This window comes from Erythranthe guttata, chromosome 7 (genome assembly GCF_056151865.1).
Source record: "Erythranthe guttata isolate IM_541 chromosome 7, IM_541, whole genome shotgun sequence".
In the NCBI taxonomy this organism is placed as follows: Eukaryota; Viridiplantae; Streptophyta; class Magnoliopsida; order Lamiales; family Phrymaceae; genus Erythranthe; species Erythranthe guttata.
Window position 1 is genome coordinate 3,883,662 of NC_142539.1, and position 72,089 is coordinate 3,955,750.

The window sequence follows — 72,089 nt, forward strand, 5'->3', positions numbered from 1 at the left end:
TTCCATTTTTTTATTGCTGCTACTTTAATTTTCTTAATCATCATCATTCTCATCAGATCAACAACAAAAACGCAGTCACTCGTCGGCAATTAGCCCAAATTTCACACAGCTCCTCTACATAAACCCATCAAGGCCAGCGGCGTAGGCGGCGGCAGATCATATCCAACCACCCACCCTACACACCCCACTCAAAACTTTCATCAACCATTTCTCTCATGTTGCAGCCGTTCTGCCGCTCACCACCAGGAATCAACTCTCCCTCTTACCCAACCACCAAGTTCATCACCACCACCACATCTTCTTCAGATCCGCCGCCCTCAACCCCAAGCGAGACATTTCGACAATGGACACAATATATTCTAAAGTTTGTATTTTGAACACATTTAATCACAGCTTATTTTGATTGACTGAAATTGAACCTAAAATTAGGTAAATAAAATGTTCATTTAATTTCCTCCTTTCCCCAATTCAGGTTATATGAACATTATTTTCTCTCGATTTCTTTTTCCTAATCGACTAAATCTTCTTCCAACAAATGGAGGATTAGATGATCTTCTCACAATTGAGGTCGCCCCATGCCGCGGCAGAGGTGTGCCGTGCTGGGCGGTGAGATAGGATGTGCGGCGGTGAGCGGTGTGTGGTGAAATTGGTGCGACGGGAGTGGTCATCTTTGGAATTGCAGAGGCAAGAAAAAAGTACAATGGCTTCTCAATACCCAGGGGCTGGGAAAAAGATGAAGTTTTTCTTTTTCTTTTTTCTTATTATTCTATTAAAGAAAATTCCACTTCAAAAAAGAAAAAGAAAAAGAAAAACATTTATTCCACTTTAAAAATGGAAAAGACGTCAATAGCCTTGGATTTGTCATGTGCAACGCACATGGGCTGAGAGTCGGTCATTTTGACCTGAAAACGGGCAAAAAATGGCGAAGTGGCACAATTAATTGAGTACAGGTAAACTCTTGCAAAAAAAAATTGTTCAGGTGGTGATCCGCAAAAACATAAAAAGTTTAGGTGGTTTAATGCTATTTACCCTATTTTAAATTATCGCTACATCAAAAGAAAATTTAAATTCCGTTATTATATATTTAAAAAAAATCTATACTTAATTTGATTAACAAATTTTTAATTAATTTTTAAATCTAATTATTTACTATTTTTTAACAATATTTTAATTTCTAAACAATCAAATTAAAAGGAAAATATATATACATAAAATATATATACATATAAATACATTTTTAGGGACAATTTCGTCATTTCACGTCCAAAAACCTACTACCAGTCGCGCAACCCGCGAGTGAACCACACTTAAGTCAACCGGGGGTTTTTGCCTTTGAATAAATTTCACAGGGGGTTTTTGCTAATTTATTTATCACAGGGGGGTTTTTGCTATTTGGAGATTACACATGGATATTTTTTGCAGTTTACTCATATATGTATGTATACACTATTCTGAAGAAAAGAACACTTGCAAATGATGTCTATATTATATAAAAGTCTTATACCTTTTCTCCATCACAAACAATCAATATATTGAGTCAGAGCTCAAATCCGTGTACTGAAACGGAACACACATAAGCTGAAAACAGAGAAAAAGGTGGAATTGCGAAGAGAGTGGAGAGAGAGGGGAGAATTACAATTTTCGTTCCTTATGTTTGCCCGGATTTCACTTTTGGTCCTTCGTGTTCAGATGTGGACAAAATATACACTATAAGCGTTCGTTCAAAGTATGACTTTTTGTCTATTTTAGTATTTGACTTTAGGGATTTTCAGTTTTCTTTTTCGGGGATTTTCTCTCATATGCAGTTCTTTCATATGGTTTTATTCCAAGTTTAAGATTTCTTTTAGATTTTAGAGCTTTTAATTATCTTTTGGGAAAATGAGGGATAACCCCCTCAATACACAAAATAATAGAGTCCAGGCCCATTTTAATATTTACCATTTGTAAAGAAATCTAAAATTAACATTAGGAATTGTGAGACCCCCCTCACGTGTTTATTATTCCAATTTTGTCCTTTCTTCCCCCACTCTTTCTCTCTCCCCCCCCTCTCTTCTCAACCGTCCTTTTTGACGTGTTGTCATTTATTATTTTTCTTCTCTCTCCTCTCTCCTCTCTTCTCTCTCTTCCACAATTTCCTCTCTTCTCTCTCCTCTCTCATCTATTCTCTCTCTTCTCTCTCTTCCACAATTTCCTCTCTTCTCTCTCCTCTCTCCTATCTTCTCTCTATTCTCTCTCTTCCACAATTTCCTCTCTTCTCTCTCCTCTCTCTCTCTCTCTCTCTCTCTCTCTCCTTTCTCTTCCCTCATTTCCTCTATTCTCGTTTGTTTCATTTTTTCTCTTTAGTTTCTCTATATCTTCTCAATACTTTATCTTTTCTTCTGCATCTCATCTCATTTTATAACACCATAGTATCTTAAATTGAAATATAATATAGTGAATTAATGGAAAACTATAGTTGATTACCAATTTTTTATAGTTGACATCGGAACAATTGTAGTTGACTATCCAAGTTTTGTAGAACTCTGGCAACAATATAGTTAACTACCAATTTTTTATAGTTGACATCGTAAAAATTATAGTTAACTATCTAATTTTTATAGTTGACTCTGGAAAAAATATAGTGAACTATCCGATTTTATAGTTGACTCTGGCAACAATATAGTTAACTACCATTTTTTTATAGTTGACATCGTAAAAATTATAGTTAACTATCTAATTTTTATAGTTGACTCTGGAAAAAATACAGTGAACTATCCGATTTTATAGTTAACTCTGAGTGTATGACCGTAATTTTTTAAGTTTTTCGACAACAATGATCTCTTCTTTGTTGTGGACTCTGATAAAACAAATTTCATACGAAACAAATATTTATGAGTCAACAAATAGTGCGACATAGATATGTAGATCTAAAAAACAAGCTTGTTTACAAACTCCATTTTTGAATAATCAACCATTTTTGCAGTCTTCATAGTCGCTGAAATTGAAAACAAAAAAAAAATGGAAATATGTCGTATTATGACATAAAACAGAGAAATCTAATTATATGTTGTAGGAAAAACGGATTTCATAGCAGCCTACCTTTATTCGATTTTTTTGATTTCACCATGTTTTTGTGTCTGCTTCTCCCCGATTCACACGTTTGTGAATTTTTTTCCAACAAATGAAGAAAACTAGGGTTCCACCGAAGGCCATAGATCATGGGCAGATTTTAGCGAATTATTGGGATGATATTCTACATATTGCCGTGATTTAGGGGGGAGATATTTTTTTCCCATGAATATTTGATATGAATCCCGTAGTTTAGGTAGAGATGGTGGGGGGGCTGATTTTTAATACAAAATGTGAGGGTAGTATTGGTATGACACTAATGGAGGGGGTTTGACTTATTAAAAATAATGAGGGGTGGTTAGTTCTAATATTTTTCTTAATGAGGGGGTTTTGTCTCATTAACCCTTATCTTTTTTGTTGGTTTTACATTCATAATATGCTGAGCTTCATTCTTATTCATTCGACTTTTCAATTTTTTTTATAAGAAAAATGGCTGAAAATAGTAAAAAAACAAATGACTGAATAAAGTGAAAAAAAATGGTGAAGAAGTGAAGAATCTGGTGACAATTCGTCAAAACTAAGCAACCTATATATAGAAATATTTTAGGGTATATATTTTCGTCAAAAAAAGCCAACATTTGTTTGCAATAGACGGTCAAAGGATTTGACTAACGGAAAGTAGGAAAAGGCTAACCGCGGGGGGTGTTTGATGTTTTCTATACTTCAGGGGGGAATGATACATTTCGCATAGTACGGGGTGTAAAATGAATTTTACCCTAATTTTTATTTTTATTTTTGTTATATGTTTTAAGAGTGAATTGCAAATACTACCCCTATAAAAAAAATTAAGGGTTAAATAAAAAAATATCCCTGTACTATGGATTTTGTATCATATACCACCTGTACTATATAAATACAACAAATCCCTATTGTTATATTTTTTCCAAAATCTGACGAAAATACCCCTGCTAAGCCGTATAAATATAAGATTTCGTTTGAGCCATTTTCCACTTTATTTTTTTTAACATTTTCGGTCAGTTTTACTTGAGAAATTTTGATATTTTTATTTTTTTCTCCAAAACATTTAGTTACTTAGATTTTTTTTTTTTTTTTCTGCATAAAACCTTTTTATTTTTGTCATTTTGAGTTTCTTCATTTTTTATACTTAAATGTCTTCTGGTAGTTCAAATTCTCAACAATTATAGGATTGTAAAGATGTTTATAATCTTAGGATGTTTGAACGTTTGAACTACCGGAAGACATTTAAGGAAAAAAAATGAAGAAACTCAAAATGACAAAAATAAAAGGTTTTATTCAAAAAATTAAAAAAATCTAAAATTAAATTATCTTTCTAAAATATTTTCAAAACAATTTCCCAAAAAAAATTCAAATATTTCTCAATCATGATTTGATTGCTACAGTGAAAATCGTCTTCACTAAATTACAAAGTAAAATCACTTTATCTATCAAATTCTTCTTAAAAAATACATTTTTCCAACACCTACCAGATATATATAAACGCATCAAACAAGAAATTAAAACGACGCACAACTTGCAGTTAGCATTTGAAGAATTTTATTGAAGGTTCTCAAATTACATGCCACTGTTGTAACTGAATCAAAAGACTAACAGTTCTTCCAACAATTTTCAAAGATTTAAGAGAACACATACAATTACATAAGAATTTTAAATTACAGATATATATATATATATATATATATATATATATATATATATATATATATATATATATATATATAGAGGGTAAATAGCATTAAACCACCTAAACTTTTTAAGATTTTGCGGATCACCACCTGAACAAATTTTTTTTGCACAACTTCACCTGTACTCAATTAATTGTGCCACTTTGCCCTTTTTTGCCTGTTTTAAGGTCAAAATGACCGAGTCTCAACTCATGTGCGTCGCACATGCCAAATCCAGGGCTCTTGACGTCTTTTCAATTTTTAAAATTGAATAAATGTTAAATAGAATAATTAAAAAATTAAAAGAAAAAAAAAAAAAAAAAACAACAACAACAACAACAAAGGTGTTCGTCTTGTTCACCAGCAGAAGATCCACCATAGATACTACTGCTGCAATTTTATTTTCCCTAATCATCACCATCATCAGACCAACAACAACAAAATCGCCGCCGTTTACCCGCCGGTAATCAGCCCTAATTCCACATAGCTCCTCTTGATGAACTCATCAAGGCCAACGGCGTTGGCGGCTGCATATCATATCCAACCACCCCACCCTACTCATCTAACTCACAACTTTCATCAACCATTTCTCTCATGTTGCAGCCGCTCACCACCAGGAACCAGCTCTGCCCTCTTGCACAACCACGAAGCTCACCACCACCACCACATCTTCTTCAGATCCGCCGCCATCTTGACTGAAATTGAACCTAAAATTAGGTCAAAAATGTTCATTTAATTTCCCCCTTTCCCCGATTTAGGTTATATGAACACTATTTTCCTCGATTTCTTCCTCCAAATCGACGAGATCTTCTTCCAACGAATGGAGGATTAGATGAGATTCTCACAATTGAGGCCGCCCCATGCCCCGACGGAGGTGTGCGGCGCTCGACCGTGAGATCGGGTGTGCGCAGGTGGACGGTGGGTGGTGAGATTGGAGCGACGGCTGTGGTAATCCTTGGAATTGCAGAGGCGAGAAAGTATTTATGTCGGTGGTGGTTTGTTCGGAGTTTTCGGGCCATGGGTTCAAAATCCAGGCTGAGTTGCTGTGAACAAGAAGACGTTTTTCTTTTTCTTTTTCTTTTTTTAATTATTCTATTTAAGAAAATTCCATTTCAAAAAAGAAAAATAAAATAAAATAAATAAATAAAAAATTAACATTTATTCCATTTTAAAAATGGAAAAGACGTCAATAGCCTTGGATTTGTCATGTGCAACGCACATGGGTTGAGAACCGGTCATTTTGACCTGAAAACAAACAAAAAAGGGTAAAGTGACACAACTAATTGAGTATAGGTGAACTCGTGCAAAAAAAAAAATTGTTCAGGTGGTGATCCGCAAAAACTTAAAAAGTTTAGGTGGTTTAATGCTATTTACCCATATATATATATATATATATATATATATATATATATATATATATATATATATATATATATATATATATATATATATATATGGAGGAAGGCCGAAGGAGCATGTTTTTTTTTTGTGAGAGAACGAGAGGAGAGAGATAACGAAAGAGAGAAATATGGAGATATAAAAAGAGAATTAATGTAATCCTACAATCACGTGAGATGTTATGAAAAATAAATATTGCAATTATTTCAAAAAGATCTACTTATAAGGGTAGTTTCGGCTTATCACATTTGTTGAGGGGGTTTCACTAATTAAGATTGGATTTTGGGTTTGGGCAAAAGTCTTAAAAGTCAAATGGATTTTACTCATAATATTTTCCATTTGAGGGGGTATTGCATATTTCCCCTAAATAAAAAGGTGGGGTAGAGGTACTTATTAAAAAAAAAAAAAAAAATTTCTCCAACAACTTATTTAAAAAAAAATAAGATATTTTTTTAAGAAATTACCAAGCACTTTGGAATAGCTTATAAACTCTTAGAAATATTATAAGCTTATTTTAACATCTTATAAGCTTAGCCAAACACTCTCTAAAATTCTTGGAACCTCACAATCTTTTTAAAAGTTAATATATTAATATTTGAAAGGGTAAATAACACTTAACCCCCATGTAGTTTGGACATTTTGCACATGACCCCCTTATGGTGTGAAATTATGCACATAGCCCCCTTGTGGTTTTGATATTTTGCACATGACCCCCTTATGGTATGAAATTGCGCACATAACCCCGCCCCTTGTGGTTTTGACATTTTGCACATGACCCCCTTATGGTATGAAATTAGGCACATAACCCCCTTAAATAGAAAACTGAAAAAGACTAAATTACCCCTAATGAATAAAGACTTTGTTTCTTAAAAAAATAAAATTCGATAACAGCTATAATGTAATATATCATATAGAAAATAGTAAATAATAATCATAATTAATAATAATATTAAAGCTTTGAAATATGTAGAATTATTTTACCGAATTATAATTGACAAAGAAATTGATAGTTCATAATTTTATATGGAGTTTAATCCTTTTATATTTGATTTGTGGCATATGAGATTTTCAAATTTGGTTTCTAAACTTGAATAAATTGTCAATCGTACAATAACAAGTATTTTATACCTTTTGTGTTGTAAAATCAAAAAAACACAACAATATACTATATTTATTATTTTACAAAAAAATGCATTAAGCTTTTCATTTTATAAAATAGTTATTTTAAATTAAAACAAGAAATTTTGACTTGATAGAATAACCAACGAACAGTTGGTATGGTTGCAATTTGGCTAAACTTTAGGGGTAATCTAGTCTTTTCCAGTTTTCTATTCAAGGGGGTTATGTGCTTAATTTCATACTATAAAGGGGACATGTGCAAAATGTCAGAAACACAAGGGGGTTATGTGCCGAATTTCATACCATAAGAGGGTCATGTGCAAATGTTCAAAACACAAGGGGGTTATTTGCTTAATTACATACCATAAGGGGGTCATGTGCAAAATGTCCAAACCAGACGGGGGTTAAGTTCTATTTACCCTATTTGAAATTTAAAAAAATTCGAAGTTTTTAGAATCAAATATATTTTACTCTAGGGGGCGAGGCGAACCCAAGGGTTTTTTCTTGGAGGTGATTTAAGAGAATATTTTTTTTAATGGACTAAAGTATATAAAATTGAAAATTTAACAAACGTGCATTAACTAATACATAAATAACAAAAGAAAATTGTAAAATAAAATTATGTGGCAGACCACCCCATGCATACTCATAGGCAGTGTTCTAAAAATCGGCCTAGGCGGCCGATTAATCGGTCGCCGAGGCGGAGGCGGTCCAAAACCTTTACGATTTTAGTGTAAAGGTTTGAAAAATCGATTTTTGCCTGTGAGGCGGTCAGACCTTTAAGACGGGTCAAACTTTGGTGGCGAAAATCGGCAAAAAATCGGGCCAGAATCGGTTTTTTTTTTTTTTTTTTTAACTATATCAAAATAAAAGTTGGGATTTTAATAAAAAAAAAATGAGTTTATGCTTTATTTTGTTTATGTTAATTATTATTGTTAAAGAACTAATGATGTATGTCAAGAATGTATGTAAATTCAAAAAAAATGCTTTTTTATTTATATTTTATAAGAATATTTATGTATTATGATCTTATTATTATTAAACGTTTATTATATTATTAGAATATATACATGATGGAGATATAACTATATTTAAATATTTTTTTATGGGTTAATAGCATTTCACCACCTAGACTTTGCCCGTTTTTGCACTTTACCACCTTAACTAAAAAAAGTTGCAAGGGCACACCCAAACTCACTTTTTTACGCACATAACCACCTACGTGGAACATTCCGGCGTATCTTCTCATTTTCCGGCGCACGCGCGATGCACATGCGTAATGGAAGGGTTTTTTGGTCATTTCACCTCAAAATTTTTGTGGGGCCTGTTTTCTCTCTCTCTCCCTTTCTCTCTCTCTTTCTTTCTCGGACACCCACACATATACAGACATCCTCATCATGAGCTCTCAGCGCCGCCGTCCAATAAACACACACACACACACACAATCAAACACAGATTGAAGAATCAATCTGCATCTCTCTATGAATTCCTTCTCTACTCAATTAATTTTGAGTTTTTTTTTAAATAAAAAAACCCTAGCTTCTTCCTCAGCGCCTCTCTATCCCCACAGCTCAGATCTCTACTCATCTCGCCTTCTTCAAACATCACACACAAACACGCACCCCAGCGTGAAGAGTTTGCTTCTACAGAAATCCATTCCTTTGATTTAATTTTGATTCTTTTGATTTCGATTCAGATTTTCTGTGTGTATATATATGTGTAAGTATATATGAGCAATGAAGACTACTTGTAATTGGTCTCGTTCGTCGTAACGGCATTCCAATGCCTTGCCGACTATCCTGTTATATCACCACCCATAAACTGAGCTCATAGGTAATTCACTTCAATTTTTTTGTATGTATATATATGTATATATTTATATTTTATATAATTTTTTTTTGGATTTTTTCGTTGGCCAATGATTTTAAAAAAATTAGACAAGCATATGTCTGAATTACCACATGTGGATCAACCACATGATTTTATACTTTCACAGTTCCCATCACAGCATTGCTCGCGGAGTTTCTTTTGGGAAAAAAATGATTCTTGACAAAAGCACAAAGAAAGAAGAGAAGCAGAAGATGATGATGGGGCATGTTTGTATGTGTGTGGGTGTGCGTGAAAGAGAGAGAGAGAATAAGAGAGAGAAGGAGAAGAAAGAGCAAAAAGAGGGCCCACAAATTTTTTAAGGTGAAATAACAAAAAAACCCCTCCATTAAGCATGTGTATCGCACGTGCATTGGAAAATCAGAAGATTCACCGGAATATTCCTCCTAGGTGGTTATGTGTGTCAAAAAAGTGAGTTTGGGTGTGCCCGTGCAACTTTTTTTAGTTAAGGTGGTAAAGTGCGAAAACGGGCAAAGTTCAGGTGGCGAAATGCTATTAACCCTTTTTTTATCTATGTTTTGAGTATTTATAAATAATATCTACAAATATATTATATTAAATTTTAAAAACCGACTTATTTTCGATTTATGACCGATTAATCACCGCCGCACCGATTAATCGTGAGTCGGTCCCTGACCGCCTCCGACCCGATTACCGTTTTTTACAACCTTGCTCATAGGTACGCCCCTATTTTGCTCCATAATTACCAAAAGAAAAGAAACTATAAAAGCTGTTATTACAATTTACAAGTACTAAATTTTATTTATTTTATAATTCATGCGTAAAATAATAATTTTTACAATAAAAGTAAAATTATTACATTAAATATGTTTATATGATATATACACTATATAAAAGTACCAAATGCAAATAACTCCCTCCGAGACCAATTCAATTTCTAACGTCCATGAAAACAAACCGAATTTCCCACCTTTTATCTCTCTCCCCCAAATTTCTCCTCTCCATTCATCTTCTCCGCCTCCATTCTCTCTGCCATCAACACGAACCCTATTCTCCCTTTTCTCCATTTTCCAACCAATTTCTCGTTTTTTCTCTTTCTCTAATCCATTTTTGCATTTCTTTTTGGCTAATGGATTATTCTTTTCAATAAACAAAAAATAAAATAAAATAAATACTTAATTAGAAACAAAAATTCTGCGTAATCATGGGGCAGCAGACGCTGATCTACAGTTTCGTAGCGAGGGGGACGATGATTTTGGCGGAGTACACTGAATTCAAGGGGAATTTCACCACCATTGCGTCGCAGTGTCTGGCGAAGCTTCCCGCTTCTAGTAACAAATTCACCTACAATTGCGACGGCCACACTTTCAATTATCTCGTCGAAAATGGATTCAGTATGTACCCTTTCATCTTTTTTTTTTAGTAATTGGTTTTGATCTTCCAATTGTGGTTTGATCTGTTTTATTTGGTTATGGTTTGGAAAATTTGCAGTTTCGACCCCTCAAGTTTGCAACGATTTTACATGTGGTTCCCCATGTTCATAAATAACACATTTGGTCCCTCATGTTTCAATAATTTGACATTTTGGTCATTTTTGTCAATTTGTAGTGATGGGATCGGAACACGTTCAATTCCGTTAGTTTCAACTGAAAATTGATGGAAATGACTGATAGTGTTGATTTTTTAAAAATGAGGGACCAAATGTATTTTTTGTGAACATGGGACCAAATTTGGAATTGGAGCAAACTTGAAGGATGAAAACTTTATTTTTCCCGTTATCGTTTTGTTCGATTGTGGGACTGGGCTCTCGTTTAACTATATGAAATCGTAATGTGTTCTGATAAATTTGTGTATATTATTATGAAATGTAATTTTTAGGGATTCCTGCATGTGAGATCGTTAATATTTGGATAAATTACGAACACCCCTGAAGTAAGTTCAAATTACGAAAATAGCCCTCATGTTTGGGTAATTATAACCACCCTCAACTATGAATTTTCTTACGCGTCTACCTTTATGGTGTCAAATTCAACGTAATCTTGTAGATTTCGTGGAATGTTCTCTAGTTCGTACTCATTATGTGCAAAAATGCAGTTTTTGATGCTTTACAATCTCATATTTACAAGCCAAAGCACACATCTTATGATCATCTAATTTCAAAGTGTGGAGCATGAATGTGGTAAAACGGGTACAAACTGGAGCCATATATAATCTAGAAGATTTAGTTGAGGGAGTGGATGTAATTACCAAAATGAGGGATTTTTTTTCGTAATTTGACTTTAGCTCAAGTGGATGGCCGTAATTTACCCTTAATACTTAATTGTCCTAGGATTTTGAAATATTAATTTTTAGTCCAGTTATGAAGATCTCTTTTGAGAAAATGTGCCTATACAAGAACTGATATTTTTTATGCTAGCGAAGATTTTGGATTGTCGAAATGTAAGGTCTAAGCATAATTTCAATACTACAATCCGAACGAACGTGGGTTTTGGATTAGGGGAACATGTTCTTATACTTGGTTATGGACAACATGCATGAGAAGCAGGTCGAATATTGTGCGGTCAATGGAAATATATATTTATTTAGCGACAAAATTTTATTTGAAAGAGCTATAGACGAATGACGAAATTATTTAGTAGCTTAACGTTACGATTTAGAGTGCATGCATAACGTGTTCAATTGAATACTTAAAAAGGGTGAAATTGCGTAAGATCCACATTATTTAAACGTGTTATCGTCCAGGATCTCTTCTTAGCTGGGTATTAGCTATTTAGCTATTCTACATTATTATTTATTTGGAAGAAATGTATACTAGTGTGAATACAATTATGAAGAATCTTTTCTTAATGATATTACGTCGGAATTTATACATTGATTTCGAATGTTTTCTGGCATAACCGTTCGTTTATTTTTTCTAGACCATTCTTCACTCATCTACTTTACTCTGCATTTTGTAGCCTATTGCGTTGTTGCAGTTGAATCAGCTGGCAGGCAAATCCCGATTGCGTTTCTGGAACGTGTTAAGGAGGATTTCAACAAGAGATACGGAGGAGGCAAAGCTGGAACTGCAGGCCCGAATGGTCTCAAAAAGGAATTCGGGCAAGTCTTGTTTTCCCTTTTTTTGATTATTTAAGTGGTGTTTGCCAAAACTTATAGAAATAGATTATGAGCTTTTTTTCTTTCACATAATCTGTTTTTAGGTGTTTGCGAAAACTACTTTTGCTTTTGCTTCTCTTAAAATAAGCAGCTTTAAGCTATAATTTCCTAAGCACACATGACCCTGTTTTTTCTATTTAAGTTACTTTTCTAGTAAATATACAAACACCACAAACTCTTAGAAATAAACGCGCTTGTAACTCCCAACGTTTAAGGTGGTGTTTGCTTTTTCTATTTAAGTTAATTTTTTAGTAAATTTGCAAACACCCTCAACTTTTAGAAATAAGCTCTTAAAATCAACTTAACTCACATCCCGTAATTATGCTTTTAAATAAGTTTTTGCAAACACCACCTTAATACTTTATTTTATTATTTTTATGCGCATTGCCAAACCATTTCTATGATAATTTTCAGCCCCAAACTAAAAGACCAAATGCAGTACTGTGTCGATCATCCCGAAGAAATTAGCAAAATCGCTAAGGTGAAAGCTCAGGTTACTGAAGTAAAAGGTGTGATGATGGAAAACATTGAAAAGGTACAAATTGTCTCTCATTGAACTAAATGCTTTATTTAGTCCACGCACGGAAAGCTTTGAATCGGCAATGTTCGGTTCCCTTTCTCTTTCCGTTTTATTTTTTGTTCTTTCCCCAAAATGATTTCGTGTTTGTTAGGCTTTAAAAAACATATCCTCAAAACAATTTTGAAAGTTTATTTTTCCTTCAAACATGATATGAGTGCTACAACAGTAAAAAATGTCTGATTCTTTTTCTAAAATACCCTTTTTCCTAGACACCTTTAAACATGATCTGCTAAAGTGTATTCAGTCTTGTCTCAAAATATAAATAAACATTACTTTTGTTCTAAAATTCTTCCCTCAATACATATTTCACCAAAATAAAATGAAAATAACTCCCAAAACGACTCCAAACATTGCTGATCTCTAGTTGTGTTTACTCAGTCTTTTTTGTTCATCAGGTTCTTGACAGAGGAGAGAAAATTGAACTGCTTGTTGACAAAACCGAGAATCTCCGATCGCAGGTTAGTCTGATATCGATGAATTAGCCAATGCTTGAACATTGTTGATCATAACTGTTTAAATCGTCATAAAAACTTTCTTACATTAGCTATCAGAAATGTTCATCTAAATTCAACATTTTTCCACGAACATGAATTTGTAATAACTTGATATTGTCTTACCCTTTGAATTAGACAATTGGAGAAATGTTAACTAGTTATTTTTCTCAAATTTGGAATCCAAGCCTTAGAATGTACCAATTTGAATCTTCAACCTCTTATTGTGTACTGAATATGACCTTCCGATAGAACTCATTTGTCAGACCTTCTTCAACTAGTTTTTGGCTTTTGGACTTCATTTTATAAATTTTTGGAGTTTTTAACAAAATGATCATAATTAGCAGTGGCGGAGCCAACATAGGGCATGAGGGGGCCATGGCCCCCCACCTGTTCTCGAATTCCTATTTTTTTATGTAAGGATCTAAAAAAAATCGTGTATAATTAGCATTATCGCCTCGCTCTGTCGCTCATAAAAGTTTAAATGCATTCGGCGCCTGCATACTTAAAATCCTGGCTCCGTTAGTGACTAGTAGATCAAAGTTCTGAAGATGGCATTACTTCAAAAGAAAAATAAATTGCATGCTTTTCATAATGCATAATTATTTGGACAAAAGATTAACATATAAAAAAAAGATTAACGTATAAAGGTTTATCGTTTTGGAATCTCAGGCACAGGATTTCAGAACACAAGGTACGAAGATGAAGCGAAAAATGTGGGTTCAGAACATGAAAATTAAGCTGGCTGTGTTTGGTATTTTCGTAGCTTTGGGACTCGTCGTCTTTTTGTCTATCTGTCATGGCTTCAAGTGTTGATTATATATTCCACAAAACCTGTTTTTTTTTCCTTCTGTTTTCTTTGGTTTTTTTTTTTTTTTGAGTTGTTGCCTTCGCTGTTTTAAAGTTACCTTTTTCTCGAGTTAGACAAAATCGAAGAAAAAAGCGTTTATTTTTTCAAGTTTATGTGCAACTTGAATACAAAATACCTGATGTATAGATGATATATAAGTTTTAGCAATAGATAACTTTTTGGAATGCTATTTGTTTACATGCACTTTTGATTTACTTTTGCGCTGTTTTTACTTCCGTTTCATATCACTTTCTGTCGTTCTGGCATCTGCGTCTCTAGTAAAAAGGGGTCGCTAGGGAATTTCTGGTTAGGGGTGTAATGGAATGGAATCGAGCCGTATGTGTAGTTGTTTGTTCCAATGCTTCATTGGTTTTAAAACATAAAGCAACGCCGATATTTACCTTGATTACAGTGGGGGGGCCAGGATTTTATGTCCGCGAGGTCAAATATGTACTAGAAGTTGTATAGGGTGGCCAGTAATCACTAGTAGAAAAATGTTTTTTTACTACGGTAAAAAACCGTAACAAAAGGTACATTTTACTACGGGACAATCTTGGAGTCGTAGTAAATGCTTTACCGTAGCAAAAAAGTATTTGCTACAGACATTTACCGTACCAAAGTTTTTGTCACACCCGTATATGCTACGGGTCAAATTCGTAGCAAAAATATTTTTATTACTAATTTGGTACCTTTTGCTACGATTAATGGTTGTAGTAAAAAAATAGTTTTTCTACCGGTGAATGCTACCATACACGAAAAACAATAAATCATTATATAAAATAATAAGAATATGAGAAACGTCGGGGGGCCATGGCCCCCCTTGGCCCTATGCTGGCTCCGCCACATTGAAGATATATATTTAAAGAGTGAGAGAATAGAGCGAGAGAAGAGGAGAGGTAGCGAAAGAAGAAGACGACGCGTATTTGAAGACTCCTCGATTCTAAAAGCTTAAATGAGGTAATACATTATGCTTATTGATTTATCTCAAATGTAAAGTATGGGCGGGAAGTGCAATGTTTTCAGACTATGTTGCTATCTGAAAACAGAACTATAGGTAATAATAATTGGATGTATTACACAAAAATCAAGTGGTCATTCGTCGTATTGAAGAAAATATGGGACCAAAGTACAATTAATTAAAGTATTCAACTTGATCATGGTTCATGAATCAACAGTTACGAGTTTCGACATCAGTTTACAAATCATGGTTTCGTCTAAAATAATCAACATTTAATCGATCTTGTACTGACCAAACTTCTAACTCGTTCAATTAATCAGTCCATTTACGCTTCGGGTTCAAGTTCGAGCATACGCCCGTACCCTTAGTCAGGTGTAACTGCAACCATTAATCACCAGTGAAATAAATAGAAAAGCATCAAACTATTGCAAAAATCCAACCTAATTCGGAATTGAACTATGGTGGTGTTTGCAAACGCTTAATTCAAAGCAAAAGTTATGCATTGTGAGTTAAGTTGATTTTTAGTGCTTATTTCTAAAAGTTGGAAGTGCTTGCAAATTTATTGGAATATCAACTTAAACAGAAAAAGTAGGGTCATGAGTGGTTAACAAATTATAGCTTAAAGTTACTTATTTTAAGAGAAACAAAAACAAAAGTTCATTTCGGAAATTTCAAAATAGACTATGAGCAAAAAAAACTCATAATCTATTTGTAAAAGCTTTTGCAAATACCACCTATATCAACCTTGTACTCTGCTTTGAGCTTGCTAATCTATAGTTTCATAAAATGCTACACTTGGTGAAATAGACCGGACATTTATTTCACACATTTAATCTACACACAATCATACACATATAAATGTGAATACGACTCAAACGTTAATCTCGATAAACCGGTTCGATGCATCGCCTTTCTTAAAGGGGCGTGCTACATTGTGTTTTAGTAGAACTTTATTACTTATTCAACATTATAAGTAGGTCTGTAATCGTTTGTGTTGAATTTAAATGCCTATCAAAGTCCACTCGTCTGTTGAGACAGACTACGTGTTACGACATTAGGTGTGGTAACGGAATTCTTGTGTTGTCACAGTAACTAACCTACTAAAAGCAGAATAAAGAACACAAGAATTTAATGTGATTCGGATACAAATGTACCCTACATCCACGAGGACTTGCAAAACTAGTTCAGATTTAAGTGTACATTAATAGGACTTAATAAAACACTAAAGACTCCCTTTTTATGTGATACGCCGTTCTTGCACACGACTCGAACTTGTTGATAATCAAAGCAATTCCTCCTCCGCACTCCAATATTGAACTCCCTTCAAACGGCGGATCGACCTCTCCCGAGATCTTTTAAGCACTTCTCCCGAAACGCCGATCGTCTTTATGGCCTGGTAGAAGAAACCTGTCATGTTGCCACACCTGATGTGCCGACGGGGCTGCAGCACGGGCTGCACCCTTCAAAGCCTTTATGCTGGGATTTTGCTTATTAAACCTCCATATGACTCATATGAGGTTGAGGGCCTTATATAGGCACGAAATCACCACCCTAAACCTAACTTGGGCCCTAAGAAAACGATTTAACTAGGTAAAAGAATCCTAGTCGATTTCTACTTCTATTCTAGATAAGTACAAAATATACCTAACTAGAATATAATACATAGAAATAAATCTAAGTCCTAATAAAAATATTACAAGAATAGGACTCTAATTAATTTTAAAATAAACATGAAAAATAAATCTTTGCCAATTTTTAATTTCCACGTATGGCGGATTTCTTCAATCTTGACAAACAGAAATCTGGTGCCAACAGTTTGAATTTGATAGCTATCGAATTTATTACAACTTTTAGAAAATTTTCCCTTATTTCTAATATATTTTGGATGTTTCTGTTTTATGTGATTAATTCGTATAAATTTAGGGCAAATTACGGTCACCTCCTGAGTTAAGATCAAATTACGAAAAAAATTTGTTTGGGTAATTGTTGAGCGTATATTTTACACTCAATGTGTACTTTCTTACGAGGATTTTTGTATACTTTTATTGATTTATGATGCTAAATGAGTGGTTTATTGTATTTTAGGTACAACTTGACGATTTGGGAGTTCCAGGGGGCGAAACGAGCCAAAAAAGGTCAAAAACGGGCAAAAACGGAAGAAAACAAAAAATGCTGAAAATTGGCTGAAAAGTGTCCGCGCGGCCGTGCCAAATTTAACCTATTTTTGGCACGGCCGTGCCAACTGCAGAAATTGGGCAGAAGGTTTCGGCGATTCTCACGCGGCCGTGTGAGAATTGCACTGATTTTCGCGCGGCCGCGCCAACACACGCTGGAGACAATTTTGGACTTTTAATCACACAAGGAAACCTAAAATCATCTACCAAGTTGGGACATCTATTTAAACTCAAACCAAGCACGAATTAGAGGACTTTTGACACTACCTTGGAGCGAGAGAACGAAGAATCGAAGACGGAGAATTGACAAATCTTCATCACAATTCTTCCTTTATCTATCTTTTCTTAATCTATTTCTTTTTATGCTCTTATGATGTTTTTCGTAGAGAACATGAGTAGCTAAGTTTTTAATCTAGGATTTTGTTGGAACCCTATGTGGGGATGGTGAACCCGTTTTCTTGAGATTATGCAATTATGATTTTATGATTATTTCTTCTATTTGTTATGATTGTTAGTGCATGAACTTGATCAATTTATGTGCTTTATCTGTGATTATTGGGAATGACTCGACAGAGCTATTTTGATAATTAGACGGTAGGCAGGGCCGGTCCGGCGTATTCGGGGGCCCGGGGCGAGAATATAATTGTTCGGTAGTTCAGGAGCAACGTCAGACTTTTTTGTCCCCATCTTAAGTTTAATGAAATAATATAAATAAATTATTTATATAGAAACCTCATAAATAGAAGTCCGAAAGTATTCATGTCTAGATAAAAATCTTTTGAGTAAAGCAAATGTTAGAATAGAAAAAAAATATTAAATTTCAAATTTATTTTAAAAATAAATTTATAAAAACGAATAAAAGAATAATTTTTTTTTTTTGAAAAAATTAAAATAATATTTTCTTTTAAAACATTAAAACAATTTTTACACATAAAAATATATAATATATATTACAAAATTAAAAATTTGGGGCCCCCTATGACATTGGGCCCTGGGCGTGGGCCCTGCTCGCCCCACCCAGGGCCGGCCTTGACGGTAGGTAGAAGAGCCTTCGAGTAGTTTTCACCGGATGAGTGTGTCAATTGCATGTGGTGTCGTAGACATACAGATATCACCTTAGGTAGCCATTTTACGAGACTTGTTAGTTAATGCTTTATTCATAATTTGTTTGCATAGACATATAGTGAACCGTTTATGAATAATAGACTCATAATACACGCGACAGCGGGTTATGAGTAAATTAGTGTCTCGGGTTAATAATCATGAATCATATATTTCATAATTGAGGGGTTTTGGGTGAGCAATTCTTGCATAGGGGAGAAGATAAAATCCTAGGTCCGTTTTTATTGATACTTACTCGTGTTTATTTGCTTTCATAATTACTTTTATTAATTAGTTGATTATATTTGACATCCTTGCGTAGGCTGGATAAAAATCATAGTTGTTAGAATTTGGTACTTAGGATTAGATAATTTGAGTATTCCCTGTGGGATCGACATCCGACTCTCACGAGTCCACTTTTACTACTTGTTTGCGATACGTGCACTTGCGTGTTAGGTATTTAGCACCCAACAAGTTTTTGGCGCCGTTGCCGGGGAATACGGCTAAATTATCTATTTATCCTAATATTAAATTTGAGCAATTTTTCTTACTTCAGCCGTTTTATTTATTTAATTTTATTATTTTCTTTGCTTATTTTATTTTTATTATTTTTGTTTAGGTACTTTTTATGCGAATGGAAGAAGAGAATAATCGTAGGGGAGATGACCAAGGGCGCTTACCGAATGCGGCGAGAGAAATCGTCAATGAGCAAGGGCAACGCCAGCTAATTAATCCACCACCTCGTCAACGAGCATTACATGAGTACACCGTTCCAACACTCAATGGGTTTCAATCAAGCATCCAGCAGACCCCCATTGAAGCCAACAATTTCGAAATTCGAGCGGGACTCCTTACTATGCTCCAAAACAATGGGTTGTTCAGCGGATTAGCTCATGAAGATCCGCATCTCCACTTGGTCAATTTTCTCGAAACGTGTGATTCGCATAAGATGAACGGCGTATCTCCTGAAGCACTGCAACTCCGCTTGTTCAAGCACTCTCTCCAAGGAGCCGCAAGAGAATGGCTACAAACTCGTGCACCACACTCCATATCTTCTTGGTCCCAGCTAGCACAGCTCTTCATGAATACGTACAACTCCCCGACAAAAACTGAGAGAATCCGGAGAGAAATACAAAATTTCATGCAAGAAGCCGGTGAAGCGCTATTCGAGACATGGGAGCGGTTCAAACAATTAATTCGGAGATGCCCGAATCATGGACTTCAAGAGTGGCGGCAACTTCAAATATTTTATGATGGATTGCAAGATAATTCGAGAACGGTGCTCGATTCAGCAGCTGGAGGTATGTTCATGAGCTTGACCTATGACGAAACGTACGAACTTTTGGAGCGAATCGCAAGGAACAAATACATGCGGGCATCGGACCGGTCAAATAGCGGAACTGTCAAGACGGGAGAAATTTTGGAGTTAGACGGGGTCACCGCAATCACCGCCCAGTTAGAAAAGCTATCAAAGCAAGTAGCAGCTTTGCAAACTCAGCAAGTCCATGCAATCAACGGTCCCAACTAGTGCTTAGAAGAAACGGAGTCTCTAAATTACGTGAATGACACCAACCGACAACAGAGGAACCCGTACTCCAACACCTATAATCCGGGATGGAAAGATCACCCCAATTTTGGATGGGGAGGAAATCAGCAAGGACAAAGGCAAGCACCACCTCAAGCTCATCCTCAAGGTGGAGATCTCGCAAATATCTTGGCGCAATTTATGACAAGCACCCAAGCCTCCATCCGAAATTTGGAAACACAGATGGGTCAACTTGCAACCCAGCTAACCGCGAGGCCATCGGGAGCACTGCCGTCGAATACGGAAGATCCTCGAAAGAGCAACATCGAGCAGTGCAATGCTGTAAGTTTAAGGAATGGGAGACAATTGGAGGAAGCCCCACGAAAAGAGAAGAGAAGTACGGTAATCGAGAAAACGAGTGTGATTAGGGAAAAAGAAGCAACTCACGAAGAATCACTATCATCAACAGTGAAATCACGAGCCCCTCCAATTCCATATCCTCACACGTTTCTCAAGAAGAAGCTCGATGCCGAATACCAAGGGTTTTTGGACAAGTTGAAGGAGATTCACATAAACATCCCTTTTATCGAAGCCCTTCAAAAGATGCCAAAGTGGGTGAAATTCCTCAAGGATCTCGTGACAAAGAGGAAGAAATTGCAAGGGAACGAGATGATCCAACTCACGGAACAATGCAGTGCAATTCTTACACGGCCCCTTCCACAAAAACTCGGCGATCCAGGTAAGTTCACTATTCCTTGTACTATAGGAGGTAAAAATTTTAGATCGCTCATTGATTTAGGAGCTAGCATTAATCTTATGCCTTATTCGACTTCTAAAAATCTTGGGTTAAGTGAGATTGAACCGACGGCTATAACTCTTCAATTAGCCGATAGGTCTTTAGTTTACCCAAAAGGTATTTTAGAGAATGTGCTAGTAAAAGTGAACAAATTTATCTTCCCTGTTGATTTCGTTATACTTGATATAGATGCAGATAGGGAGATACCTCTTATTTTAGGGAGACCGTTTTTAGCCACGTCGAAAACTCTAATTGATTGTGCTAGTGGTGATCTTACAATGACGGTGCATGATCAAACGATCAAATTTAATGTTTTTAGTGCTAATAAAAATCCATGTGATAATAATGATTGTTTTGCTATTGATCTTATGGATTTTACAAATCATGAAAAATTTGACGTTTCGATCTTGGACCATGGGAAAGCATCTTTGAGTGCAGGAGATGATGGCGGAAAAGGGAGTCGGAAGGAGCAAGTTTATTTTATGAACTCAATTCCAACTCTTCCGGGAGATAGTCAAAAGAGTTGGGGTTTTAAAGACGATGTTGGCAAGCCTCATGACATCAAGAAGAATAAGCGAACCAGTCGAAAGAAGAATCGGATCAACCCATTTATTCAAGACTACCTCCAAAAGGAAGTACGAAGATGGGTTCAAAAGCTAAGGAATTGAAGAGCAAGAACAAAGTCTGGCTGAAGACTATAAACTAAGCGCTTCTCGGGAGGCAACCCGAGATTTTCGTTTTTTATTTTATTTTATTTATTTTTCTTGTTTTATTTTGTTTATTTATTTTATAAGAATGCAAGCTAATAAATTAAACATGTTTTTAATTTTTAGGACCAAAAATCGCAATTTTGCAGCTCATACGGCCGTCCCAAAACAAGGCTTAATTTCACACGGCTGTGTGAAAAATCTGGAAGCTACTGCCCAATTTTGGCAAATCGCACGGCCGTGCGGAAAATAGTTCAAAATCTCATCCGGCCGTGCGAAACTCAACAGAAGCGTAATAAAGGCGAGGGTGGAGAGAAAACCGGAGACGGCCAAGACGACTTATTCAGGTGTATTCTATCCTTAAACTTCGTGTTAATTACATTGAGGGCAATGTAAATTTTAAGTTTGGGGGTGGAAAATTACTTGTTTTTATGTGCTTTAATTTTTTAGTTTGCATGCCTTAAGTTTTTTTTATTTGAGTTATTTTATTTTTGTTATTTCTTTCGAAAAAAAAAAAATTGCTTGAGATAAATGCTTTGATGAATCATGATGATGAAAGATGGTCGATGTTTAATGATGAAATTGCTTGTTTTATCTTGATTTTGATCGAATTTTGGTGAGCTTTTGATTCAAAGTGTCGTAAGAAGGAGTCATTGTTAGGAATCTCGAATTATGCGTTGCTTTGGTTGAAAGTTTTGTGTTTTAAAATTTGAGTTAATTTATGTTATATCATATGCTATTCGATTTTAGAACTTGTCTTATGAATTTACAAAGTGAAATATTAAATTTTTGAGCAATTTGGAAAGTGATTTGGGCCATCTTTGAACCGTTTGAGCCTTTCAAGCCTACCTTTAAATTTTTGTCATTCGAACCTTGATTGAGCCTTGGAGAAACGGTGTTCTTTCTTTTAGCCAATGTGTATAAGGTAGAATAAGTGGAGATTTGTGAAAAATTAACCCTTGGAGTTCGGTCGAAATTTTTTTTATAAAGTCCTTTTTCTTCTTCGAAAAAAAAAATATAAAAAAATAATAATAAAAAAAGAGAAAGAAAAAGAAGAAGAAGAGACTAGAAGGGGAAGTAAGGACTAGTTGTTGAATTGTTTTGAAAGCTCGATCCATTGTCTTAAGAGCAAAAGTGGAGACTTTTGAACTCTTAAGAATCGAGTTTATTAAAGTCCTTAGAGGTGAATTCATTGTTTCAAACGCCTATCTATCAAAATTTGGCGTAATCATCTCAATTCAAGAAGCATAGCCACCTATACCCATATCTCCTACCTCGAACCAAAAAGCCCAACATTTGAAAGCCAAAAAGTCCCAATGATCCCAATAGCTCAATTGTTTGATACTAGCCGAGTAAAGAAATTTGGTGAGTATTTGGAGTTGAATATTAATATGTAAGTATAAATTTTCTAAATTTTTAATGTACAAATATGGGATACTTGAAGCGATAGCATGGTTTGTGGTTTTTAGCAATGGTGAGTGAATACGTATCTTTGAATTACGAGTTTGTAAATTTTTGAGAATTGTCATGATAATTGCAAGTTCTGAAAACATGAAATTGACCATTAATCTATGTGATGAGAGGCATTTGTTGAAAGTGTTGCTTTGAAGGTTGCTAGTTTTTGCTTGAGGACAAACAAAAGTTCAAGTTTGGGGGTGTGTTGAGCGTATATTTTACACTCAATGTATACTTTCTTACGAGGATTTTTGTATACTTTTATTGATTTTATGATGCTAAATGAGTGGTTTATTGTATTTTAGGTACAACTTGACAATTTGGGAGTTCTAGGGGCGAAACGAGCCAAAAAAGGTCAAAAACGGGCAAAAACGGAAGAAAACAAAAAATGCTGAAAATTGGCTGAAAAGTGCCCGCGCGGCCGTGCCAAATTTAGCCTATTTTTGGCACGGCCGTGCCAACTGCAGAAATTGGGCAGAAGGTTTCGGCGATTCTCGCGCGGCCGTGTGAGAATTGCACTGATTTTCGCGCGGCCGCGCCAACACACGCTGGAGACAATTTTGGACTTTTAATCACACAAGGAAACCTAAAATCATCTACCAAGTTGGGACATCTATTTAAAGTTTAAACCCAAACCAAGCACGAATTAGAGGACTTTTGACACTACCTTGGAGCGAGAGAACGAAGAATCGAAGACGGAGAATTGACAAATCTTCATCACAATTCTTCCTTTATCTATCTTTTCTTAATCTATTTCTTTTTATGTTCTTATTATGTTTTTCGTAGAGAACATGAGTAGCTAAGTTTTTAATCTAGGATTTTGTTGGAACCCTATGTGGAGATGGTGAACCCGTTTTCTTGAGATTATGCAATTATGATTTTATGATTATTTCTTCTATTTGTTATGATTGTTAGTGCATGAACTTGATCAATTTATGTGCTTTATCTGTGATTATTGGGATTGACTCGACATAGCTATTTTGATAATTAGACGGTAGGTAGAAGAGCCTTCGAGTAGTTTTCGCCGGATGAGTGTGTCAATTGCATGTGGTGTCGTAGACATACAGATATCACCTTAGGTAGCCATTTACGAGACTTTTTAGTTAATGCTTTATTCATAATTTGTTTGCATAGACATATAGTGAACCGTTTATGAATAATAGACTCATAATACACGGGACAGCGGGTTATGAGTAAATTAGTGTCTCGGGTTAATAATCATGAATCATATATTTCATAATTGAGGGGTTTTGGGTGAGCAATTCTTGCATAAGGGGAAGATAAAATCCTAGGTCCGTTTTTATTGATACTTACTCATGTTTATTTGCTTTCATAATTAGTTTCATTATTTAGTTGATTATATTTGACATCCTTGCGTAGGCTGGATAAAAATCATAGTTGTTAGAATTTGGTACTTAGGATTAGATAATTTGAGTATTCCCTGTGGGATCGACATCCGACTCTCACGAGTCCACTTTTACTACTTGTTTGCGATACGTGCACTTGCGTGTTAGGTATTTAGCACCCAACAGCAATACAACCACCTTTCAATTATGTACCGTCTTATGAAAAGCCTCCTCTTCGATAGGTAATTTTGACACCGTAAAAGTGGATGTGTAAGACAATATGTATCTTCCAAAAGCAAAAAAAGATCTCGGAGAGTTGTTTCTTGAATCCGAAAGAGAATACTTGGGTTCTCCCAATAACTTAAAAGTGTAGCATGCATGCCTGAATCTAACTGGGGTTCGCGATGGTGAAGGAAATGGATTGAAAAAAAAAGGAACTCTAGTTGTAAGATATCTAATGAAACTGTCGCTCGTTTTTAGATCTTACTCAAAGAGAAAGATATCAAATATCTGAACTTTATTTTTGTATATTGTATGGATGATCAGATCCGCAAGGACCATAATTGGGAATGTTTGATCGTCTTTCTATGAGGAAGAGGCGAAATAGAATTAACTTGAATTCGGACCGCTATTCGAAATCTTAGTCAAACACTGAATTTCTCATCTCATGTCTGCTTTTCGTGAAAAAAACCAATTGAAGTGGAGGGTTTCTTCAAACAACAAAGGGTTGGGTCAACTATTCAATCAAATGATATTGAGCATGTTTCTCATCTCTTCTCGAGAAACAAGGGGCTATTTCAGTGCAAAATTGTGCTCAGGACGGATGAGTAACGCGCATAAGAACATGCCCTTGGGAGGGAAACAATAGCTGGAAACGGCTGCTAATACCTCCGTAGGCTGAGGAGCAAAAGGAGGAATCCACCTGAGGAGGGGCTTGTGTCTGATTAGCGAGTTGGTGAGGCAATAGCTTACTAAAGTGATGATCAGTAGCTAGTCCGAGAGGATGATCAGCCACACTGGGACCGAGATACGACCCAGACTCCAATGGAAGGCAGCAAAGGGGAATTTTCACCCATTCATAATTGACAAATTGAGAGAAGTGATTGTAATGAGTGGTTTTTTCGTAATTTGATCTTAATGTAAGAGTGACCGTGATTTGCCCATAAATTTATTCTAGAATGAAAAAGTAAAAGAAAGAAACATAGATACAAAACCACCAAACCATAGCATATTATTCAACCTTGGAATTGGGCTATATAAATTTTGTACTTTTGCTTCGAGCTCGCTAATCAACAAGTTACAAGTTCTTATAAATAGGTAAATTAGATGCTACACCTCATCATTTGCACTGTGTGGAGTTTAACCATAAATCTACATATAATTACGCACACTCATATGTATGTATGCATAGTGGATAGTTATTTAACCAAATTTACGATTCAAATCCACCCGATGTAAAGAATCAGATGTAGCATCTAACTCCCCTTATAAAAGCTACATTCGGTGAAATACATTGAACGATTTCCCATTTCAATTTACACACAATCACACAAATATACATGCAGTACTTGTAAAATACGTATACACCTATTCACGTACATAACACGATACAACTCGACGAAGTTAATCAAAACTTAAGCGAAGCGGTATCGTCGGCATTCCCTTGAGGCGGGCTAATAACAATCCACAGCAAAGAAGACGTAATCGAAATAAGCCCCGCCCAAACGTACACAATCGTCGGGACACGGCCCCTCCGGCCCATAAGCCCCTTCGCAAACGGGTACATATGCACAAGCACCCAAAAGCTAAAAAAAGCGCCCCCGAAAAGCTTACTCCACTCCGGTATCACACTGTACACCGTCCGCGAAAACCCGATCACAAGCGCCACCAGGTTCATAATGATAATAAACAACGGCATTATAAATAACCCCGTCCACTTCACTACATACAAATCCGCGTATATATCGTCCTCGTCTTCTCCGGTCGATTTCGATGTTAATGTGAACGAGATCTCGATTCCGGCGATGACTTTCAGGAGTCCTTGAATAACGGCGACGAGGTGGGCGCTCGTGCCGCCGATCACCCAAAATTGTTCGTTCCGCCACCACTCTTCGAGGCCGATTCCGGACCACTTGACTTCTAAGAGGGAGATGAAGACGAGGCAGAGGGTGATTATCAGGAGGTAGCTGAGGAAGTGGATGTCGAGTGATTGGACGATGAACTTGCCGGAGAAGAGGGAGAGGGCGGGGAGGAAGCAGTAGACAACGAGGAAGATGGAGGTGAAAGGGTAGATGCCGACGTTGAGGTAGGCGATGCGCTGGAGGAATTTGAGGCGGGAGGTCGCGAGGATGGCGTTGTTCCGGGAGAAGAAGATCTCGACGGAGCCGGTGGCCCACCGGAGGACCTGGTGGAGGCGGTCGGTGAGGTTGATCGGTGCGGTGCCGCGGAAGGCATCGCGCTTGGTGATGCAGTAGACGGAGCGCCAGCCGCGGTTGTGCATGCGGTAGCCGGTGACCACGTCCTCCGTCACGGAGCCGTAGATCCAACCGATTCTGTCGCCCCACTCTGTTTTGTCCTCGTACCTGATTTTTGATTTATTTCGAACGCTTAAAATTTAATTCAAATTGTTTATGGTAAAAGTCCCTCGTGTTAACAGAAAATACATTTGGTCCATCTATTTAACATTTTTTGTCATTTCCGTCAGTTTGCTGTTAATTCGTCAGTTAACGCAATGACGGGGCACACACTTGATTCCGTTAGTACTAACGGAAAATCGACAAAAATGACTAAAAATGTTGAATGTTTGAAACATGAGGGACCAAATGTGGTTTTTGTGAACATGAAGGACTAAATATGGAATCAATGCAAACTTGAGGGATGAAAACTGTATTTTTATATAACATTAGGAAAAATTAAGGCCACCCCTGAGGTATTAAATTACGAAAAAAACCCTCATTTTTAGGTAATTACAACCATCCATCAACTATATATATAGAAATGTAATTTTCTTAAAATTGTTTTTGAATATTTGGTAGTTTTTTCGAGCTTGAAATCGGACTCGAAATTAAAATTCATGTATAATTCTGATTCTGATTCAAAAAAAAAATCTGAAAAGTCGAAAGCCGGGACTATAAACTAATTACTCGAAAAAAGAAAAATAAAAAGTTGTAGGAAACGATTGTTATTACCAGCAAGAAATGACAGCAATGGCCTCGGCTGCGGTGGGGGCATCGAGTGGGGGCCGCGGCATGAGCAAAGCACCGGGGGCCCGACCGTTCTTGACGGAGAAATGATCGGCAAGGGGCCGTCCTTGAAACTCAGCAACGGCTATTGATTCGTTGAACATAGTTGAGTTTCCGAATTTCTTAGGTAGGTCCAAATCGGGGTGGCCTGATGTAAGGGGGGCCTCTTCCTCGGACTGAGGAGGCACCATATTCTTAACGGGGGCCTTATTTTGTCCGAAAACGCCCGAATATTCGTTCGCTCTCGGTGGAGGAAAACCGTAGAGAGCGTAACGCCTGAACATGCATCCAGTTCCGACATAAACCGGACCTTGTAGACCATCCAATGCTCTCATATTCCCTATTTATATACTTGTTCAATCATATTTCAGATTATTTAAAAACAACATTTTTTACTACTAAGCTTACCTAAAAAAAAAATTAAAAGAATTGTACCTACATTTCTAAATAGAGTTTATTGCATTTAGGACCCTGTGTTATACCGAATTGTTAAAAATATTTTCGTGTTATAAATATTAGCAAAATATGCCCTATGATGCATCTTGTTAGCACACAATCCCTTAACGGTTTGTTTTTAGGGGTAGTTTGCTAATAAAATTGAATTATAGGAGGGTATTTTGCTAATATTAATAACACGAGGAATTTTTTCGACAATTAGAGTAAACATAAGGGTGGAAAATGCAATAAATCCTTTCTATGTTTTATTTGAGGTGAAATATTTAAGTTGGCTCAATCTACTTTTCATTTTTTGCATTTGTAAATTCAAACATTATAAGGCCAACTATGTGCAAAGAATACACAAAAAAAAAAATTAATAATAATAAAAATAGAAAAAAAAAAACTTTATAGAGTTATTCTTACCATCGAAAAACACGGTATTGTGATTAGCATATCTGTCGGAGGGATCGATGCCTTCAAACCTCTGCGGGAACTGTATATAGCATATACGGTCACCGCCCCGGTCCATCATATAGCACATGCCTTCTCTAATAGCCATAGAGTTGTAGATATAGTGGTCACAATCCAAGTTCAAAATGAACGCTCCATTCGATAGTATGGCCGATGCCCTCACTAAAGCATTCATTGCACCGGCCTTCTTGTTATGATCGTAGCACTTGCGTTTCTCACGCGACACGTAGGCGAACATCGGGAGACGAATGTCGATACCGGTGAAATCCAATCTTTTCTCGTCCGGCCCTCCCATTATCGGATCATTATCGGGAACCTTGCTCATTATCTGCAAGCAAAAAATGTCAATGCTTGAGAATATTACCAAAAAGAGATTGGGAATTTTTTTTCGTATTTTAATGATAATATTTATTAGGGTTTATTGCATTCAACACCCATGCGTTTACTATAATTGTTACAAATTCGTCGTTTTATTAATATTTACAAACTCCTCCTATATTGCAACTTTTTCTTAGCAAACTACCGCCTAAAATCTCACCATTGAGGAGAATGTGTACTAAAAAATGCATTACAGGGGCACTTTTGCTAATATATTAATAACACGAGGACTTTTTTAGCAATTTGTTATAACATGGGGTCCTAAATGTAATAAACTCATATTCGTTAGGTGCCGTTTGCAAATAAACTCAAACATAAGTTTTTATTTGTAATTAATTAATCAAATAATTACTATGAATTATGGTGAACATCTATGAAAATTTCATTGTTTTTCCCAAACTAACCTGCAAAATACCGGCGTGGTCTCCCTTGGCGTGATCGGGGGCCGGGTTGAACCATGTCCCGGGCCAGTGGGTCCCGTCGGCCATCCACGTGGCTTTCGTGACTTCGAACTTGTGGTCCGGTGGGATCACGCCATTGTTCTTCTCCTTGACGAGCTTCTTTTCTTGCATCTCCTCGTTTTTGTTGTACATTTTACAACGCTTGTGTATGACTTCGGGAAGGCCGTTGATTCGGACCTTGAACTCGTCGTACTCTCGCTTGATCCAACGCCTGTCCTTGACGAAATCGGGGCGCTTCTTGTTCTTCGTGGGGTCCATCTTTTGGCTGAAGTAGCTGTCCGGATTTCTTGGCTCGATGTCGTGCTTCCGGCAGAACGGCACCCATACCTATCGGGTAATGAGAGTTAGAAATTCAGTTCAATCTTTTCTATTTCCACCACATCATTAAATATTCCAAAACGGAAATTAGATGTTACACCTAATTATTTACACTGTGATTTCGAACCGTAGATCTGCACACAAGCACACACACTTATGTGTACGTGTGCTTAGTGGATAGTTATTTAATCAAATATATGGTTCAAATTCACCCGATATAAATAACCAGTTGTAGCATCTAACTTCCATAAACTGCGTATAAAGAAACGAAAAACAAAAGTAATTAATTACCTCGGCAAATTTGACAGCCTCGGCCATAGCCTCAAACGTAAGAATAGCCCCACCATCATCCGATATATAAATAGACACCTTCTCAATCGGATAATTCACCGCAAGTATAGATAAAATCGTATTAGCAGTGACCAAAGGCGGTTCCTTATCGGGATCGGCTGTCGATATGAACACATCCATTCCGGGAAGATCCGACCGGCCGGTCGGGTTGGACGGACCGGGCGTCTCGAACTTGTCCTTAAGAGCCGCCAAATCGGCCGCCCGGTTTATTGGATTGAATTTGGGTAGAATATCGAGTAACCATGAAAATGCAAACCATATTTCGCACACGATGGATATTCCCCATAGCCACATTGCTTCTCGGTTCGGGTTTTGGACCCGCCAGATGAGGAACATCGTTAGCGCGATCATTCGAATCACGATAAGGACTCTGCATGTTAGAAAGTTTGTGTTAGTAGGATTGGAAATACTTACAATATAAGACTTGGAAACCTTTAACCATCATAACTAAAAAAGAAAAGTAGTATTAATTTCACTTGGACCCCCTCGTAGATAGTGAAAATTACGAAATTACCCAAACCTCCTCTGTTAGATGGCTCTGCTTACTTCGGTTTGAATCTGAAACAATGAGAGGTTTGGGCAATTTTTTTTAACTAAGAGGGGAGCAGTATGTAATTTCACTATCTAACAAAGGATTCAAGTGTAATTAATCCCAAAATAAGAAGAAAAAAAATATCCAAAACTAATTTACATTGATAGATAAAAATTTAAGTTCATTGTAGATTAAAAACATCTTGAGTTTAGTGCATTTGTTATCATGAATTTGAAATCGTTAACTCTGAATTCTGCTATCGAAAAGCAAACCAAGTGCTATTTCTTTGGTTAAATGTAGGGAAAAGTGTAGTTTTCATCCCTCAAGTTTGCATCTATTTCACATTCTGTCCCCTATGTTAAAAGAAAAACACATTTGGTCCCTCACGTTTCAATAATTTAACTCTTTTGGTCATTTCCGTCAATTTACCATTAGTATGTCAGTTAAGTCATTGATGGACACACGCTTGATTCCGTTAGTTTTAACGGCAAATTGACGGAAATGACTAAAAATGTTGAATTTTTGAAACATGATGGAATCAAATGTGTTTTTTTTGTGAACATAGGGACCTAGATATAAAATCTGTGCAAACTTGAGGGATGGAAACGGTATTTGTCGGTTAAATGTATGTATAATCTCGAGAAATTAAAATTTAATTAGTTACGGTATTTTTTCCTATTTGAAAAACGCAAGTTATTTAGTAGGAGGAATATGTGTATATTTCATTATACATTGGAACTACAAAAAATATGTATGTATTTTTTCATTAATTCACCTACCTGTAAGGGCTTATAACACCTCCAGGAACTTGAACTTTCCTTGTGAGCGGCTTCCACGGTTTGTCCATGAAATCCTGCATGCTCATCCCCGTATCGTGATCAAACGAATCGTCTTGCCAAAACGCGTTCCCGATCCCGTATTTCCCCTTCGTCTCGAAAAGCCAACGGTTGTGGTCGAATTCCTGCGTCTGGCTCCTCAACAGCATCGACTTGTTATTATTATTATTCTTCAACACTGACATCCTCCGGTCGAGTTTTCCCGCCGCGTCACCGCCACCATCGCCGCCATCGCCGACGGCCGCTCTGCCGCGTTGTTGCATCTCGGAGCGGAACCTGGACGACGGGGCCCGGAACGTGGTGGGACCGTCCGGCTTGTCCCCCGATGAGGCGGCGGCGGCGGCCCCTGCGCCACCTGCCGCGCCGGGCTGATTGTCCGGCGTGGGGGGCATTAGTACGGTGTAGTTTATGTAGTCGTTCTGTGCGGCGTAGTCGCCCGGAAGGTCGATCTCGTCGTCGCGAGAGAGGCTGACGACTCGCCCGCTGGAAGTACGGCGGGCGAACTTGACAGACTGGGGCGACGGGCCCCGGTCGGAGTCTCCTCCGACGGAGGCCGAAGGCCTCCTCGGATTCGATGATTTATCCATCAATTATTTAATTAATTATTATATTTTGGTTTGTTCCCTTTGTCCTGCAAATGCATTGTTCTTTTTTCTTTTCGTGGTTTGTGGGATTGAAGGTTGGATTGGTGGGAGAAAGATGAGGGAAAATTTGGGAAAGTTTGATGGGGAGAATTGTTGAAGAATGTAAGAAGGGAAAGAAAACAAATGGAAATGCCAAAAATAGGGTGGTTTAATTCTTGTCAACTTTGTATCCATGTATTCTCAAATGTGAGCATCGATACATACCCTTATTTTACGCCTAGCCCCTCGATTCTATTATATATATAATAGGGTAATATGCAGGACCCATTTTTGTACGAGTTAAGATTTGGAAACTTCAATTGATAATTTTGCAGTTCTGAATTTGAGATTTATTTGATACTATGAGGATGCATCGTTATAAGTTTTTGGGTTAATTTCACTGCATCCGATCCCCTTCTTAGATAGTGAAATTACGAGAACCCCCTCTCTCTCTCTCTTTCTTATTTGTAAAAAGTGTGGGTAAAACTAGGGGAGTAAACGAGGTGAGCTCGAGCCGAGCTCGTCTCTTTTGGCAGGCTCGAGCTCGAGCGCAAGCTCATTTTGTTTTTTTTTTTAAATATTTTTTCAGTTATTATTTTATTATTATTAAAAATTATGTTTTAAAAATTACAAAATAAACAATAAATTGTAATTATATATAATTTTTAATATTTTTATTTATTTCTGTCGTATTTTATATTCTTATACATTATTTAAATAAAAAAAATATAAAAATAATAAGTAAGACTCGTGAGCTCACGAACAACTAAAAATTGGCTCAAGCTCGAGCTCATGAGTCTTCTCAGCTTGTTTACTACCCCGAAGTAAAAGTGACATTTCACTCATTCCGTCTGGGGTTGTAAAGGTCTCGTTAATTTTTAATGAAGAGGGCGTCCATTTGAAATTAACCTTTGGTTCCAAAGTTGTGTATAGTATCGTCTTCATATGGTGGGGTTTCTCAGCTTTAGCGAGTTTACGAGTCCAACCCACTCACTCCTGCTCCAAGCCACGTGATTCTCATTTATAAAAGGGTAAATAGCGCTTAAAACCCTGTGGTTACAAGCTTTTGTAGATGACTCCCTTTGTGGTTTATGGGATATCTTCCGTTAGTTTTTTCGTCAAACTTAACCGCGTGCAATATTAAACTTCGAGGGAGTCATCTGCAAAAAATGAAAGTATAAATAAAACCATAAGGGGGTCATCTGCAAAAAAATTACTTTGACGTTTGAGCAGTTAAGTTTGACTGAAAAATTTATAGAAGCTACCCATCAACTACAAGGGGTTATGTGTTGATATTACAAGCTCAAATAGTTCATCTGCAAAAGATTGTAACCACATGGGTTTAGGTGCTATTTACCCTTTATAAAAATAAGTATTGGTTTGTATTAGGGGTGGCAATTTGGATCCGGTTCCATGGATCCGATTAGATCCGGTTCGGTTCATAAGGATCCGGTTTATATTAAGTTTAGTTGAAATAAATCGGATCCGATCCAGTTGATATTATTTTAAAACTGGATCCATGTGGATCCACTTTGAATCCATTAAAAGTTTAACCACAAAATAAAGTGGATCATATTGGATCCAATCAAAACCCAATAAAATACCAAAACAATTTTCTCACAAAAAAAAGTCAAAATATTATTTTAATTAAAAGTGTATATGAGTGTGTGTGTGTGTGCGTAAAATAGTGTGTGTGTGTGTGTAACACAGTGTGTGTGTGTGTGTAACACAGTGTGTGTGTATGTGTGCGTAAAATAGTGTGTGTGTGTGTGTGTGTGTGTGTGTGTGTGTGTGTGCGTAAAATAGTGTGTGTGTGTGTGTGTGTATGAGTGTGTGTGTGTGTGTGCGTAAAATAGTGTGTGTGTGTGTGTGTAGAAATTGTGTGTGTATGCGTGTGTGTGTGTGTGTGTAAACCAGTGTGTGTGTGTGTGTAAAACATTGTGTGTGTGTGTAAAACAGAGTGTGTGTGTGTGTGTGTGTAAAACAGTGTGTGTGTGTGTGTGTGTAAAACAGTGTGTGTGTGTGTGTGTAAAACATTGAGTGTGTGTGTGTGCGTAAAACAGAGTGTGTGTGTGTGTGTGTGTAAAACAGTGTGTGTGTGTGTAAAACAGAGTGTGTGTGTGTGTAAACAGTGTGTGTATGTGAGTGTGTGTAGAAGCTGTGTGTGCATGTGTGTGCATGTGAGTGTGTGTGTGTGTGTGTGTGTGTAAAACAATGTGTGTATGTGAGTGTGTGTGTGTGTGCGTAAAACAGTGTGTGTGAAACAGTGTGTGTGTATATGTAAAACAGAGTGTGTGTGTGCGTAAATCAGTGTGTGTGTGTGTGTCTAAAACAGTGTATGTGTGCGCAACAGAGTGTGTGTGTGTGTGTAAAACGGGTTGTGTGTGTTAAACAGTTGTGTATGTGTGTGAGAGTGTGTATGCAAAATGTGTGTGAATTGTGTGAGTTTGAAAGTTTATATATTAATTATTAAACCACATAAATTGAGATATTAAATCCTAAAAATTGAGATATTAAACTACATAAATTGAGATATTAAATCCTAAAAGTTGAGATATTCAACCTCATAAGTTGAATTAAAAATGAAATGGATCCATTTGGATCCAATCCGGATCGGTCTAAATTCGATCCACATTAAATCTATTCATATAGGTTGATATTGGATCCGGATCCTTTTGAATCCGATCCACATGGATCTGGATTGGATCCGGTCCAAGTTGAGAAATTGCCACCCCTAGTTTGTATATAGATAGATATATAGATAAATATGTGTGTTTATATCAATATTTGTAAATCTGTGTCAATACTTGTGAAAGCAAAAACAATTAATCTTCAATCCTTAAAACCTTTTAATTATTGACAATCATACAAAGTTTTCGGTTTAGATCATAGGAACCCCAAATCTAACTTTAACCCTTTTTTTTTGCCAAAATGAAAACGTTATTTCATTAAAAAAAAATGGAATACAAAGGGTCCTCGTTAGGCTTATGAGATCTACACAAATTACTGCCCATTAAGCACACATGTACATGGATGTGCGTGTTATTATGTATAGATTAGTGATGCAAAATTATATGGTGTAAAATTATATCGTGTATTTCACCAGATGTAGGTTTCTACAAAACCTCCTCGTTAAAAACTTTGTTGACCCTAACAACGACCCGATAACAAATTAACTAAACATAACGTTTGGCTACAAGAGAAAGAGGGTTCTTTTTACGCATCGTAAATCCTTCAGATGCATCAGTATCAATATCTTCTTCTTTCACACCCGGAGGCAATTCCCAATCGAACGAGTAAAGAAGATTTGCCAGTGCCATTTCCACAGCTGCAACTCCTAGAGACAATCCAGGGCATCTTCTCCTCCCCGACCCGAACGGAATGAACCCGAAATCTTGCCCCTTAAAATCAATACTTTTGTCATTATTATTATTATTCAAGAACCGCTCCGGCAAGAATTCATTCGGATTTTCCCAATACTCGGGATCTCTGCCAATGGCCCATACATTAACGAAAGCAAACGTTTTCGATTCGATTTCGTACCCGTTTATGGTGCACTTTTCCATTGTCTCCTTTGGGACCAACAATGGAAGTGGTGGATACAATCTCAAAGTTTCTTTAATGACTGCTTTGAGATAGGGTAACTTTTCGATATCATCTTCGTCTACGAAACTTTTCTTACTATCGGCCATTAGACTTCGGATTTTTTGTTGTGCTTTCTTCATTGCGCATGGCTTCTTTGTTAGAGCCGTCAGTGCCCAAACGATTGCGGATGCACTCGTTTCCGTTCCTGCAACGACAATGTTCTGTGATCGACAACATATTTTTAGGATGAAGGAAATAGTAATTGTATTATTTTGACATTCCTTTATTCATTACAAATTTAAAACTAACTCAAAAAATGGAATTTCATGTGTTTAAGTCACCATAAAAAAATATATTTTGGGTGACGACATCTATTTTCATAATCTTAGACAAAAAATGTTGTCACTGATTCTCTATAGTGATAACAAAAAAAGTTTTAGTGACGACAATAAAAAGATATACCTTGGCACCAAAATGCAAAATGTTGTTACCTGCGTTTATTGACAACGTTGCACATTATCACGTTGTGTCCCTATTGATGTAAATAGGACATACCAGATTGTAATTAGCACTTTCTAAAATATTCCAAATTTTATCAGATGTGGAAAACGAATTCCAATTCAATTTAAAAATTAAAAAGTACTGAAAATCGAAAATTTTGGGAATCGGATTGAAAACAATTGTTGCAAAAATAGAAAACTTCCGGATGGAATCCGCAGGAATTACAAAATCCCCAATTTTTTGGTCACCAATAATAATATGAGATTATAAGTGTACTTTTTGAAGAAAAAAATATCTGAATTTTCAGAAATTAAAATCATATCGGAAATCAAAATCTAAGATTTATTCAAATTCTCTTCCAAAAAAATAAAAAATCAAAACTCAGGATACAAAATATTATTCCAGAATCGAAAATTATGGGATCGACGTCGGAATTCGAAATGTATTTCAACTTTCCGTAGGGGGTCGCTACTAATGCCTTAGCTATATTAATTTATTCCCAACAAGTTGACTATTCATCACAAGTTGATTATAAGTTTATAACAATTTAATGATAATAATATTATAAACGATAAATTAATTACCATGCGCATTCGTAGATTATTCAAGACATCAGGAGGGAAATTAAAGAACGAGTAACTATTATCCTTTAATTAAAAAAAACAAAAAACGAATTACCATGAGTATTGCCTTGATATTGTTCCAATCAATCTTAACCGCGGCTGAATCATCTTCCCTGAGTCGAATCAAGAGATCAAGAAAATCGCCATCCATCGAAACCGGCCTATCGGGACGGAGATGCTCATCTATAAGTTGCTGCAAAAACGAGTCCATATTCACGAAAGCCCTATCAAGCCGATAAACCACACCGGATAACTTATCAATCAAACCAAACAGAGGAATAAAATCAGCCAAAACAACGTCGGCGGATACTTTCTCGAATTCAACCATAAGCTTCTGGAACCTTCTTCCTTCATCGAACCTCTTTCCGAACGCAACTCTGCACAAAAGGTTCGTACTGAAAGCCATCACCCTCTCGCTCAAGTCAACCGCCCGGACGTCCGGACCGGCCAGGGTTAGATTCGTAATTTCCTCGATCATATTCGAGACCTCTTCTTCGCGGATGGGTTTAAACGAACGCACTTGCTTGAGGGTGAAGAGACGTAGAACGACCGTTTTCCTCATCTCCCTCCAGTAGTCGTTGTGAGACGACGACGCGATGTCGAGGTAGCCGTACGATAGTTTCTTTGACGGTGTCGTGTGAGGGCGGCCGGCGAACGCAAGGTCGTTGTGCTTTAGGGCTTGTTTGGCGACTTGCGCCGAGGAAATGACGACTGCCGGAACTTGACCGAGTTTTAAGTACATGAGGGGGCCGTGTTTGTTGGAGAGGTCAGAGAGACAGAGGTGGAGTTTCGAAGTGTCGAATTGGTGTAGGTTTTCGATGAACGGAAGCCCTTTTGGCCCCGGCGGGCGGCGGCGATTTTCTCGGGTCGACCCGCTTTTCGTGATGAGGATGAAGATGAACAAGATTATTGGCAAAGGTAAAGTCAGGAAAAGAAGCACAGCCATTTTTCTTTTTTGATAGGATCGAGAAAACAAAAATGATAACTAACTACAAATAACCAATTGTAAATAAGCAGGTGTAGCATCTAACTTCTCATGCTTTGACGTGTAATTACAAAATGGCATACGTGAAGGAACTAATTAATTTATTAGGCATACAAGCTCATTAATGCAGTTGACATCCAAGAAATCAAATTAGTTCAATGTTCTTCGGGTAAATTACAAATAATCCCTGAATTTAGGCTAAATTACAAAAAAAACGCCTCCCCTGTCAGTAATTACCAAAACACCCTATGACTAATTGTTGACTAAGTTTTTTAACAGAAAATGTATACCGTCTATTATACTCTTCTGTTAAATATGTGAAAGTTATGTAGCACGGAAACTTCAACTTCATAATGTTTCAAGTTTCGTGTCCGACACTCGAGGACACCTGATGGGTCATTTTGCAATTTCTAAAAAGTTAGAAACATGTTTGTGTAACAAAATTTAAAACATTTTTGTTGCTTCCCTAATTATTTACATGCTTTAATGATTAACTGCAAACTGGTGGTTAATAGGAATATTTAATTTTTTATGTTTGTCTGAAAGATATACAAATAATTTATATATAAATAAAAACTTATATATATGTTTATATAGCCTATTTATAAGGTCTATCCTTATACTTCTAATATTTATATAGGTTTCTCCCAAGCTCCTTTATCTTTATTTTTTTGACATGCCGTTTTCCTATATCCGTTTTCATGTTTTCCCGTATCACTATTTTCGTGTCTGTGCTACATAGTGTGAAAGTTAAACAAGAAAATCTAAAATTGTGTAAAGTCTATATCTCCGTCAACTTGAAGGGCATTTTCGTCCTTTCACCAATCTCACCCAAATATTATAACTGCTACTTGTACCGGCACAATCCGGCTAATTACTTCACTCTGAACATTCCTCTCAAAAGCAGCGACTCAACTCTATCGGCGCCGCCGTCGAAATCCGCACTTTCCTTCCACATTGCGCTGGCGTTAGCTCACCATCCTTATCGTTATAATGAGGAGAATTTCTCACATATGCTAGGGTTTCACCACCAACACTAGCAGTCGCCACATCTTCTCAACAAGCAGCTCCGAATGGTGGAAAATTTAGGCGGCGGCCTAGATTTAGCCGTTGGCAACCCGTACGGCGGCGGTGGCGGATGGAACATGGTTCAGGCGCAGCTGCATTTTATGCTGAAGTTCAACTACTACGACAACTTCGATTTTCAAGGCGGAAGTTCCAACCCATTGCATCTTGGATCGTGTTGATGCAACAGCAAAATCAAAACCCATCTCAGCAATCTGGTTTTTCAACAATATTAATATTTGAGGGGGATTGGTGAAAGGACAAAAATGCCCTTCAATATGATGGAGATATGAAAAACCGGTGAAAAATATGCCGGAAAGTCACATCTAGGGTAAAGTGCAACTATAACAAAATTTGGAAGGTGGAGAGTCTCATTTTTTAGTTTGTAGGGGGGAAAGTGCCAAAACTAGAAATTTCTAGGGGGTGAAATGCATTTTGTCTTTATTTTAATTTAGTTTTTACTAGAAGGGTGTATTTGTCCTTTCACCTTCGGTCAACCATTAAAATCACAATGGCTGAGTGTGCTATTGAAAAAAATTTACAGTGGACTTTTTACTTGTTTATTTATCACGTGGGGGTTTTCGCTCTTTCAATACTATATATGGATATTTTTTGTAGTTTACTCTATTTATTCATACATATATAATCACAAGAAGGCAAGTGTAAGGTATACAAACAGTAATGTAAGTGGGGCATATTTTTTTTGGAAATAATTTGTTATTACAATATAAAATACTAATAATTCAATTTATATTTTTTGAGAAAAAATTATAAATATATACACTTATCTTAGCAAATTTTTGTAATTAACTTTAAAAAAAATTGGGGGGCAAAAACAAATATTTATAAAATACTACGTCAAAAAGTAATTAAAAAAATTATAATGATTCTTTTTCTTGGAGGGGCAGCTGCCACCCCCCAACAATATTAACTACATATCATGAAAGTTTCACCACAACACAAAGAGGGTTTTTCTTATGCACGGTTAACCCTTGAGAGGCATCAGTATCAACATCTTCTTCACTCATTCCTCGAGGCAATTCGAAATCGAACGAGTAAAGAAGATTGGCCAACGCCATTTCCACAGCCGCAACTCCGAGAGACAATCCCGGGCAGCTTCGCCTGCCCGACCCAAACGGAATATACCCGAAATCTCGCCCTTTAAAATCAATGATTTTTTCGTCGTTATTATTATTCAAGAACCGCTCAGGCAAGAATTCGTTCGGGCTCTCCCAATACTCTGGATCTCTACCGATGGCCCATACGTTAACGAACGTAATTGTTTTTGGTTCGATTTCGTACCCGTTTATCGTACACTTCTCCATTGTCTCCTTTGGGATCAACAATGGAAGTGGTGGGTACAATCTCATAGTTTCCTTTATGACTGCTTTGAGATAGGGCAACTTTTCGATATCGTCTTCGTTTATCGAGCTTTTCTTGTTACTTATTAGGGTTTTGATTTCTTGTTGTGCTTTCTTCATTGCACTAGGGTTCTTCATTAGAGCTGTCAGTGCCCAAACTATTGTAGATGCGCTCGTGTCCGTTCCACCGACGAAAATGTTCTGTGTGATTATCAAGAATATGAGACGAGATTAAACAATGTGATCGATGAAAAACAGTATTAATGTGTGGATCGCATAATTATTTTGGTCTCGATTGGTTACTGCTATTATTGACAAAATAGTAGAAGTTAGTAACATGTCAGCTGATTGACTAAATTCAAAACTAACTAAAGCCTGTTAATCTTGTACTAGTTAGACACGGCCACGGGCCGGTTCGGGCTGGTTCCGGGCCGGTTCAAACCGGTTCACGGTTCACATTTTCCGGAACCGGAACCGGCCCGTAGTATGGACGGTTTAGCGGGCCGGGTCGGCCCGCCGGTTCGGGCCGGTTCCGGGCCTATCCGGGCCGGTTCCGGGTCGGCCCGGAAATTTTGAATTTTTTTTTTGTTTTTTTTTTGAAATTATAGAAAAAATTGGGGTGTGAGGGTATTTATAGGAAAAATTAGGGGGGGTGGGGGCAAAACAAATTCAAAAAAAAGCAAAACTGGGGTGTGAGGGTATTTATAGGAAAAATTGGGGGGGAAAAAAAATTCAAAAAAAAGTGAATAACGGCCGGTTCACCGGGCCGGTTCACTAGCCGTTATTTGCTTTTTTTTTTTAATTTTTTTGAATATTTTTTTTTTTTTTTTTAAATCCGGGTGAACCGCCGGGCCGGCCCGGCGGTTCACGGTTCACCATTTCTAAGAACCGGGCCCGTCCCGGGGAGGACGGACCGGTTCACGGGTCCGGGCCGGTTCACTTGGTCAACGGGCCGGTTTGGGCCGTCAACGGGCCGGTTCCGGGCCCAAAACCGGCCCGTGGCCGTGTCTAGTACTAGTTGACATACACATGCCATTAATTTAGTTGGTAGCTACTTAATAGGGGAAATGATGATTTGTACTTGTCGATAACTAGTATAAATTTTGATATGATTATTGTTAAATTAGAAATGTTATTGAGAAAACACATATAATACACAGGTTTTAACATTTTAAATACTAGATCAAATTCTATTTAATTTTTTATATAAATACTAGATCTAATTCAACTAACAAAATATCTTACTAGCTAAAATAAGGGTAAATATCATTTGACACCCATGTGGTTACAATTTTTTGCAGATGACCCCTTTGTGCTCGTAATATCAGCATATAACCCCCTTATGGTTGATAAGAGTAGATTCCGTTAGTTTTTCCGTCAAAATTAACTGTGCGTGTCAAACGTCAAAATCTTATATTTTGCAAATGACCCCCTTATGCTTACATTTTTCCTTTAATTTTTGCAGATAATCCCCTTGAAGTTTGACATGCGCAAGTAAGTTTGACTAAAAAACTAACGGACACTACCTGATATTACGAGCACAAAGTGATCATCTGCAAAAACTTGTAACCACAAATATAAGTGTTATTTACCCATAAAAGAATTAGTTAGCTAGTAGAGAATTAATCTGATTAAGTTTAATCCAATACATTCCTTTATAACTATCCAAAACGTAACTAGGACTTTACGAAAAAAGTAAATTATTATAGTTACTCGCTTAAGTTTTGGTCTTTTCATACATATGCGAAAGGTTAAATTGGTTGGTTGAAGGGGTAAATAACACTTACCCACCCCATGTTTTGAATTTTATACACATGACCTCCTGTATTTTTAATATAGCACATGACCCTCTTGTATTTTACTAGAAACACATAACCTCCTTGTACTTTCAAAAATTTCCAGTTCCTAATGAACATGATTATTTACCAAGTGGAATACCATAGGGAGGTTACGTGCTTATATTAAAAGTAAAAAAGGGTCGTGTGCACAAAGTTCAAACTACATGAGAATTATGTGCTTATATTAGAAGTACAAATGGGTCATGTGCATAAAACTCAAACCACAGGGGTTAAATGCTAATTACCCCTGGTTGACAGAACAAAAACACAAACTTTAATTGGGAAAATTACATTTTTAGTCCCTCGATTTCACATTTTGTCCCCCAAGTTCGCAAAAAAACAGATTTAATCCCTTATGTTTCAACAATTTAACATTTTTGGTCTTTTTCGTTAAGTTTTCCTTACTACTAACGGAACCAAACATGTATCCATCGCTCTCTTAATGACGGACTAACGGATAATTGACGGGAAATGACAAAAAATGTCAGATTGTTTGAAAGATGAGGGACCAAATATGTTTTTTTGTGAACGTTGAAGACCAAATGTGAAACTGGTGTCAACTTAAGGGACGGAAACCGTAATTTTCCCAACTTTAATTATAAAAACATCTTTTTGATTTAGAATACTGTTATTACCCTCGGAGTTTGTAATTGTCTAAAACAAAATAGCCCTTATTTATGGATTAGTAGCAACGGAATCTTTTCGATCCATAGCACATTTCATTGAAATAAACAATTTGTTGAGAGTTGAGACCATTTAACTCCACATGGCCAATGGATTGGATCTGATTTGTTAAGTAATAAATTATATATATATATATATATATATATATATATATATATATATATATATATATATATATATATATATATATATATATATATATATATATATTGTAGGGGTATTTGCACTCGGCTCCCCTGTGAAATGTCTAATTGGCAAAAAAACCCCTCGGATAAAAAAATTAGCAAATACCCCCCTATGAAAGGAAGTCAATGACAATAAGGACCCTACGAGCGAATCGTGGGATACACTCGCGGTTCATGCAGTTGGGCGTGTGTTTTAGGACATTTTAGGACAGGAAAATACATAAAAACCCTTTGGTAGAGGAAAAAAACCCAGATTGATTCAATTATAAATAATCTAAAGTTATAGGACTAAATTGTAATTATCAAATTGTGGGCTGAAATCAGTATTTTGGAAAAAATATCGTCTTCCCCAAAATCCAAATTTCTTCTTCGCCATTGAAATCACCACCACCAAATTCCCACCACCACCACCACCACCACCACCGGTAATCACCTCGTTATGCCGCCGCCTCCAAAATGAGAGAAGAGCATGTCTTCCCCAAATTTCTTCTTATTCCCCATTGAAATCGCCACCACCACCAAACCCCCATCACCACCTCCGGCCATCACCTCTTCCCGCCGGACCCACCCCTTTCCTTCTACAACATGTCTCCGGCGGCGGGGAGTTTGTTCTCCGGCGCGAGTCGGTACTCGACGGAGAAGACGACGGTGGGAAAGTACTCGGCGATGTCGTTGCAGAAGTTGTGGAAGATGACGGTGGAGGCGCTGAAGAGGACGAAGTCGCCGCCGTGGAGGTAGACGACGAGCGGCAGCTTCTTGTTCTTTGGCGGGCTCCCCACGCACCTGCCCCACCACCGGCTCATCTTTCTTTCACCCCGACATTCGCGTAGTACAATTCTCCTCCAATTTCACTATTCCTATGGCAGTGGATCTGCAATTTGAACAAAGACGGTGACGGCGGTGCTCGACGGTCCAGAAGGATCCTTGTCTCCCCGCTCAAATCTCTTCTCCAAGTTGTCGTCCGGCGACCTCCACTTCGACGAAGAGCAAAATCCACCGTTGGCCCTCTCAAAATCGTCGTCTTCACCCGCAAATGGCCCATCGACGTTACTTTCAGATTTATTATTTCACTAATCTGCCGCCACGTCCTTCAATTCAACCGTAAGTCCGTACCCCCTTCTTCAATTCCGCCACCACTTCAATTCTTCCCCCAGCGTCTTCAGTTCCTCCCCCCAACAACTCAGAATTTCAGCCCTGAATTAGGTGAGAAAATCGAAATTGAACACGATTCAGAGGGTAAGGAAATCGAGGATGGGCTCCAGTGGCCTTGTGTGCCGGCGATTTTCTTCGGGAGCAAACTCCACCTTAGAGGTTGCGAAAAATCCCGTTTTATTTTGAATTGGGTGGAGCTTTTGACAGAGATGAATTGGATCTCGATTGGGTTTGAGATTTGTCAGGCCAGAGAGCGACGGTGGTGCTCGACGGTCCAGAAGGCGGCGGTGGTGCTAGACGGGCGAGAAGGCGGCGGTGATGCCGAAATTTTTCCGGGCTGGGAGGTGGGCGGCGGAGTGAAACGAAGAAGAAGATCTGAAAAAATCTTCAATTTTTGTCCCTTATTGCAATTTTGGAAATTTTAAAATTTACAATTTGTTCCTATAAATTATAGTCATTTATAATTTGACCACTCATCAAAGAAATAATTTTTGCTTTATTTTTTATTAAGGACAATTCTGTCATTTCACGTAAGTCAACGAGCCAGTGCACACAAAGGGGCGGTGGGCTGACTAAAACACAACATAGGGGGTTATATGCTAATTTTTTTTTCCGGGGGGGTTTTTTGCTTCCGAGGAATAACACAGGGGGGTCTATGCAATTAACTCATATATTGTAATGTGTACTCAAATTAAAGTAAGGTAATAGATTAATTAAAAATACATACCATGAGTATTGCCTTGATATTGTTCCAATCAATCTTAACCGAAGCTGAAGTATCTTCCCTCAACCGGATCAAAAGATCAAGAAAATCGCCTTCCATCGACTTCGGCCTATTCGAACTAAGATGCTCTTCGATAATTTCTTCGAAAAACGAATCCATTTTCTCGAAAACCCTATCGAGTCGAGAATCGACACCCGAAAATTTATCAATCCAACCAAGTGGAGCAAAATAATCAGCCACAAACAAGTCCATGGTGGATTTTTGAAGCTCGAGCAAAAGTACGTCCAGTTGTTTTTCCTCATCGAACCTCTTCCCGAACGCAACTCTGCACAAAACGTTCACACTGTAGTACATCACCCTCTCGCTCAAGTCGACGGCCCGGCCCGAACGGGCCAGGGTCATTTTCGTAATTTCAGCGACCATGCGAGAGACCTCGCTTTCGCGAACGTCTCGAAAGGAGCGTACTTGCTTGAGTGTGAAGAGATGAAGGACGACCGTTTTCCGCATCTCCCTCCAGTACTCGTTGTAGGACGAGGACACGATGTCGAGGTGACCATACGATAATCTCTTCGAGGAAGTCGAATTCGGCCTTCCTGAAAAAACGAGGTCGTTTTGCTTTAAGGCCTGTTTGGCTACTTCGGCTGAAGAAATAACGATTAGTGGAACTTGGCCGAGTTTTAAGTACATGAGTGGGCCGTATTTGTTGGAGAGTTGAGTGAGGCATAGGTGGAGTTTCGATGTGTCTAGTTGGTGTAAGTTTCCGATGAACGGAAGCCCTTTTGGCCCCGGCGGGCGGCGGGCGGGATGCCCCGGTGACCGGTTTTTACGGATGAGGAGGAAGATGAACAAGATTGGGAGAGAGAAAATGATTAGGAAAATTAGAGTAGCCATTTAATTTTGGTAGGAGAAAATTGGAAGTGGCGTGCCATTAAAGATTATACTCGTGATATATTAGGTAGGATTTTACAAATTTTAAATACAAAAATGGCATGTGAAGGAAATAATTTATTAATCATAAGCTCGTTAATTATTAATGCATTTGACTATCCAAATAAATCATACTAGTTAGGTGGTGTTTGCAAAACTTTTACAAATAGATTATATTTTATTTTTGCTTATAATACATTTTTAAGTGTTTGCTAAATGAATTTCTGTTTTTTCTTCTCTTAAAATAAGCAAAACTTTAAATTATAATTTGTTAAGTATCCATGGCTCTGTCTTTTTTTTTTAAATTTAAGTTTATTTTCCAGTAAATTTGCAAACATCCCCAACTTTAGAAATAACTAAGCACTTAAAACCAACTTAACACACAATCCATAACTTCTACTTTTAAATAAGCTTTTGCAAACACCACTTTAGTTACTTACCTATTTGTCGGTTTTAATGATTGAATTAAGAGGGTGTTTGACTAAGCTTATAAAATGTTAAAAGAAGCTTAATTATAAGATGTTTTAGCGCTTATAAGTTCTTCCAAAGTGTTTGGTAAATTTTTAAAAAAGATCTTATTTTTTGTAAAATAAGCTGATGGAGAAGAGGAAATAAGATCTTTTTAAAAAAATACTTCTACCTCTTTTTATTTAAGATCTGATAATGAGGGGAAATAGGAAATACGTTCATTATCCAAACACAATAAGGTGGTGTTTGCAAATGCTTTTCCAAAGTAATTATGAGTTTTTTTTTTTTTTTTTTTGTTCAAAATCATTTTTTTAAACATTAAAAAACTCATAATCACTTTGGAAAAACGTTTGTAAACACCACCTAAAAATTAATTCTAAGAATAAGATGTAACAATTTGTCAACTCTTAAAACATTTTATCTGACGTAAGAGCTTATCAACTGTTTAAAACAAGTTTAGCCAAACCCCCTCTAAATAAGGGGAGAGTTAGATGTTACACCTGATTATTTACACTAGGTGGATTTGAATCGTAGATTTGATTAGATAACTACCCACGAAGCATACATACACATAGATGTGTGTGATTATGTGTAAATCTACAGTTCAAATCTATCCAAACCAAGTGTGGCATCTAATTTCCCTTCAAATAAGTGAGCATCGTTTTGTAGATTTCTTGTAAGGTTCTCATATATAGACTGGACAACAGTGCTTATCAACTGTTTAAAACAAGTTTAGCCAAACCCCCTCTAAATAAGGGGAGAGTTAGATGTTACACCTAATTATTTACACTAGGTGGATTTGAATCGTAGATTTGATTAGATAACTACCCACTAAGCATACATACACATAGATGTGTGTGATTATGTGTAAATCTACAGTTCAAATCTATCCAAACCAAGCGTGGCATCTAATTTCCCTTCAAATAAGTGAGCATCGTTTTGTAGATTTCTTGTAAGGTTCTCATATATAGGCTGGACAACAGTGATAAAAGAAAAGAAGAAGAAAAATTCAGATCGGACAACCTAACCGGTTCGGTTCATCACCAAAACTCACGGTTAATAATCAAAAACTCCGTTCGATCGGCAAGAAACATTAAAATCATAAATTAAATCAATTCTGGAAAAAAATAAATTACTGGTCAACGAACCAAAATTAAATTTGAACAAAAAAATGATTGTTCAATTAGAGCTAGCCCATCAAGCTTAAGTAGGCCAAGGAAGAAGCAACCAGCCCGTTATTCTTCCACTGTAAGGGGCTGAAGGTTATCGTTGCTCTGTGAAGCCAGCCTTGCGCGGTGCCCTTCGATTTAGGGACCACGTGGCCCGAGCTTTAGCCCGAACCACATAGCCCAACTCCACACTTGGAATGGGCAGGCCAGCAATTAGCCACCTACGGCCCAACCGGGTGAGCTAGCTCAATGTTCAACCACTTCACAGCCCCCACTTGGGTTACAAGCCCACGTTACATGGCTCGGCAAAATAGATATCCTAAGTGAAAATTTATATATAAGTTGCAATATTGTCTTTCTACCGATGTGGGATGAGAACATTGAAGTTTTCTTCAAAAGTGACAAGAAAATTAAAATTGACATAAAAAATTCTTAATAAATGTAAACTCTTGCGATATTACGTTTCCGATTTTACTACCCGTCTCCAATTCAACTTAAAATCCCGATTATTATCTACGTTGCCTCTCTATTCAACAGACGATCACCGACGTTTGTTGAGAGTAACTTTTGGAACACCAAGTTAAACAGCATTTTGTTTGTCCATGGAGAAGGTCATATATAACATCTCTCGTATCATATGGACTAGCAGCGGCGTTTTAGAAACGGGTTCGATTTTGTTGACTGTGTGAACGTGATATTGACTAGGTTCCACCCCGTAACAAACCGCCGTTGCTTGGAGAAAGCACGTCGGTAGAATGAATAAACATAAACGAGTACTTTTGTTTCGGATACGATTACGAACTCATGTTGTACGATTGTCTGGTTATAGAATATATATAATTACCTTATTAATGTATTCATCAGTTCTGTGTGATCTGTTTGTGGCTTGAATGTATCAATTGACCTTCCTATTATCAAATGATGAGTAAATTGCAAAAACTACCATTGTATTTGTTATCATGTGTTATAACAATTAGCAAAAATCCCCCTATATATTTTTTTAGTCATTGACCGAAAATAAAAGACAAATATACCCTTCAATTAATAACATAAAATTAGAATTAATATATTTATTAGAGGTCAAATTGCAATTTACTGAACGTCTAAAACTTAAATTAGGGGACTGAAATGTAATTTTCCCAAACATTATTAAACCTAGGTTGAAACACACACTACGCACACCATCACCGCCAACCTTCTGAAACTCCAATCCGCCACCAACCTCTCCGCCACCAACCAATCATCAATCACTAATCGTCTAAAAACTTCACAAAAGGCGCCGTAACCTTCTTCATGAAATCCACCGCCGCCACTGCTGAAAATACATACCTCCAACAAAGTCCACCGCCGGCGATCTCGTTAGAGAGGAAACCATACAACAATGACAAAATAAATCGAAAGAAAAATGGAAGTTCTAAGTTTTGTGAGGCGCGCAATTGGTAAGGGTAGTCAGAGAGAGAAGCCCGTTTAAGAGAACCATGATTTTCCGGTGAGGGGGATTCTACCTGATGATGCTAAAGTTAGATCATTTTAGAGAGTTGGAGTAGGATAAGCTGGAAGAGCAGAGTGGATCATTGGCTTACGAGCTTGATGACCTTGAGAGACCTGCGATAATAAAACACGTAAATTAAGTCAGGGGTTGATCCGGCGGAAACTCCTCAGACGCTCAAGTCAGACGTGCGGATAATAGGAAATAGTCCAAAGAATACATGTCGTAGTATTGCTTAGATAATGGATGTACATTAAGGAATGAGTTCAAACCTTTATTTATATCTCATTGATTGAGCTGAAGTTTAATTAGTTGACATTGTCGGGTCAAAACCTTATTTGTAGGTGATTGGGCCTCAGTAGTAGTGGTCTTCAATATTGGGCTCGTGGCCTAGCTAGTAGGTAAAGAAATTGTAGGCCTATTGGGTTGACTCAATTAGGCATATCACTACCCGAACGCCACCCTCAACGTGGCCTCACCTACTTCGCCTCCGCCGACGAGCTCCAAACGATCATCTCCGTTGTTTGAATCCACGTGACGGTGAAAGCATTTTTTATTTTTTTTCAAAGGTTCTGGATTTTTTTTTTCCCCGAGGGGCGGGGTTGAGAGGGTTAGTGAGAAAGAAGATAATCACGATTTTTAGATTTTGATTGCTATTTGGTCCTTTGAATTTGAATTATTTATAATTACACTAAATTTAACATACATTTATCATTTATGTATAAAAGGGTGTTTATTTCATTTTACCCCAAAACTAACAAAAAGACCCGCACAACCCGCGCGTGAGTACCACGATCAGCTCCAAGGGACTTTTTTGCTTCTAACTTTTAATCAAGGGGGGGTTGCTTTTTTTATAACACATAGATTTTTTTAGCGATTCAGGATTATACAGGGTGGTGTTTGCAATTTACTCATCAAATGATCAATGAATAAGTAATGGGAAAAATACAGTTTCATCCCACAAATTTGCACCAATTTCACATTTAGCCCCACATGTTAAAAAAAACATATTTGATCCATCATGTTTCAAACATTTAAAACTTTTAGTTATTTCCATCAATTTTCCGTTAGGAATAACAGAATCAAGCGTGTGCACATCACTGCCTTAACTGACGGACCCACGATAGATTGGCGAAATGTTCAAAAGTTAAATTATTGAAACATGAGGGACCAAATGTGTTTTTCGTGAACATGGGGAACCAAATGTGAAATCGGTGCAAACTCGAGAGGTGAAAACTGTAATTCTCCCAATAACTAATTAACTAGATCCAGTTTTGGTTTTGCTGAACCGTTCGGTTTAGTTAATTTTGATTTATTGCATTTTATACCACTGTATTTACTCTTATAATTGGACAAACCACCATATTAATTTTAATAGCAAAAACCCCCTAGTACTATTGTTTTTCTTTTAAATAATTATATTTAATTAGGAACCACACATTATATCAAACAAAAAGTTTTATAAATTAGTCAAAACTCAAAGCATCAAATATGTTAAAGAAAGAAAATGCATTACTAACATTAAACACTATGAAAAGAAAATTGTAAAACATCTTTCATTTATTAGAATAATTGCAACACAAATATAAGAATTATTACCAACTATACTTTTTAAACGGGAATGTCGGAGGGAAATCACCGGAGAAATAGATACCATCAAGCCGCGCTTCCCAATAGCACACGTCCGTCAGACACTCACCACGGTCACTCGATCGATAAACATCAAAAGATACACTTTTCGAGCCCCAAGTGATACGACAAAAAAACAAAGTCCTGTGAAGAAAACCCTCGCATAAAGACCAATTAAAATCGTCGTTATAATAAAGTGTGTGGTTTCCGAGTTCCTTATCTCCAGACGCACAATGCGCGAACATCGGACCGGCGTCTGGGCGGATTTTATTCACAACGTGAACAATATACTCGGTCCTAGGAAAGCAACTCCGACCCATTGTTCCGAGAAAAAAAGTTGATAGAATGAGAAAGCACAAAAGGTTCTTCATTTTGGCTATACACTTCAAAAATGTGGTCTATAATTATTATTTAAAGATATTAATTAATATTGATTTTGCTACTTTATAGTTGCTTGCAATTATTAAAATCCATAAAAGATATTACAATGATTTAAACATTGTTGACCAAAACAAATATATACATGTAATATTTTTTGTTGCTTGATTGCTTATGTAAATAATCATATGTAATATATTTGATGAATAACTCAATTGACAATTCTATTCTATTTTATGTAAATAATCATATGCAATAATAGTAATATTGTACTGATAATCATTGACTCGGCTTATATCGAAAAAAATTAACATGAAAAACAATGTAAATTAGTAATATCTTTAAATTACGTTGACTAAAGGGTATTGACCATTGAGTCAATCCAAGAATAACATCACATAGTTCTCAAAAGCTAATACAAGAAATTATTTTGCAATAAGTTTTTTTTTTGGGAAAATACAGTTTTCGTCCATCGAGTTTGCATCAATTTCAGATTTGATCCCCCATGTTCACCAAAAGATACATTTGGTCCCTTATGTTTCAAACATTCAACATTTCTAGTCCTTTTCGGTTATTTTCCGTTAAAACTAACGAAATCAAGCATTTGCCTGTCAGTGCCTTAAATGACGGACTAACAGTAAATTGACGAAAATGACAAAAAATGCTAAATTATTGAAACATGAGGGACAAAATGTGATTTTTGTGAATATGGGGGACCAAATGTGAAACCGAAGGATGAAAACTGTCATTTTCTTGATTTATTTTCAATACATCACCAAATATTTCAATTATTAAAAGAAAATTGTGTTACAAGAAAAAGAGTAAATAAAATTAAGTCACCTAAACTTTTTAAGTTTTTGCGGATCACCACCTGAACAAATATTTTTTGCACGAGTTCACCTGTAATCAATTAATTGTGTCACTTTGCCCTCTTTTGCCTGTTTTCAGGTCAAAATATACCGGTTCTCAACACATGTGCATTGCACATGACAAATCCAAGGCTATTGACGTATTTCCCATTTTTATTTATTCTTCTTTTATGTGTTGTTTTTATATAAGATTGAAGGGGGCTACGACCTTATATATAGAGATAGGCTTGGTCTCTTTTTTTTTTTTTTTTGATATATTGAAGGAACCTGCAGTCAACCATATAGGCGCATTGGGTAAATTTACACTTTCGTATAATAGCTTGTAAATTATACGAAAGACGTAAACAACACTAGGCTAACCATGTGTGACAAGCTTGACCTAGCAACCGTTAGCAAGGGGACTTGAACCTGGGTCAATTGACACAGAACCACTTGTTCCGACCTCTAGATCATTCCTTACGGGAAAAGTAGAAAGAACTTGTACATGTCTATTGGTATACTATGAACTTGTATATGAATTGGCTTTTTTGCTCCCCATTTTTTTTTTATTCATTGGAACCAGCAGTTAATATTTCATATATTAACTTATAGCAATGCGTAAATTGAATTTAGAGGGTGTTTGGCTAAGATTATAAGATGTTAAAAGAAGTTTGTAAGATGTTTTAGAGCTTATAAGTTTTTCCAAAGTGTTTGAATAAGCTCTTCCAAAGTGTTTAGTAAATTTTAAAAAATTAAAAATCTTAATTTAAAAAAAAATAAGCTGTTGGAGAGCAAATAAAATCTTTTTCTTAAATATATATATATATATATATATATATATATATATATATATATATATATATATATATATATATATATATTGATATGCCTAATTGGGCCAACCCAATGGGCCTACAATTTCTTTACCTACTGGGCTACGAGCCCAATATCGAAGACCAATATCACCGAGGCCCAAACACCTTCAAGTAAGGCTTGGGCCCAACAAAGCAAACCCAACCCGATAAACGACATATAAATAGAGGTTTTACTCATTTTATTAAGGTACGTTCTATTAACTGAGCAATACTACAATACGTATTCTCTGGACATTTTCTATGATCAGCACGTCTGACTTGAGCGTCGGAGGGGTTTCCGCCGGATCAACCCCCGGCTTAGTTCATGTGTTCTATGATCGCAGGTACCTCAGGATCATCAAGTTGTCAAGCTACTGATCCGCTTTGCTCTCCCAGTTCATTTTCTACACCACCCTAGGTGAGCTATATTGTAGCATCATCATTTTGGCGCCGTCTGTGGGAACGATGCAAACCAGATCACGTAGCCAACAAGATCCTCCTGAGGCGTCTGCTCGGAGAGAAAATGACACAGCTAACGACCTCCCACCTCGTTGAGGCTCTGGCTTGCCACCTCCTCCACATCCCATGGATCCGCCTCGCGAGGTTCAGGTGATCCCCCTCGGGACTCACCACTCGCCGATCCACCACTCCCTGCTCCTCGAATGGTTCAAATAATCGAGGATGCGCTTCAACGCATGATAGCAGAAGCTTCAACTCGCGCTGCCACAGAGGCCGTGACCCAATATATCGCCACGATGGGAGCAGATGCTCCCAACGCGATACCAGCACCTGCTCCACATGTGGAGCCACCTATGGCACCACCGCCATCGACTCCCTGGGGGCTTACATCGCCCCCAAAATATTTCGTTCGCCAAGGGTTATCGACTCCCTGGGGGCTTACATCTGCCCCCAAAATATTTCGCTCGCCAAGGGTTATCGACTCCCTGGGGGCTTACATCGCCCCCAAAATATTTCGTTCGCCAAGGGTTATCGACTCCCTGGGGGCTTACATCTGCTCCCAAAATATTTCGTTCGCTAAGGGTTATCGACTCTCTGGGGGTTCACATCGCCCCCAAAATATTTCGTTCGTCATAGCAGGAGCCAACACTCCTCCTCGTGAGGCCCCACTGGGTCCTCAACATGATCAATTTCTACTTACTTCTCGAACGGCTCAGATAACCGAAGAAGACCTTCAGCGTATGATCACGGAAGATTCAACTCGTGCTGCCACTGAATCAGTGGCACCATATATCGCCAAGGTGGGGCATCTCACCCCAGTGGTTCGTGATCGCCTCATTCTAAATGGGGGGCTATCCCATCCTAAAGTTGGGCATCTCATCTCAAGGGTGGTACATCCACTGACCTTTCAACCCCAACGGGTTTCACATCCCCAAGGGGGTGCACATCCCATCTCAAGGAACGAGTATAATCTCACTACTCAAAAAATAGAGCATCCCCAAGGGGGTGCACATCCCATCTCAAGGAACGAGGATAATCTCCCTACTCAAAAAATAGAACATCCCCAAGGGGGCGCACATCCCATCTCAAGGAACGAGGATAATCTCCCTACTCAAAAAATAGAACATCCCCAAGGGGGTGCACATCCCATCTCAAGGAACGAGGGTAATCTCCCTATTCAAAAAATAGAACATTCCCAAGGGGGTGAATATCAACCAAATAAAAAAGAAAAAGAAAAAAGATGAAGATGAAAAAATAGAAGAAAAAAGAAGATGATGAAAAAAGAGAAGAAGAAAGAAGAAGAAAAAAGAAGATGAAAAAATAGAAGAAAAAAGAAGATGATGAAAAAAGAGAAGAAGAAAGAAGAAGAAAAAAGAAGATGAAAAAATAGAAGAAAAAAGAAGATGATGAAAAAAAGAGAAGAAGAAAGAAGAAGAAAAAAGAAGATGATGAAAAAAGAGAAGAAGAAAGAAGAAGAAAAAAGAAGATGAAAATTAACAAGAACAAAAAGAAAAAAAAAATTGAAGAAAAAAAAATTGAAGAAGAAGAATTGAAAAAAAAATTTTGCAGTGCACGCGCGCGCGTCAGCAAAATCGAAAAAAAAAAAAAAAAAAAAAGAAGGCGCGCGTGCACTGCACGGCGCGTGGCGAACACGCGCCAGACGCGCGCGCGTGCACTGCACGCGCGCCAGCAGCAAAAAAAAAAAAAAAAAAAAAGGACAGGAGGCGCGCGTGTAAAGCACGCGCGCGTGGCATAGACGCGCGGGCGCGTGCACTGCACGCGCGACGGGCAAAAAAAAAAAAAAAAAAAAAAAACAAGAAGAGGCGCGCGTGCACTGCACGCGCGCGTCAAAAAAAAAAAAAAAAAAAAAGTACCTCACATGCGCGCGCGCCTTCCCATGCACGCGCGCGCGCCTCCCAAGGTCTCCTTGGAGCGCGCGCTCCCATCTAATTGGACTCAACTTTCACCGCCCTCCACCAAATTGCGCGTAGATTTTGACTCGCTTCTCCAAATCGCACGAGAATTTCAACGCGCTCCACCAAATTCCGCGAGCTCTTTAACGCACCTACCAAATTGCGTTCGCTATCAAATGGAAAAAAAAATATTATTTCTCCACGCTATGCCAACGATTAACGCAAGACCACAGCACCGATCTACTCTCAATACGATCCGGCACCCCTTTCGAATTGGCTCCCACATCGTCTCGAGAGTGGGGGGCTTGCGAGACAACTTCCACGAGGAGCCAACTCGCTCAGTACTACCACCCGCAGCGAGACAACTCTCACGAGGAGCCAACTCCCTCGGGTCTACGAAACCATAGCGAGTTAACTCCCACGAGGAGACTACTCGCTCTGTCCTATAACCCGTTGCGAGGCAACTCCCACGAGGAGCCAACTCCCTCGGATCTCAACGCCATAGCGAAATAACTCCCACGAGGAGCAAACTCGCTCGGCCCTACACACTCGTTGCGAGATAACTCCCATGAGGAGTCAACTCCATCGGTATTACGAACCCGTAGCGAGACAACTCCCACGAGGAGCCAACTCGCTCGGAACTACAACCCGTAGCGAGACAACTCCCACGAGGAGATAACTCGCTCCGTCCTACAACCCGCAGCGAGACAACTCCCACGAGGAGCCAACTCCCTCGGGTCTTCGAAACCGTAGCGAGATAACTCCCACGAGGAGACCACTCGCTCCGTCTTATAACCCGTTGTGAGATAACTCCCACGAGGAGCCAACTCCCTCGGGTCTCATAACCACAGCGAGATAACTCCCACGAGGAGACCACTCGCTATGTCCCACAATTCGCAGCGAGGCAACTCCCACGAGGAGCCAACTCGCCCGATACTACGACCCCGTAGCGAGACAACTCCCATGAGGAGCCAACTCGCTTGGTACCACAACCCGCAGCGAGACAACTCCCACGAGGAGCCAACTCGCTCGATACTACAAGTCCGTTGCAAGGCAACTCCCACGTACAACCACCTCGCTCGATAATAAGACTCGCTACGAAACAACTCCCACGAGGAGACAACTCGCTCAGAGCAACCTCAATCCGCACGCTCCTCAATCGCGCGTCATCCAATGCTCCTACAACTTCGCTGCAAGACAACTCTCTTGAAGAGACAACTCGCTCGCAATGCACTACATAATCGCAAGCTCAAGTTAGCACGATTACAACCCTAGAAACACTTAGAGATATTATGAGAATCTATATAGCCTGGCCAGCTTGATTACTCAAAATTTATCTACTTGTTTTCGATGGGTCCTTCATTAAAACGTGGCCACGGTCCAAACATACTTACGACCCACGAGGTCTAACAAGGGGCACGATCCCCATAAAAAAACTCTTGAGAGCCTGATCCCCTCCTCAAGTACATCATGCACAAGGCTATATGTAAACACATACAAGCAACGCGTCAAAACATTGACAATGTCGATAAATAACAACTCCCACGAGGAGAATACTAGCTCCGTGCTACTACATTATCACGAGACAACTCCCACGAGGAGATAACTCGATCAACTCTATTACCCCACGACGAGACAACTCCCACGAGGAGATTACTTGATCCGTGCTACCACATTATCGCGAAACAACTCCCACGAGGAGATAACTCGATCAACTATATTACCCCGCGACGAGACAACTCCCACGAGGAGACAATTCGCTACTACATCGTCGCGGGACAACACCGGCGACTCAAATAACTTACATAGCGACAACTTAGTCGCGCTACGCGCCAACGCGCATTCACGCCCCTCCGACACACGCTCCAATGCATTTTCGCACACCATCAGGCCATATGCCAAAGAACGAACACTACAATTTTCACTCTCGACACGATTGAGAACCCATTTCGACATGGCCCCCACATCGACTCGAGAGTGGGGGAGGCTTAATGATATGCCTAATTGGGCCAACCCAATGGGCCTACAATTTCTTTACCTACTGGGCTACGAGCCCAATATCGAAGACCAATATCACCGAGGCCCAAACACCTTCAAGTAAGGCTTGGGCCCAACAAAGCAAACCCAACCCGATAAACGACATATAAATAGAGGTTTTACTCATTTTATTAAGGTACGTCCTATTAACTGAGCAATACTACAATACGTATTCTCTGGACATTTTCTATGATCAGCACGTCTGACTTGAGCGTCGGAGGGGTTTCCGCCGGATCAACCCCCGGCTTAGTTCATGTGTTCTATGATCGCAGGTACCTCAGGATCATCAAGTTGTCAAGCTACTGATCCGCTTTGCTCTCCCAGTTCATTTTCTACACCACCCTAGGTGAGCTATATATATATATATATATATATATATATATATAACTATTTAATTATTATCCCCAACAGTACTAGAAATGCACGAGTTTTATTTATTTTCTTCATTACATATACTGAAACAAAAATACCATAAATTTCATTTTTTCAAATTAACCAGTCATTTATTATTTTGCACTAATAACAATAATTTCTCTCTTTGTTTTTCTATCCTTTTTTCTATGCCTGAATGTAAAAGTTGGCAAGTTCTTTCTCGTGTGTGCCGGGCTTCGCGTCCACTATTATCCGATACATGTCCACATGATCGCTGGATTTTACTTTGATGGTCATTTGTACTTGCAAGTTTTCACCTTACGCGGCACTTACTCCGGCGACAAATCCATAGCAAACGACCCATATTCAAGGGCGTTAAGACCGGTTGCCAACATTGGTACACAAACCACATTAGCATCCGAATACATGAGGGTGGTTGTAATAAATAATAATTATGCAAATAATGATGTGTGTTATTTTTCTTTTTTTTTTGGTTTTTTGGTAATTAGACCTTACAAGTTTAAGGTGTAATTAGCCTTAATTTATACCCTTTAATTTATTGATCCAATATGCTACTTGCACTGCACATTCACATGTGCACGAATTTTGTATCAAATACTTTAGATATTTTTTTAATAGTAATAAATCATTTATTAAAGACAAAATATATTATGCATGTCATGAAGAAAAACACTCATTTAATCTCATTTGTCAAGGAAATCTCATATAAAAAATTTCAAAAAACAATAAATAGATTTAGTATCTAATCTTTCAAAATCTCGTTTATTCATGGATACTTGCAATCTCCGTATGAAGGATCAACTGTTGTTATTACGCCAATATCCGGATTGCACGATTTTTGATAGATGTAGATCAGATCTAGAACGTAACTTGCATGACTCAACACAGTGTTGGGATCGTAACATTGACCGCCCGGTTGAACGACCCCACAGTCAAGTTCTCCACAAGCATAGTTTATAAAGCCTTGCAACTTGTCTTGAGGAGCATCCGGTTTGGCAATGCACCACGTGTCGGGTACATCCTTCTGACCACTTGGTTTCGAGTTTGTCTCGTAACCGTATACGGCACCAAATAGACAAAAAATTAAAAACAAAGACATATTGACTTTGTCCATTATATTCTTGTCTATGTGTTTTTGTTAAGGTTTTTCTTTGCAATAATGAGAAAAAAATGGACAAGTTCATTGAGTTTAAATAGTAGCTAGTTGCTACGTAAAATCAATTATATGAAACTTATATGGTAATTGATTCTAATTGTAAGTGAATATATATATTACACAGTCAGAGGATTGTGTAATATTAAAAAAAAAAAAAAAAAAATATCGAGACATAATTAAATTTAAACCGTAAGTAAAGATGAGATGAGTTTATAATATGATACTGTAACAAAATTACAACAAGGAAAACATGTATTTTTATAAGGTAAATATCTGTTTCCTAGGAAAGTCACGTACGTTTTGAGGGGAATTGATATGCAATATTAAAAAAAATTGAACGTGGATTGATTACACCTCATTAATGCAGTATTTCTTTTGTTCGATGTTACTTTACAATTTTAATGCTACATTACTTATATTTTCAAGGGTAAATTTTACTTTTCCCCCTATACTTTGTCTCGATATTATTTTACTATTTTTTACTCTCGATTGCATTAGTTTACCCCATGCGCTTAAAAAATTGTCTCAATGTGGCACTTGCCTTTAGTTTTTAGACATTTGACCTTAACACCGTTAGGTCTAAGATCTGAAAATTACAAAAAATTAAAACCACTCCTCTCAATTTAAATAATTATATACATAAATAAAAAATAAAAATAAATTGTGATTGTCGTCGTGGGCCTCGTTGTTTTGAATTTTTTGCTTTATTTTTTATGTTATTTTTTTATTTGTTTTTTTTAATAATTATTTAAACTGTGAATATGGGTGGCGTTTTTGTAATTTCAGAGCTTAGACCAAACGGTGTTAAGGTCAATCTGACAACTAACAACTGGGGGGGTGGGGAGGGGTATTTACGCCACTTTTTTGTTTTTTTGTTTTTCCTTTTGATTTTGGTTGACGAAGGAGATCGGGCTCTGCTAGTTTTGAAAATTTAAAGTGACAGATAATATATCAAATAAACATATTTTTCAAAAGTGACAATTATTATGTAACAGAGGAAATATACAATTTATATACAATATTCTAAAATCCACACATAGTTATTAGTTTTCTTAATATGTGTGCACCAACCTAAAACGTCAATTATTTTGGAATAGACGGAGTATATATTTTTCTTGTTTTGCCTGAAAATGGCAGCAAAAATGTACATCTTGCATGTGAGTCACAAATGAGTTCTTTAAAATCTTTTGTCGTTGAATTTCGATCACACGTGACTATTTTGCAGTTACACTAATAACCTATATTAATTATTATAATTTCTCTGTCTCAAAATCCTCAATAGTGACTCTAAAATAGTTCACTAAATTTTATTTTATAGACCAATTTAGAGACTCAAAATTACTATAAATTAAATAAGCTCGTCTTAAAAAAGAGGCACTATAAAATTAAATCTACGTTGATGAATTACTTTATTTTTATAATATGATTATGGCTTGATTGTTACGTTGTCCTTTTATGTAATTATTTTAGTTGCATTATACGAAATTCTCAATACAAATTTCAAAAAAACAACAAATAGATTTAGTATATAATAATACTTTTTAACCAAGGAAAAAAACCATTTATTTAGTATAGATTTTGGAGAAATTATCGAACGAGTCTTATAACTCTTACAAAATCTCTCTTAATATTCGTGAATAATCCTTCGGGAATCATGGATACTTGCAATTTCCATATGAAGGATCAATTTGTACTACCATACCAATATGCCAATCGCATGTTCGATTCTTGACGTAGATCAGATTCAGAACGTAATTTGCATGACTCGTTATAGTGTTGGGATCATAACATAGACCGCCTGGTTGAATGGCCGAACAGTCAACAACTCCACAACCATAGTTTATAAGTCCGAGCAAACTGTCTTGAGAAGCTTGTATATTGGAAATGCACCAACTGTTGGCTAATACCTTCTCACCATTTGGTTCGAAGTTTGTCTCGTAACCATACACAACAACACCAAATAAACAACAAATTAGTAACAAAGAGACATTGATTTTGTCCATTTCGATCTTGTCTAGTGTTGTTATTTTAGGTTAAGGTTTTTCTCTGCAGTGATGAAAAAAATGGACAAGTACATTGAGTTTAAATAGTAACATTAGACATATAATCTGCAAATTGTTTTTAACCAATCCAATGTGATTATATTGCATATAATCATTCTAATTTAGAAAGTCAATTATTTATGAAATTATATTGTGATTATATTCCATATAGTTATTGTAATTTAAAAGGTCAATTATTTATGAAATTAGATTGTGATTATATTCCATATAATCATTGTAATTTAAAAAGTCAATTATTTATGAAGTTAGATTGTGATTATATTCCATATAATATTGTAATTTAAAAGGTCAATTATTTATGAAATTAGATTGTGATTATATTGCATATAATCTTCTATATATAATATAAAAAGAGGATCTATGCCCTCAATGATTGACATGTGGCAAATGATGATGTCATTTGTCAAAATTGCTTAGTTGGAGTTCAATTGATGAGGTGGATTCTTCAATTGATTAGGTGGCATTTTTATTTATGGATGTTTTTAAATTTTTTCCTATTTTACATTTACACAATCATTAAATAATTACCACATGTATATATATTATCTCCGAAGTTAATATTTTATAAATTCGAAATAAAAAAAAATCTTATTTATATTTTCAGTATTTCAAAATATATTTATTGAAAAAAAATCATGAAACTCAATTTTTTTACGAATATTCAAAAAAATTTCATAAAATTTTTTTTTTTTTAAATACTAAATATTAAAATTAAGGAATATATTGTTGTTGTTTTCTTTTTTTGTTTTTTTTTTAAATTTTCAATATTTTAAAATATTCGAATATCCATTCCATTAAAAATAATAATAATAAAATGTTTTATTTTTTAATTGAACTATTTAATAAATATACAATATTTTTTGTATATAATTTTTATCGTACCATATTTCAAATTAAAAATAATTATTCTATTTAATAAATATGCAATATTTTGAAATTTGAAAATTTAATAATTTAAATGCAGTATATTTTAACAATTTAAAGCATATTTTTTGTTTTCTAAATTTTTTGTGATCTCGAGCCCGCAATTGTTAGGACAAGAAATTGTTTTCTAAATGCAGTAGTTTTAAAGTACATTTCGAAAACACTATTTATTATATAATATGTTTCAGACTATAAACCGGATTATGCATTATATTTGTCAATTACTATTTTAAATAAAATATCAAATCACCAATACAAAGGAATCTTTAATATTCCAAGATTCTTCCATATCATCTTTGATTGATTTAATTTACACTTTAATTCAAAATTGAATGGTAAAAAATAAAAATCGTATCTTCATATTTAATGTTTTTATATTGCAAGATTTTTTTCCACAAGTTATTATTTTATTTTTTTTGGGTTGTTTCCTTTATTTGTTTGATTTGATTTGATTCACTAATATATAAATCTTTTGAATTTTAAATTTTCCATAGAATTAAGTTCATTTTCAATACTATATAAACCCCTCAATGTTCATTTCATTTTTATCTACCACCATTCGATTACAAAGTGCACAATGTTCGTATTATACAGTTTCATATTACATTTTTTTTTATAATTACTTTTATATATACATATTAGTACTATTTGTATTTCTTTTTTTTGGGTTTTAATTTTAATATATTTTTTTAATTGTTTTCACGCAGTTTATTAAATAAAGTCGCGCGTTCGTACTTTATGAAGATCAAAAAAATTATTTGCGCTCATTTCAAACAATGTGTTCTTTGCAACGCGTATTTTGATCCTAATGTCGATCCATGTATGTGCGTCTCATGTAGGGAATCAATCAAAGTCGTTCCATGCTCTGGATCTTGCATTTTATGTTCCTTGAAAATATAGTATTTTTATAATTAAAAATTTACATTAACATCATTCCATGTATTTTGATATCATATTAATTTTCATTTATTTTAATTCTTGCAAATATAGTATATTTATAGACTTAAATGTTTAAACCGAATTGAAAAATTTAATTTTTATATATTATGAAATTTATATTTTTATTATTAAAATACAAAAACAAATGTATGTATATTTCATATATTTTGAAATTTTTCTAAAATTTGGATATGCATTTATTATATAAATCATTTCTCTATAATATGTATATTATATACCATAATATCATAAGTTTTTATCATTTCAATATATGATAATAACATAACAAGTTGAGTTTATTGCGAGATTTTTTGATAATATATACGAATTGCATAATATAAACTATACATGGTTTTCATATTTTGCATGATATTTATTAGTATGTCTGAGTCATTTCCATATTTTATAATATATATTGTACACGTTTCTTCCATTTAATGTTTCATGAATTATTTAATTAATAAAACTAATTTCTTTTATTCTAATTTTTTTTAATTTCTGATCTAATTAGTTCTATTAATATTTTTTCAAGTCTTCCAATATTTTAGAATGAAAATAATTCGTGTTATAAATTAAAATCACGTAAAAATTCAAAATCCGAAAGTAAATTTGAAATTTGAAATTGCATATTAAAATTAATATCATCTAATAATTATTGTAATGCAATAATTATTTAAATATACATACTATTAATTTTCTTTTATTTAATTTCTGATAAAATTAGTTCTACTACTATCTTATGCATTTTTATATTTTAATGTAACAAATTAATCAATTATCCGGATTTCAAATTTTATAAAATTTGAATATTTAAGTTTTCCTTTTAATATGTTGCCAAAATACTCTCCCAATTAATTTAGACTTTGAATGATTACTTATTTATGATAATTCTTTTAGTTATCCAATTTTGGTAAAAAAAAAAATCCAATCAATGGCATATGGGGCATGTGTATATTCAGTTATGGTATCCGATTTTGATTTGAGTTGAGTTTTGGAACCAATATGATATATGTATATTCAGTTATGTATTCTATTTAATGATTTTGTTAATATTCCATTACTAAAATCCGAAATGTGAGGACTTTTGATCATATTTTTTTTATTATTTTTTCGTTTCACTTTTATTGCCGCCCATGACCAATTAATTTGAAATTTGAATTCATAAAATTTCCTAAACGATATATCCTAATCAAAATTATATAATCCCCATTCATTTTATTCACACTACCCCAACCATTTTCTACACATAGTATAATGTACATTACATTGAATTTGATTTTTTTTTTTTTGTTTATATTTTTTGTGCATTTTTCTTCTCTTATTTTTTGTTGGTATTTATATGTTTATGTTTTCGTAATTTTTTATATATGTTTTTAACTCCATTTGATATTTCTATTTAGTTAAATAATAACATGTTATATGTTTTATGTTTTTCTTGCAGAGTATTTTCACGAATCCAACTTCGATCATACATAATTCATCGAAACGGGGTTGCTTACATTTTTTATTCACAATTATTTCTTTTATTATTCAATAATTTTTATAATACGAATATTTTATTATATAGTTTTCTAAAAAAAAAAATTAATTTTCTATTTATTTATTTGTATCATTAACACAATTTGATATATGATTTGTTTTTTTTTTGTTATATAGAAGTGACAAAATTTAGCCACTTAGTTGAGGCGAAATCATGTGCACTTGTGCAACTATTGAAAAATAGGCAAAAATATATAGTGGAATTACCCAGTTACGTTGTTTGAGTGGAAAATACAAAGCATACAGGTACATATACAAATTCACAGAATAAATGAGACTATAAAGAAATTAGAAATGCAAAATGGGATTCAAGGAAGTTTGACTGCAACATTATAGTTGTATGAAGTATGAACGCCATTGACCCATTCTTTAATTTGGCAAAGCTACTATTAGGCTTATCTTCCCATTTTTTTAGTAGGTTACAAAATTTTATATAAGTGTTTGCCGCACTTTGATTATTCATGGTAAATAGTTTTAACATTATATATTATCCCAATCGATTAAGACAAGTCTTTCGTATATACGTCAATTTTTTTGTCTACATGATTCAATTTTAAAGAATCTATCACATTAAATGATATATTGTATTATAAATTTTGTTAGTATCTCTATTCACTTAATAATGTTTCGATGAGAATTACTATTTCCTTACATTCGTTTGACATTCACTCGTCATTATCTACTTTCTGTTTCCTTTATTTTTGTCATGTTTGTTATCAATATATTCCAATCAATTTACATATTAATTTATTTTAACTTTGTCAAAAATATTGATATGAATTTGATATATTCAAATCTTATTTTCAAAACTATACGAGTTTTTAATTTTTTTATTTCCTCAAATTATATTTTTTTAATTACCTTAAATGGATAGATTATTTTAATATGTCCTCCCAATCTTATATATTTATTTGAACTTATGAATATCAAGTTTTAATTAGTTGACGTGATAAATTACATAAATACGCAAAAAAAAAAAAAAAAAAAAATCATTGATTATAATTAGAAGTGTTTTAATCTTGCCTTCATGATCCGAATAGCATAATGTGTTTTGGTATAAATAAAAATTGCGTGAGTTTATTTAATACGCTAATTTTTCAAATAAGCATGTGACATCATCAAACAACAATCAATACCTTTTGTATTACTCTCCTCATAAAAGTGAAAGAAATTTTAAATATAAAATAGTGTGTTATATTCATATTATAAGAAAGGAAATTAGATTAATTGAAATTTTAAATATCATAACTGTTTTTATAAATGATCTTTTATTATCAAAATTATTGTAGGCATGATAAATAATGAATTGCAATACAATACTACGTCCGAGAAATTTAATTTGCATATAACCAAAAAGGACAATAGGCATGATTTATATTATACTAATCTATATAAAATATTTTAAAAAAAATTATTGCCTTAACGAATGACATGTGTCAAGATGCTTATGTCAAACTTTGAAATCGCTTAGTTGAACTAAATTGCTTATGCATTTTAGTCAATTAATTATTTGTCAGCTTTTATTTTTGTATAATTAAATTGTTTCCTACTTAACTTTTGTATATACATATTCTTTTATGAATTTTATATTTTATAAATTCAAAAAATATTATCTTATTTAATTTAATGTTCCGAGAAACGTAATTTTTAATGTCTTTTTTTTGTATTATTTTTTAATTTAAATATTTACGTTAATAAAATTTTAATTGAGACATACATTTGAATCATTTATGTCCAATTATATAACAATATATATTTTTTTGGTAAAATTTATACTCCTCCCATTCAGAGTTAATGCTTTTAGGAAAACCGATATGCTATTGGCGCCCAATTGAAATTTTTGAATTTTGAAATCTTATATTTTCTACCATCTACATGTACTACATGCACACTTTATGGTAGTCCGTAAGTATTTTGGTTTGTTTAATAATAAAGTATGAGTACGATTATAAGTATAATTTTGAGTACGAATATAAGGATTACTATCAGTATCAGTATTAGTATCGGCACCGATATCGGTATCGGTAACGGGATCGGTATCAGCATTAGCATTACTTTTATCATTATCATTAGCATCACCATTAACATTAGTATCAGTATCAGTATTAGTATTAGTATTAGTATTAGTATTAGTGTTAGTATCAGTATTCACATTAGTATTAGTATTGGTATTAGTATTAATATTAGTGAATATAATATGTATCAATATATGTATCACTATTATCGTTATTAATATACTATTAGTATTAGTATTAGTATTAGCATTAGTATTAGCATTAGCATTTGTATTAGTATTAGTATTAGTATTAGTATTAGTATTAGTATTAGTATTAGTATTAGTATTGATATTAGTATTAATATTAGTATAATTAGTATAATTAGTATTAGTATTAGTATTAGTATTAGTATTAGTATTAGTATTAGTATTAGTATTAGTATTAGTATTAGTATCAATATTAGTATTACAAGTTGCATGGACAATTATATATCGTAATGCAGAGAATAGAGTATGGGTAGCATAACGAAATTTATCAAGCTGGAATCAGGCGAATAATGTTATTAACAATTTTGTCTACAAGGAGGGTTTATAAGTGATTATGAAGGTATAGCACAAAATTTTGTGATTTTATAACAAAAAACTTTATCTCTAATGTACATTAGTGCCGCTCCAATGAATTTTTTTAATCTAGGTAATTTTATATAAATTGTATTTATTTTACATTTTTAGGTGATTTATTATTCAGTAATGTGTACGACTGAGAGAATATGAACAATTCAAAATGTGTAGGTTACTCACAAGGTATTAGATGAGTTGTAAAGGATTTCAATGCATGTATAAAATATCACTTTGATAACTAAATTTCATGTTAAGGATTCGAGTGCATTGGGCGAGATAGTTTTACGATTTGGGTCAGATGAGGTATTGTATATTTTATATCACAAGTATTTATTTTATATTTTATTTTATTATTATTTTTGTTTAAGTTTTGTATTTAAATCAGATGGAATGGATATTTTTTTTTTTTGGACTATATCATATTATATATCAATTAATTAAAGTTTTTACTATATTATTTTATTTAAATGTATTTTCATTGTTCGTGACCGTAGCTTCGTGTTATATTGTACCAACATTCAGATTAATGTACAAGAGTGGTCCATTCATTCGATTCCCCACTTGGAGTTGGTTGTGGCATTTCGGCGTGGATGGTTTGTACAAGATTGCCATTTTATATTTATGTAGACTTTTTGGTGATGATATAAAATACGAAATTGTTATTTTTTGTTCGGTCGTATTCGACTTAAATCCTCGACTTTTTTTAGTTCGGTGATTTAGAATAATTTCTTTTGATCTAAAATTTGATTCCGTGCATCGCACGGGTGAGATACTAGTTATAATTTAAAAAGTCAATTATATATGAAATTAGATTTTTGTGATTATATTGCATATAATCATTGTAATTTAAAAAGTCAATTATATATGAAATTAGATTGTGATTATATTGCATATAATCATTGTAATCTAAAAAGTCAATTATATATGAAATTAGATGGTTATTGGTTATAATTGTGAGTAAATATATTACACAATATGATCAAATTTAATACCTAAAGTAAAAATGAGATGATAACTGCATATGAATAATCAAATTTTCAGTATTTTACAGTGTGTCGAATTATTGTATATCGAATTAGGAGGTAGTATTTTAGATTTATTTTGAATTAAATACGAAAAACGTAAAATAGCTGTGAGTTTAAGTGTTAAAGTTTATGGACTCTCGAGTTTTTTTTTTTTTTTGTGGCCAAATTTATTTTATCCCATTATATACTTATGAAAGTATAACGGAGCCTCGTTAAAAACCTTGTGGTCCTACAAATTAAAAGGAAAAGAGTAACCTTAAGAAGACTGGGATAAAAATGGACAATAAATAGCCCTATAACAATCTATTACAAAATAACCCCTAAAGTGGGTTATTTTAGTCTATTTGCCCCCCTAAAAAAAATAAAAATGCCCACTTATAATGCATAATTTTTTTCATATGCTGCGGGTGTTGGTGAGCCCAATCGGCTAGGCAATCCATGTGTAGGCTTGGGGGGGCTCCCGCCCCTGCAGAATTTTTTATTTTTTTTTGCCAATTTTCTGTTAATTTATTTTATTTTATTTTGGTATTTGTCTATTCATTTATAGACTTTGGCCCCCCCAAGATTTAAATTTTATACATTTTAGTCCATAAAAAATATTTTTTTTCCTTCTCTTAGTTCACCACCATATTTTGCCCCACCCTCCACACCCATACAAAGGTTTCACATTCATAATTTACTTTTATTTATATATTGTTGGAAATGCAATCTGTAAATAGACTTATATTTTAGTTTCTACATTTTCGAGGGATGATGTAGTAAAATTACGCCATGGGAAACATACAATTTTCATCCCTCAAGTTTGCACTGATTTCATATTTGGTCCTCATGTTCACAAAAAATACATTTGGTCCCTTATGTTTCAATAATTTAACACTTTTGGTCATTTCCGTCAGTTTACCGTTTGTTCGTCACTTAAGGTAATCATGGGAATTGAACACGCTTGATTCCATTAGTACTAACGGGAAATTGACAAAGGACTAAAAGTGTTGATTTTTTTAAACATGAGGGACTAAATGTACTTTTTTTAAAACATAGGAGATCAAATATTAAATAGATGTAAAATTAAGGGATGAAAACTGTATTTTTCCCATTACGCCGCCATTCAAATAAACATATTTTCAGTTATCGAACAAACTTAGAAATAAAATTGATAATATTTATTATTGATATTGGTATTAATATATCGAAGCGATACAAAATACATGAAATCATGTACGTACACACATACAAACATTTACCAGCTATACGATTTCTCCATGTCATTACCCAAACCATCTCCGAAATAGATACCATCATTTTGAACCCCCCAAAAGCACACGCGCGTAGAGCACCTATCTCTCCATTCCGATTTATAAACATCGAACATCAAATATTTCGAACCCCATCGAATACGACAAAAGAATAAGGTGTTGTGGAAAATACTTTCGCAAAACGACCAGTTAAATTCGTTGTTTAAATGAGGGATCGTATGATTTCCGAGATCATCGTTTCCAGATTCGCAGTGCACCGATACCGGTATCTTAGAAGTCGGGATGAGGTAATTGATTACATGAACCTCGTATTCGTGAGAAAACGGACATTTTTTCGACGTTGTTTCTTGGAAAGAAAGAGTTGATAGTAGAATGAGCAAGGGTAAAAGGTTTTTCTTCATCAAATGAGCCATTTTTTTATTTTTATTTTATTTTATTGTGTGCTAGCTATAAATTATATAATGAGATAATTATACTTGCATTAGTAGAAAATTTTGGAAACGATAAAAAAATATTATCCACAAAAGTAAAATCAAATATTGCGTTGACCTTATGTGATTGATAATTGGTCATGATATATTCATATATAAAAGAAATAAATTATGTTTCAATGATAATTTAAAAGGGTTATTTTTGCAATCTAGAGCTTAATTAGTTGTATTGGATTGGCAAAAAATCATGATTATGTCATTAATTGATCATGATTTTATATTCTTTTAAATTTAAAAAAAAAGTAGTCCAAGCCTGATTTATAAAATCATAGTACAAATTATACATTTTTATGGAGATCTCAAAATAAATAAAAATTCACAGAATAAAAAATCGAATTAAATCAAGATTACGTACCAAAAATAGAGTATGTAAATTAGGAGTGTTCGTGTGAAATACTTCTTCATGTTCATAACTCAGTGAGTTGAGTTTGAAACTGAAAAGAGGTTGAAATAGGGAAATTTACAGTTTCCATTCCTCAAATTTGCAACGATTTCACATTTTGTCCCTCGTGTACACAAAAAACACATTTGGTCCCTCATATAGTCATACTTCACTAATTTGACACTTTTGGTCATTTTCGTCGATTTACTGTTAATCCGATTCACTGTTAATCCATCAGATACGGTAGTGATGGGAACACGTTCAATTCCGTTAGTTTCAGCGGAAAATTGGCGGAAATGACTAAAAGTGTTGAATTTTTGAAATATAAGGAACCAAATGTGTTTTTTGTGAACATGGGGACCAAATGTGAAATTGGAGCAAACTTAAGGGATGAAAACTGTAATTTTTTCCGGTTGAAATATACATATATATATTTTTTTTTTTGGCCAAAAAAAATTTATTATTCAATTATCTGTAAAAGTTTGGGGCCTCTTTAAGACCTTATGGGCCTACACAAGAACAACAAGTGCCCCTACAATAGCAAAAAAATTCCATGGAAGCTCCTAAGAAACTATTACACAATAGCCCCACAGATGGGTGAAAAAGAAAATCGAAAAATCCTAAGAAAAACTAATATCTTCTGAAATCGCCAAAACGACGCCAAAAATGGGCAGAAATGCATATATGCATAATGCCAGCCACCCTTCGCGATGGATTATCACTGCGCCATCCAAATACATGCTCATCTCCTATATCTCACAAATGCCAATCAACCTCTACGGAAAACGAGGAACCTCCGCTCGATCGACGAAGAACATTTGTTTCTGCACCGGGGAAGGAATATCCTGTACTCTGATAAAATCATTTCTGCATGTCCACATATCCACCGCGATATTTTGCTCCCTGTACGTATATATATGAACGCTACCAATAGCCGAAAAACTTTGATGAATCACAAGCTAACCAATACATTTTTCTAGAGCCATTGCTATCCCATAAGAAAGCACACAAAATCGACTCTATCCATTTTAAAACTCGATTTAGTAAGAACCACAACACAAGACAACGTATGTATGGGGATATTGGATAAAATAGCTTTAATGCGCGTGATCTTCCCACCGAAGGATAAAAACTTAGACTTCCGATCACCCCTCTATCTTCCTTGTAATTTTTTTGTTGAGGTCCTCAAAATAAACCTATTTACCTCTCCCTTGAAATAATGGCGCCCCGAGGTATGTAAGAGGCAATTGTTTTGCACTACAGAAGAGTTGAAATATCGAACGCGTGCTATAGAAGGAAAATAGATGTATACGTCCTGCAAATGATGGTCTAGCTGTTGGAACAAATGAACTTGTGACAATTGATCCAAGTTCGAATTCAGTTGACCCAGTTTGGGACAACTTATGGCCATTTTTACAATTTCTTAAAAGTTAGAAACATGTTTGAGTAGCAAAATTTCTAATATTTTTGTTGATTCCCTGATTATTAACATGATTTAATGATCAATTGCAAATTGATAGTAAAATTTATTTCGAATATGTTTGCATGAAAATATATAAATTTTTTTTATATATAAATAAAACTTATATATGTTTATACAACATATTTATAAATATACCCCTATACTTTTACTATTTACACGTTTCCCTCAAACTCTGATATCCCCATTTTTGGGATATGCCGTTTCTCCGAATCCGTTTCCCCATTTCCCCGTATTACCGTTTCCGTTTTCGTGCTACATAGCCATGAAGTCATTTTTTTAATTAAATTATAGCCAAAAAAAAAAAAGCAATTTACCTCAAAATCCAATTCCCGGTGGGCAGCATGCAACAAACTAACATTTTAGATGGACAATATGCATACAATATTTTAAAGGGGGTAATGTGCAACAAAAAATAATACTTTAAAGGTACAACCGACAACGTGCAACCAAAATACTCAATTTCGAGTAATAAACCATTGCAATTCGGCTATCGGGACAACGTGCAACAAAATTAACATTTTAAAAGGGGGACTCACTTTTTTCTTCGATGGGTCAAAGTGAGAAAATTGGAAATTAATAGGGGTAGAAGTGCAATTTGTCCCAATTTTTAACTACAGTTGCAATTAATTGACCTTATACCCAATTAACGATCTAGGTCAGCATATCGGTTGTAGGTACTAATAACCCCCAAATTAATTCAAAATCTTACCGCCATTTCTAGGGTTTCAAACCCAATCAGCTTAATGAGATCTCGTATGAACAATCTTACTGCATTGAATTGAATATGTATGACTGGCGGTCGCCGGCGAATGCGGCACTTCCGTAACCTTTGACGAGAGTGGGTGGCGCGTCTAGGCAGCTGAAAATCGGGGTGGAGCTGCGGTGGCTTACGGCGGTGCTCTTGCTAGAGATTACTAGCAGCAGCTCACGGTGGTGGTGGATTTCGTCGACGGCAAGATAACTGCTCAAATTGGTGAGTATCAAGGTACAATTAAGATAATAGGAAAATGGCAATGAGTTTTTACTTATTCAGTGGTGAATTTTT

At 35.7% G+C, this 72,089-nt stretch overlaps 6 protein-coding genes and 2 non-coding genes across 8 annotated transcripts in view; 3 read left to right on the forward strand and 5 right to left on the reverse strand.

The window, feature by feature from the left end:
* The first annotated feature begins 8,999 nt into the window (after positions 1-8,999).
* LOC148769010 (small nucleolar RNA Z43) lies at positions 9,000-9,097 on the forward strand. Its single transcript, XR_016032359.1, has one exon. It is a non-coding gene; the product is annotated as a small nucleolar RNA Z43 (small nucleolar RNA).
* Positions 9,098-9,911: 814 nt separating this feature from the next.
* On the forward strand, positions 9,912-14,408 carry LOC105964221 (putative vesicle-associated membrane protein 726). The gene is made up of 5 exons (XM_088820779.1): positions 9,912-10,510; positions 12,074-12,215; positions 12,687-12,807; positions 13,248-13,310; positions 14,016-14,408. The coding sequence occupies exons 1-5, from the start codon at positions 10,321-10,323 to the stop codon at positions 14,157-14,159; spliced, it is 660 nt and encodes a 219-aa protein (XP_088676905.1). The 5' UTR covers positions 9,912-10,320; the 3' UTR covers positions 14,160-14,408.
* An 11,265-nt stretch (positions 14,409-25,673) lies between these two features.
* Positions 25,674-32,086, reverse strand: CSLD1 (cellulose synthase-like D1). Its single transcript, XM_012988736.2, has 6 exons — positions 31,226-32,086; positions 29,855-30,284; positions 29,189-29,572; positions 28,359-28,734; positions 27,444-27,837; positions 25,674-26,837 (listed from the first exon to the last, which is right to left on the reverse strand). Exons 1-6 carry the CDS (start codon positions 31,867-31,869, stop codon positions 25,883-25,885), a joined length of 3,183 nt encoding a protein of 1,060 aa, XP_012844190.2. The 5' UTR covers positions 31,870-32,086; the 3' UTR covers positions 25,674-25,882.
* Positions 32,087-34,959: 2,873 nt separating this feature from the next.
* On the reverse strand, positions 34,960-37,650 carry LOC105964222 (xanthotoxol synthase). Its single transcript, XM_012988750.2, has 2 exons — positions 36,670-37,650; positions 34,960-35,711 (listed from the first exon to the last, which is right to left on the reverse strand). The coding sequence occupies exons 1-2, from the start codon at positions 37,558-37,560 to the stop codon at positions 35,082-35,084; spliced, it is 1,521 nt and encodes a 506-aa protein (XP_012844204.2). The 5' UTR covers positions 37,561-37,650; the 3' UTR covers positions 34,960-35,081.
* A 1,836-nt stretch (positions 37,651-39,486) lies between these two features.
* On the reverse strand, positions 39,487-45,510 carry LOC105964215 (strychnine-11-hydroxylase). The gene is made up of 2 exons (XM_088820780.1): positions 44,612-45,510; positions 39,487-40,226 (listed from the first exon to the last, which is right to left on the reverse strand). Exons 1-2 carry the CDS (start codon positions 45,497-45,499, stop codon positions 39,603-39,605), a joined length of 1,512 nt encoding a protein of 503 aa, XP_088676906.1. The 5' UTR covers positions 45,500-45,510; the 3' UTR covers positions 39,487-39,602.
* A 1,660-nt stretch (positions 45,511-47,170) lies between these two features.
* Positions 47,171-47,479, reverse strand: LOC148769011 (signal recognition particle RNA). Its single transcript, XR_016032476.1, has one exon.
* A 10,459-nt stretch (positions 47,480-57,938) lies between these two features.
* LOC105964216 (glucan endo-1,3-beta-D-glucosidase) lies at positions 57,939-58,286 on the reverse strand. The gene has a single exon (XM_012988745.2). It carries the CDS (start codon positions 58,284-58,286, stop codon positions 57,939-57,941), a length of 348 nt encoding a protein of 115 aa, XP_012844199.2.
* Positions 58,287-71,703: 13,417 nt separating this feature from the next.
* Positions 71,704-72,089, forward strand: part of LOC105964223 (F-box/kelch-repeat protein At3g23880) — a 3,891-nt gene continuing 3,505 nt past the window's right edge. Inside the window, exon 1 of the mRNA XM_012988751.2 lies at positions 71,704-72,089. This exon is cut by the window's right edge and continues 3,505 nt beyond it. The gene's annotated coding sequence lies outside the window, so the exon portion shown is untranslated.

Bases quoted from the DNA above. Each gene is read 5' to 3' on its own strand.
- LOC105964221 (XM_088820779.1), top strand. From the start codon at position 10,321: ATGGGGCAGCAGACGCTGATCTACAGTTTCGTAGCGAGGGGGACGATG. The intron at 12,216-12,686 runs GCAAGTCTTGTT...GATAATTTTCAG, and splicing joins GGTCTCAAAAAGGAATTCGG to CCCCAAACTAAAAGACCAAA. The intron at 12,808-13,247 runs GTACAAATTGTC...TTTGTTCATCAG, and splicing joins TGATGGAAAACATTGAAAAG to GTTCTTGACAGAGGAGAGAA.
- CSLD1 (XM_012988736.2), bottom strand. From the start codon at position 31,869: ATGGATAAATCATCGAATCCGAGGAGGCCTTCGGCCTCCGTCGGAGGA. The intron at 28,735-29,188 runs GTTAGTTTGGGA...TTTTGCTTGCAG, and splicing joins ACCACGCCGGTATTTTGCAG to ATAATGAGCAAGGTTCCCGA. The intron at 27,838-28,358 runs GTAAGAATAACT...GTATATAAATAG, and splicing joins CAATACCGTGTTTTTCGATG to GGAATATGAGAGCATTGGAT.
- LOC105964222 (XM_012988750.2), bottom strand. From the start codon at position 37,560: ATGGCTGTGCTTCTTTTCCTGACTTTACCTTTGCCAATAATCTTGTTC. The intron at 35,712-36,669 runs GTAATTCGTTTT...TGTCGATCACAG, and splicing joins ATATCAAGGCAATACTCATG to AACATTGTCGTTGCAGGAAC.
- LOC105964215 (XM_088820780.1), bottom strand. From the start codon at position 45,499: ATGGCTACTCTAATTTTCCTAATCATTTTCTCTCTCCCAATCTTGTTC. The intron at 40,227-44,611 runs GTATGTATTTTT...ATAATCACACAG, and splicing joins ATATCAAGGCAATACTCATG to AACATTTTCGTCGGTGGAAC.
- LOC105964216 (XM_012988745.2), bottom strand. From the start codon at position 58,286: ATGGACAAAGTCAATATGTCTTTGTTTTTAATTTTTTGTCTATTTGGT.